This window comes from Phaseolus vulgaris, chromosome 2 (genome assembly GCF_051622355.1).
Source record: "Phaseolus vulgaris cultivar YP4 chromosome 2, ASM5162235v1, whole genome shotgun sequence".
In the NCBI taxonomy this organism is placed as follows: Eukaryota; Viridiplantae; Streptophyta; class Magnoliopsida; order Fabales; family Fabaceae; genus Phaseolus; species Phaseolus vulgaris.
The window spans coordinates 7,793,466-7,865,554 of record NC_143499.1 but is presented as its reverse complement, the minus strand read 5'-3'; the positions used below and the strand labels follow the sequence as shown (position 1 = coordinate 7,865,554).

Sequence of the window (72,089 nt, the reverse complement as noted above, 5' to 3'; positions counted from 1 at the left end):
AGCAAAAAATCCCACGTTTCAGTTTTTTTTATCAGCAATGGATAAAATAAATGAAAGGAACACCCACAAACCTACCATGTTACAAGCAGAGCCAGAACTTAAAAACTACAATACACACAAAGCAAACCAACAAAACTTTGGCTTTGCACTAAACCAGTTTAAAGAACAGGCCCTAAAAGCTTCCTCACAAGATACCACGTACTGTAGGGGATTTCCAGTGTGTGGCATCTGGGGAGTGGTACCCTCAACCCCATTCCTGCGACCTTGTGTGGATGGCTCAAGACTGACATCACAGCGCATGAGGACTGCATGGAGTTGACACAGATTTGGTCCATGCAATCATTCAACATCTTAAAGAACAGTTTAGCTTCTTAGGACTGTCACGTGAAGCAACTTTACTTGATTCAATTCTAACAGAATGGTAAGGCACATAACCATCCTTCACCCTATGCATGAGAGTAAGCTGCATGTCCTAGCTTTCCACTGGACCTCAAATGAGAAGCACACGTAAATATAGCAACAGCCAATTACTTACACATAACTACACAACATCAATATGTGCTTCCCTTCCATTCCAGCATATCAATTCCTTCCAGACTCCTTGGCTGATAAGCATCCAACACAACCAACAAACACCCTCCTTTCCTGCTTATAGTCTTCATTTAGATAGTTAAAACCTGCATCAGCTTGTATACACCTACTAGGATACTCTTGTCGTGCCAGAAGAGCACCTCAACCCATCCAAATTGGCCCACACAACCCGCTAGTAATCCCACAAAGAGTTCATGCAACGCTGAATATGCACCAATTAGTACCTATCGGGTACACTGTGAGTCCCCTTCTCGGCACCAATTAGCACCAACACTGCCATATTGGATCTACACGAATAAACCTACAACGGCGTCCCCTTCACAGCATCTAAAAGCTCCTACTAGCAGTTCCAACAATCACAGACCCACATCCCTTCATAGTATACACCATGGCTCTCAATCAGTCTATACCCCAACCAGTCAGTTACAGAGGACCAGCACAGGGGCCACGGCCAGCAGATACTTAACCACATTCACCTCACCACCAATGCCTTTTGCCGAGAACGAAACAGATTGAAATTGATTGTCATTTCGTTCGGATTAAACTTTAAGAAGGTCTCATTCATTTAATTACAATTTCTTCTTCTAATAAGTGACTGATATGTTGACCAAACATCTACATCCTCAATTATTTCGTGATAACTTATCCAGGTTGAACATGAAAGATATACATGCTTCAACTTGTGGAACGCTATTAAATGATAAATATCTCATATAATATGTTAGATTTTTAGTTGTAACTATTTTATATTTTATCAAGTTATAACTGTTTTATCAGTTATAGCTAAACAATTATAACTATTTTATCAGTTATAACTACTTTATTAGTATTTATTATTTTTATTTTTTTTTATCTTTTTAGGTGTTATATAAATAGAGTACTCAATAATGTGTGAAATTTTTTTATTAATAAAATATTTTTTTTTTCTTTTCTCTTTCTGTCAATAAATGGAGATATATAAAACTAATAATGCATATTTTTTATTTACTGTAAAACTAGTCAAACTTAAAGAAAACCATTGATGGGCTTATTAGTCCAGCTAAAGGAACAAGGTTATTTAGATATCCAACAAAATTTAAACCAGGTCTAACTTACTTTGACTTATCGATTATAAAAATATAATATATTTATTCATACTTAAACACAAGAAAAATAAAATAATATCTCAATATAATTAAATATTGATTAAGTTTATCTGAATAAATGTAAATATTTTAAAAAAATAATTAACTAAATATTTATTTTTCATAGATGTTGTTTATTTTTCATATTAAGTTTGAAAAAGTATTTGGAAAAAGTGTTTTTAAATGAAAATAATACAATTAAATTCTACATCTTAACCTTTTTAAATTATTATATGAACTAAATTTTTTTCATTGTATTAGATATAGAAAATAATATATTTATAACTCATTTTTTGCTCAAACACAACAGGCCTAACCAACGGAGTTATTGCAGACAAAAAAAAAAGAATGAAGCATTGAGCAGTTTAAATAAATTAGTGTTTCTTCCTGCACCGCACAAAGTTCTTCCTGCACTCTATCAAAAGAGTGAAAAGACCAAAATATTCTATTTAATCCGGTCTCATTCCGGAAGCTCTTTCTAGAATACATTTTAGAAAAATTATTTTTAAAGTACATTCCAGAATATATTATACACGTTCCAAAAATCTTATTATGAAAATCTTTTCCAGAAAATGTTTTTCAGAATTTCTGAAAAACATTTTCTAGAATATACTTATAAATTCAAGAAATGGGTGTCTAAAAAGATTCTGGAAAAATTATTCCGAAAATCATTTAAAAAATAGTAAAATTGTATTTTTAGATATTAATGGAACTTTGTGGAGTACAGGAAGAAACACTCAATAAATTAAGCAAATTCTTCCTGCACCATATCAATTTTAACCTTCAACATATCAATTTTTTAAATTTCCAAAACTACCCTCCTGCACCATATCAATTTTAACCTCCACCAAATCAATTTTTTAAATTTCTAAAATTACCCTTATTCCAAATTAAAAAATCCAAAATAATAATTATAATTGAGAAATAAAAAAAAACATGCTGGAAAAAAAATTCTGAACACAAAACTAAAAATACATTCTGGATTAAAAAATTTCAGAATTCAAAAATATGTTCCGAAAATTGAAATCCAAAATATTTCAGATAAAAGTTTCAAAAATAATTTTTCCATTTTTGTGTAAGGTTATTTTCGTCATTTAAGAAGGGTATTTTTGTCATTTTCTAGAGCTGATTGGGTGCATGCTGAAATTGATATAGTGGAGGGAGAAATTGCCAATAAATTATTGTTTACATTGTTACTATGTGCATGATTTGGGTTATTGGGCTAAGTGGTTTATACTTAAGAAATTAAGATATGATCATACTTTCTTAGTACGAGGGCAACGTTAATTAAGTATTACATACATTCATAATTCGTAACAGGATATATAACGAAATGGAAAACGTATAATAAATAAAGTATAAAATTTAGTTGGAGTTTCATAGGGTTTTCTTAGTTTTTTTTTTCTTTATATTTTTTATTTTATTATATCTTTGCATGGAAGGTTAAATCTTTTTTGTTGATTCTTTTTGTAATTCTCTCCATTGAGTTATGATGTTTTGTTCAATAATTTTTATTTTTTTTTAAGTATAAAGTTTAGTAGAAGATATTGTAGGATAATTTATAATTAGTTTTTTTACATAAATTCTTGATTTTATTAATAAAATAAAGTAAATACAAATAACCAACCTATCACATAACAAGTTTTTTGTTATATCTGGCTTATGCGTCTATATGTATCCAAGACTTCTCTTTATGTTTGTATGTGCATGTATAATAAAAATATAGTTTTTGTTTCTTCTTCACATGGTATAGAGAGCACTAGAGGTCTTCACATGGTATAGAGAGCACTAGAGGTCTTCACATGGTATAATAAAAAAAAAATTCTCATACTTTCAATACTTGTATTTCTCTAAAATTAGATGATAATTTTCTTATTTAATAATAACAAGTATTCTCCTTAGTGAAAAGTCTAAAATTTCTACATTCTTTGGAGATTGAAGATACTTCCTTAAAATTTCATTCCATTGAAGATATACAAAACAACGACATAAACCCAACTCTTTTTCAACATGAGTAGCAAAACCAACTATTTTTCGTATGGCTTCTTGCATTTATAACAACTCCAATCTTGGTAAAAATGATAGGTATTAACCCATCTTTTCATAATTGGTCTAGTTTACGTGTGTATTATGCTACTCAAAATAGAACACGTGTCAAGAAACTAAATATTCAATTATATAATCAGAAAAAGAAACGTTCATTTCATACTTATTTTCTTGATATCAAGAAGATTGTTGATACATTATCAACTACTGGAGCATCAATTTTCACTGATGATCATGTGGAAACAATCTTGGATGGTCTTCCTAAAGAGTTTAACAGCTTTTTGTAACCTTTATTTTCTTACATGTGGATCCCCACACAATTATGAAATTGAAGCTCTCCTTTTATCTCAAGAAGCATTTGGACAAACACAATTGTTGAGAAACTCTTCTCCAAACAAATCTTGTTTTGACTCCATGGTCTTCACATCATATCAACCATAAACAAAGGTTTGGTAGCCTATTAATTAATTTGAAATAAATAATTTTTTATTTTTTTTTGCATGGTGATCTTTAAGAAAATTTATACATGAGTCAACCACCAGGTTCTCTACATCAAATTCAAAACAGGTGTCTAAACTTCACAAATTCATTTATGACCTTAAACAAGCTCATGATCATGGTTTCACAAGCTCAGTCAAACACTTGTTAACATGGGTTTTCTTCAATAAAAAGTTATTCATCGTTATTCGTCAAGTTTGATAATGGATCAATTATGCTTATTTTAATTTACGTTGATGATATTATATTATTAAAAAATTATTAAACTAAAATATCACTATTATTTAACAAGCAATTTTCCTTAAAAGATCTTGGTATTTTACATTATTTTCTTGGTATAGAAGTTTTTTAGAATAAGAACAACAGTGTTCATCTATCTCAATCTAAGTACATCAAACAACTTATTCAACGTGCCAATATTTAAGGAGCGAAGTCTCAACCTACACCCATGATTTCTTCATCATCTCTAACGGATGAACATATAGTTTAACTCACACTTTAAAGCTTTAATTATATATTCTTTAACTATAATCATGAACAAATCCACTATTCTAATTGAAATTCATCTAATTGGGTTTATTTTTTGGTTTAACTGTTATTTCTTTTAATTTTGTGTTTTTAGCTAGACAAGATGGTTTGACTAGACAGTCTAGTGGTTACACACACTAGATGATATAAACGTCTGACTAGATCGCCTTAATGAGACGTCCACTACTACGAGTGAGATGAATCGCACAAAAGTTCAAGTTGCTCATTTGAATAAAACCTAAGGAGAAGAATAAAATAATAAAATCTACAATATCTCATAAACAAAATTGGAAGCAAATAATCCATAAAGATACAAAGAAATAGAGTTTGTAATTAAAGAGGAAACAAAATCCGAAAATTCTAGAAAACTTGAAACTAAGAAATTGTGAACAAAATTCAAACCATAATATATTTTTGAGATCCTTGGAGTAGAAAAACCTAGCAAAAGATACAAATTCAATGGAGAAATCATAAAGCTTCAAAGCTTAACAATGACGTTAAGAAAACAGAGCATTAGGGTTTTCTTTATTTTCTTCTTTAAAATTCTTTTGTTTTTCTTCCACATCGAAGACTAAAATCCTTTGGGTTTATTCTCTTGTGATTTTGTAATGAATCCAAAGGTTTATTTTCAATAAAGTTTTATTCTTAAATTTCTCTATAGCAACTTGTGTTAGAAGGTGTGATCTTTTTTAATTATGGATTTTGTTAAAAAAAATGTTTTTAAATATGCTTGTTGAGAATTCAGTTATTTTCTTTAATTAAAATTCTTGTTAGTTCGCTTAGTTTTAATCAATCTCTTGTCTACTTAGTTGAAGGGATAAAAGATAAGCATCTCATGAGTAGATGTTTGGAGACAAGTGAGATATTGAATATGTCAGTAGATGTTTGTTTTGCTAATAAATTTCAGTTGAATTTGATTAATGTTGGTTTAATTAAGTTTGATATATGTGTGAGAATTGAAAGAGTGAAAAATCTTAAGATAATTAGTGAAGATAAACTTGATAGTCAACCTGTTTTTTCTATTATTTTACAATTGTCTATCTTAATTTTCTATATAACAATCTCAAGCTACCAATTTTTCTTTATTGTTATTTTTAACCTTTTGCTTGCAAATAAGTTTTGAACACTAATTGAATGGATTTACTTAGATTTGTTGGAAGAGAACTTGAGATAATATGACTTTATCTATATTATCATCTATTTAATATTTATGTTAAACGGTCTAACATCAATTACATTATATATGTTGAAGTGATTTTAATTTAACTGCTAAATAACAGCTAACGTAAGACGGTTCGATTGCTTTTCACGATATCCTTCACTTTAAAGTTCAATTGTTGGTGATCAACAATATGTTGCAATCACATATCTTGAACTTGTACCCTAAACCCTAAATGGAAAGTTCTCAAATGAATCCATCGCTATCTCACATGAACTGTTTATCAGTCTTCTTCTTTAGCCATCAAACACCTCCACACTGTTATTGGATTTAGTATGCTAACTGGGATTCCAATCTTGATAATCGAAAATTCACGACTGGTTTTTGTGTATATGTTGACTCTAAAACATTGTGTCATGGGGTCACATAAGGAAAGAGTTGTATCTCGAAGGAGATTCCAAGTTGACTATAGAAGTATTGCTCAGATGCTCATTGAAATTGTGTGGATAGGTTGCCTTTTTCGTGAGTTTCGTATTCCATTAAATGTTCCATTTGTTTATTCAATAACTTGGTGCATGTCAATACAACTTTTCTGTTATATCTAGTTTATGTGGCTGTGTATATCTAGGGGTTCTCTTTATATTTATGTATGCATATATAATAGAAATATAATTTTGTTTCTTCTTCACAAATACAAAGGTAGTAATAAAATAAAATGTAGTCCCTCGATGCAGAAAACTAACTATTCCCTAGGTTAAGTTTATCCCTTTTAATTTTATGGCACCAACACCCACGTGCCAGTTTCACTCTTCTAAAAATGTAGTCTATATTAAATATTAAAAAAACAATTTATCATTTATATATGAGTAAAATTAAATTGATAAGAAAATACAAAACATTAAATTAATTAATTAATTAACGTTTTTATATTATTGTGTCCAAAGCTATTTTAAATATAAATGATCCGCCAAATTTATTTTAAGGGATTGAAGTATTTTACAAATATCACCTCTCGTTTGTCGGCATATATGGCAATATTAATATGAAAACTACTATATAGGATATTTCATTTATTAATATCTCATTGTATGTGATCATAAAGAATAATTGAAATTGAATTAATATTAAAGTAGTTATGTTTTACGATAATCGGCTTCAAATATGCATCGTGATTACTTAAAACCCTTTTCGACATTTCTACTTTATTAAGGTTCCACTGTTTGGTTCAATTTATTCGAGGTCATATTCAATTTAAGAAAAAAAAACGAACTTTTTAAATAAAAAGGGAAAACTAGTTTTAAAAAGCTATTGAAATAACTTTAAAAACAAGTTCCGGTGTTATTTTTCTCACGTCCAAAAAAAAAACTAAAACTATATTTGATTTTAGGTATTTTATAATAAAATAAAGTAATTTTATACGTTAATTATAAAAAATTAAAAATCATCAAAATAAATAAATTATTATAAATTGACTGAATTCATTTCAAGTTGACACGAATTTAATATATTTAAACTAAGTAGTAACATCACTTACCTATTTTAATAATTTTTTAAAAAACATATTAAGTGCCGAAAAAGTAGAAATGTAAAATGGCGAAAGTGTTGGAGAGAGTTGAGTGGAGGTTGATTTTGTTGTGGTCAAAGTGAATGATGGGTAAAGGTCCCCACCCTAGTTAAGGACTTCCCCACATGTGTTTACAATCTGAGTTGGGGTAATGCCACATGTTTCCAGGTATCAATATGCATATTCTGTCAAATTTCCCACTTTCCCCTTTCCCACGCCACCTTTATCATCTCTGTCTTTGCACTCTTCTCAAAATCCAATTAACCCAAATTCAAACCAATTACATTATGGAACCATGTCACAATACTTTAAGCTAAATTTCTTTCACTTTTTTTAATAAGTTTTTTCTATTTTGATACATATAATAAAATTGTTGTACGTAAGAAGATGGTAGGAGGAAAGAAGTGGTTTTTTTATTCTCATGATGCATTTACATTACTTCAAAGAAAATATATAAAGTTTGTAGAAATTTCTCATTCCAAATTACAAACTAATTATAAAGATTTTATTATTATTAAATTAATTATATATAATTACGTATAATATCATATAATATTACATATAATAATTACGTATAATTTAGTAATTATTTTTTTAATACAACCATGTCACTAGTTTAAACTAAATTTCTTTCACTTTCTTTAATAGGTTTTTCCTATTTTGTATAATGCCGTCTCCCATTGTTTATCACTTTTCAATAATTCAAGACAAAGTACCTATTAGTTATTTATGATCCATTTAAATGCTAGCTTATTAGCTAACCATATCCAAAACCACACCTTAAACACGTCTTCAAAAGACACCACATTACAAGTGACCCACACATGCTCGTGAACTTATAAGCCAAACAAACACCTTCATATTATTTATATCACCCCAGATATACTAGTATATACTATATACCCAATAATAATCAATTATTACTAATAATTAATAGCGAATCCCATAGTCAACCCTTTCATTACTATTATATATTTCATTACATCGCTTTTTTTATCGATAAAAAGGAAGAAAAAAAATATGAAGGACCAGGTGAGAGATTCAATGCGCATACATTTCTTCTTCATGTCAGAAGTATTATTTTTTTGTGAGCGTGGAAATGTTATGCGGAGATGCATTTTAATTAGGTACATAACCTTAAAATATTAACTCTTTCAATGCTTGTAAAGAACATTTTTTGTTCTACAGAGACGAATCCTGTGTGTGCAGGAATCTTCGCAGGTTCACATAGCCTAATTTGCCAATCGTCAAAGAAAAAAAAAAGTATGACGTAGGGGATAGTGTGTAACTCCATAGGACTGAACTGGGGAATTTTTGTGTCTAGTGTGAGTGAAGCAGTAATGAAAAACTTTACATATGCAGTGCAAAAACAAAACAGCTACAAAATAATAATGAGAAATATAAAAACTTGGATGAAAATCAGAAATGAAAATTTCGTAATTTCCTCTCTGAATGTCATATAAACTAGGATTACGAAAGTAGTAGTAATAACACCCTTAGTTAGAAATAAAAAAAATAAAAAAATTGCATGCCTTAACTAAAAGAAAAGAAAAAAAAAATAAGACGATAAGGTTAAGTTGTTTATTGATTTGTGATATATGTCAGCAACTTAAGGTCTCCTCTCTCTTCCATTATGTGTTTAATTTTGATATTTGTTTATGATTACATTAGTAATATGTAAGAGACGAGGAAACGAAGTTGAGTAAATAATTTGATATTAAAGTGGTATTATTGATCCACGTGTTGCGTTGAGCAGGTAAGCGATCTTTTGAAGAATGCGAAAAGCCGATTTGGGAGAGCTTCCTAAAAGAGCCATCTATGATGTATTCATCATCAAACTCATTAAATTAACTTATTGCACCCAACAATATGACGTATCAATGTTGCTTTTTTGCCCCATTTGTGTTAAATAATGAAATTCATACGCACACAAATTTGTATGCTGAATTTGGAGTTTGACTTCAGTCATTAAATGTTAAATTAAGAAAAATATAAAAATGAAATTGAAGTCACAGATATGGATTGTGTCACTAGCCGTCCATTCTTGTTGTTCGCCAAAACTCGACTTCATCAAGGTTTTGAATTTCATTTTATTTTATAGGAATCAATTAGTAGCATCCCCATCAACCACATAACTATGCTTCCTCACAATAAAATTGTGGTTATAATTAATCGCCCTGTCCATGTCTCTCTGAAATGCTTATCACTATTCTCCAACAAAACTTAATACTTTAGAGAAAGAATAAGTCTTTCTTCAACACTATATTTTGCAAAATAAAACTTTCCTTTAATTAACTACAAAAACACTTATTTACACAATAAAATACCTCCGTCACCAAGGAGGTATAATAGAATCCAATTTTTATTTTTAAATAAACAGTCTCCCCGTCTACAAAAAATTATATATATATATATTAATATTTATACTTATTTTTTTAAAAATAAGTAAAAATATTATAGTACGAAATTGAATTTTTTTTTTATAGTCTGACCATCCGGATACTTATAGTATGAAAATGATTGGAATTGATATTTTGTATTTAAAATAATTGTTATTTTTTTTTTCAAAAATTAATAATTTTTTTCAAAATTTGTTTATGTTCACTATAACTACTTTCAATAAAATAATGAAGTGAAATATCAAATTGAATCAATTTCACATACAGAATTTATTCTAATCATTTTCATACACAAGTAAGTGGATGATTTAAAGTTTAAACGATAAAAAAAAACTAATTTATATTATAGTATATATAAAAAAAATATTTAATTTTTAAAAAAAATAGAATACGCTTTATCCTATTAATAAGAAATTCACTTAAATCACTTAAAGAAGTAAGTTTAAATTTTATTATCAGTATTAATACTCCGTAAGTATTTTTACAATGTGGTTTTAAATTTGAGACCTTTTCTAGTTTATGTGAATTTTTTAAACTAATTTTTGTATTAAAAGATATAACGGGGATATTGAGAAAGGGAATTTTTTTAAGTCGGTAAAAGTAATTGAAAACTACTGATATGATAAATATATTTTCAAGTTTTTTTTAGTAATTGGAAATGGAATATTAAAAAAGATGTAGAATAAAAAGTTGAATGGAAAAGAGAAAAGAGAAAAGAGAAAAGGGAAGTTGAATTGAGAAAGAAAAAGTGTGAAAAATGGATGATGATTATAAAACGAAATGTTTCGTCACCATCACATCAACCTCGTGCTCACTTGTGTTAACGTTTACTAGCATTAGCATATCAGTTTCGTTTTCCCTTTTTTTTTTCATGTACACTCAGTCATACTATATTTTATGTTTGAAAATAAAAATATATATTTTAGATTTACTATAAATCATTTCTATTTTCATACAATATTATTTTTTAATAATTATGGATATCTTTTAAAAAAATATTGAATTCGAGTTAAATTAAAGATATTAAAAATAGTAAATTGAAAGAGATAAGAAAATAAAAATAGAAATGAATAAATATAATCATGAACACGATCAAGTTGAACTCAACCTTTTTTTTTCTCAAAGTAATTGACAAATATTTGATTTTAATATACAAAATCTCTGAATTTGACAAAAATAATTAAAAAAAGTAACTAAAAGTTGAAAAAACTAGTTGATAATAATAATAAAATAGTCCACATATACATTATATCTTGCATTACTCTTTTCAACATTATCTAAAAGTAAGGTATGTTTACAGTTTGTTTTTTATATTACACAATGTTTTCGGATTTCTCTTTCACGTAATACTTAAATAAATTTAATCAAGAAATAATATGTAAGTGAATAAGTATCACATTTCATATATATATATATATATATATATATATATATATATATATATTATTTTAAGTAACTGTTATGAAATATTTGTCTAAATTATTATAGAAAAATCAAATTTAATGTTACTCATATTTTTCGTGAAGAAAATATATATGTTGATAAATTGTTTAATTTAGAATTGATTCATAGAGAACCATTTCATTGGTATAATAAGTTTTCATCTAGTTTGTTCTTAGAATTCTTTATAAATAGGTATAGTCTACCTATATATCGTTTTTGTTAGTATATGAGTTTTGGTCTAGTCTCCCATATTTTTGTAACTTTTTTTATGCAATGACACATGATGGTTATTTGAGGTGTCAGTTTAATTGAAATGTCAAGTTACATAAAAAAAAAACTTTTATATATATATATTTAAAGACATTTGAACTTAAAATTAGAATATATAAACAAAGACTAATATTGTTATTTATGAGAGTAGACTTTTTTGGGTGAACATATAGACTTTTTTTTTTTTCAACATAGTTGGTCACATGTCATTTGTTTTTAAATGAGATAATAGACAAGTTATTTGAATAACGTCATATAAATCGTCGAAAGTGTTTTATCTTTAAACAAGTTTTTTCAGATAAAAAAGAGAGACAAAAGGCGACGCATGTTTGAGGTCCTTATATAAATATTTATGAAGTCAAACATAGAAACAAAATTGTATGAAACTGAAGTGATATCTCTCTTTCTCATATGCAACAAGGAAATTCATTTGAAAAACAATAACTATTAATATACTACAATGTAATTAAATTGAATAATAAAAATATATAACTGAACATTTTCCCTCTCTGTAATTAAATTATATTTACAAAATTTGGATCTGTTGTTGAAAACAATTAAAATAATACATAGAAAAACATAATGAATTTTTTTTTATCTTAAATTGTTTGATTATAAAATAGAAAATTTGCAAAAAAAACGCATACTACAACGACATATTAAGCCAGTTAATTAATAATCGGTGTAAATAAAAATGCAGTGACATTTTTGTAAATAGTTGAGATATATTACTCCGGTTACAAGGATCGACCGGTGTAATATGTTATTCTCAGAGTAAAAAATAAAGTTTTTAAAAAGCTTATTTTGGCGCTTGACATATTACACCGATTGGATTAACCAACCGGTGTAATATGTCCTTAAGAGTTAAAAATAATTAAAAAAAATTAAAATATGAATTGAGATTACTTTGTGAGTGTGGTGGTCTATTTATAGGTATTTATAAACGTGGACAATTGATATTGATTTTTAATAGCTTTCATTATGCATAATTATATTTAATGATAATATCATGTAACAAAATTAGGGTATCATGTAAGTACCATTTAACAAAATTAGACTATCAAGAAATTATATAAATAAAAATACAATGGCATTTTTGTAAATATTTGACATATATTACACTGACTGGTCCTTACAACCGGTGTAATATGTTCTTTGACTGCCACCATTATAAATCATTTTGCCACCATTCTGATTCACTTTTGGCACCGCTCTGATTCACTTTTGTCATCGCTCTGCACCTCTTCCTTAACTACTGTTGGCACCACTCTCCACCATTGCTGCTAGCACTACTCACCACCTCCTCCACCGTCCTTTCTTCGCTGCGTTCTTTCTTCACTTCTCTTTTCCTCAGATATGCATTTTGTGTTGGTTTTTTTTTTCTTGTTTTGCTAACTCCTTTTTTATTTCAGGATGGAACCTATGAACACTTGGAAAAGCCAAGGTAGACGCTTTGCTTCCTAAAGATATCTCGCTAGGCCTTTCTTTTCTCAGATTTGTGATCTTAGATTTAGGGAAATTTTTATATGTTGTTTCAAAAATCATCTTTTACTAGATCATGTTGTTTGCCCTGTAAATGATGTGAAATGAAAATATGGATGTTATGTTTGATGGTAAGTGCATTTGTTATTTTTGTTTTTATGTCTAGACTTGTGGTTATTGCAGTGTTTGTTTGTGCATCACTAATGGTATGTATGAGCAACAATAAATATTGTGTTGTATTTTAATAAATTTATAAAAAAAAAAACTCTAACATATTACACAGGTTGTGTGGCCTTAACCGGTGTAATATTCCACATATTACATCGGTTGTTTATCCCAACCGGTGTAATATATACCTTCGGGAGCACATATTTTTGAATATTTTATTCAGAATTTGGTACATATTACATTGGTTTTTGCAACTGTGTTATATGTGATTGCCATTTTACAACGTTGAGATCTACATCGGTTAGGAAACCATTGTTATATGTCTCCCAAAATCGGTGTTATATGCATTTCTTGCACTAGTGCAAGTTAAAAAAAATAAAGAAAACAAATATTATAAAGATAGTATATAGATAAAATTAATTTAAAAACAAGGAAAAAGAAAGAGAACATAATGAAGAAGTGGAATAAGAAACTTTATTATTGATATATCGAGTAAAGATTGTACAAAACATTGACGAAACAAATAATTATATAGAAAGAGAATAATAGTAATAGAAAAAATAAACAAAACACAAAAATTGAAACTTCTAAATTAAGCAATATCATCATACTATCTAAACAAGTCATCATTAGATCGTTTAAACAAGTCATCATCCGACAGTCCAAGTATATCATGGACTGTCTAAACTAGTTATAGACCATTAAACTATCTAAGCATATCTTAGACCATCTAAAATTGACAAGCAAGTAAATTGTCTAATGATTAAATAAGCGTATTAATCATTCAAATAAACAAAATGTTTTCTTATACGAGTAGACCGTCTATAATTGATAGTAGGACTAGGCGATTCCCTTATAAGAGTAGATTATCTAATAGAATGAATATTATTTCTATCTTCAGTATAATCAATATGTCCTTGAGTGTCAATATTGATAAGAGAGTTAAGAGTAATATGATTACCTCCATTTTGCACTGAGAAGAATCATTAAGTTTAAAAATATCTTCATTGTTAGATGGTCTAGTAGAATGATCTCCAAGATTTTGATTAGTGTTGGTGGTGATAGGAGGGAAATTTTTTTCATGAAAAATAACATCACGAGATATAAAAATATCATGTGTGTAAATTATAAATCATGTATCCTTTAACGTTGTGTTTGAATCCAAGAAAAACACAAGGATGAGCTCTTGGGTCAAATTTCTTATGTTCCCAAACAGAGTATTAGCATAACAAAGACATCCCAACACATGAAACATGGAAAGATTAGGAGAATTATTATAAAGTTTTTCAAAAGGGTTTAATTTCTTAAAATGTAGATATGTGATTAACAAGATAAACAACATGAGTCAAAGAAAAACTCCAAAATCTTTTGGTTAAATTGCTTTAAAAATGGATGACACGAGCAACAAATAAAATATGTTGGTGTTTTCTTACAACAATGCAATTATGTTGGGGAAGAGGGAGAAGCAAAACAAGAAAACTTATTATTGATATGTTGAGTAAATATTGTACAAAACATTGAGACAATATCCAATTATATAGAAAAAGAAGAATAGAAAAAAAAAACATCTAAAGTGAACAAGACCATGAGATTTTCTAAAAAAGTTACAATTAAAATGTCCAAGTAAGCTAATAAAAACCATCTAAGTATGTAATAAACTATTTATGCAGGTCATAGACTACTAATTTGTCTAAACATATCTTAGACATCTAAAATTGACAAATTTGTCTAAACATATCTTAGACATCTAAAATTGACAAACAGATTACAAGTAGATCATCTAATGATCAAACATGCAAATCATATAAGGTTAACTACTGGTGAGGAGAGGTGTTGTGACCGAGAGCAATTTGTGTGTTTTTTGCGAGTTGGAAGAAGAGTCTTACAACCACCTGTTATTCGAGTGTAGATTAGCTTGGCTTGTCTGGAGTCAGTGCTATGCTTGGTTAGGTTTGGCGTCAGTAAACCACTCAAATTCGCATTTTCATTTTCAACAATTTAAGTTGTGTAATGCTTTTGAATTCATTAATGCGGTGTGGATGACAATTTGGATTGTTGTAGTAAGTGAGATTTGGAGTCTCAGAAATAAGATAATATTTAAAGGAGGGGTGGTGGATGTCTCAGAAGTGTTTGCTCTTATTCAATTAAAGGCTTGGTAGTGGGTCGTCTCCAAGGTACCATTTAGCTTGTTTTTCTTATTCGGATTGGTGTCTTGCTCCTCTGATTTGCATGAACACGATTTAGTGTGTTTTTGTGTGTTGGTTATTTATTATTTATTATGTTTTTCCATTACATGTTTAGTTTTTACAATAATTTACACGATAGATAAAAAAATAAATAACTATTTATTATTATTATTTAATTGGTATAGACAAAAATCTTAAATTGCAAGTTATTTTGAAACTGAAGAAATATATTCTATGAAGTCTAGAATCGGTTTGATTAAGTCCCTAAACAACACTCTTTGGAAAAAAAAAATTGGAGGTATAAGTTTTAATATTTGGTTTACTATTTTTTTTTATTATAATGATTTTTCAATTTCATCTTATTATTGAATGTTTTTAATTTAGTTCATTTAAAAAGAGAGTCAATTTAATTCCTTTAATTAAAAATTGATAATATTTGTTGTTATTATTGTAATGTTATTCTCGTCCATATAATGGAAAGAATTATATTAACTTATTGTTAAGAAGAGTATTGTAGATCTCACATCGACTAAGACTAAGAGATAAAAAATTTCATAGTATGTAAGTAGGTGCAAACCTCACCATATAAACTAGTTTTATAAGGTGATTGGGTTAGGTATCAGAGTCATTTAGAGTATATCCTAGTGAGAGTTTGTTGAACTTATTAGGTCATCCATTATTGGATCACTATCAAACCACCTATAAATATAATTTCACGCAGTTAAAGGGTCAACGTGAGGAGGAGAGGAGGTGTGTTAGAAATTTCACATAAACTATAGATATGAACATTTCATAGTATATATATGAGTGCAAACCCATCTTATAAGCTTGAGTTATTGTTAGTATTAGAACCTATTGAGAGTTTGTTAAGTTTATCAGTATAACTGAGTGCAAATCTTATTTTATAAACTGATATTTATAAGATTGAATAAAACTTAAAATTCACTTTTTAATAAAAAAACATTAAAACTAAATTGAAAAGTTTTATCATAATATTAAAAAAAAAACCCTAATAAATAATCAATAACTAACTTGGTACTAGAGAATGCTTATATGGCAACTATGCTGGTCCTTTTGTAGTGAGTGATCATGATTTTGTGATTATCCTAAGTGAGGAAATAAAATAAATGAGGAAAACCTTTATTGAGGCACGATGATGGGTGACAAATTGTTCCACTCACAATCAAATCCTCATAATATCTACAAGGACATGCACAAATAAAGTTATCGCGTTGAATGACACAACACGTGCTCAAATTCCAAATGCTCCCAAGACCACTCATATTCAATCACTACTATATCAACTCCTACCATCACCAAAATTTTCAACATTAATGCATGGAATCACCTATTATTGCTTCATAATCTTACAAATGTAAACTTTAAAAGTACTCAATGCAATAATTTTCTTTCCAATTATGAATTTGATTATTATTTTTTTTTTCTTTTTTTAAATGTACGAAACTTCTACAAAATTTAAATTCACAATCACATTCATAATTTAATATTCAATATTTTTCTTTCACAATCACTCGACATTTCGAAAGAGTAATATTAAGTACGTCTTACAAGTCTTAAAAAAGATACTTAATACTTAATCTATTAGGAAACATCCTCAATTCTTATTTCAGGATTGTACATTGCATCTAATAATACCTCTAACAAGTTCACTACATGATACATACCAAATTCAATTATAACTACTTCAAATACATCATTTGATCAACAATAATTCAAAAGTCTAAAATAAATACTACAATCCTAGAATTTCTATTAACTTTGCATATTCTAAATCTTAATCTCAAATCAGCTTTAATCTTTAATTCAACTGAACAATACAATATAACTCAATATTCAAAATAAGTGAATTTTAAATCAAATTTATTAACTCCTCGGACATCTAAGACCTTGTATTCTATAACAAAAAAAAGATAAAAAGAAAGTCAAACAAAGCTAGAAAAGTTTCAACTACTTTTAGAGATTCTAATTCATAAAGAAAACTTATCATTATATCATAAAGTAACAGAGATTAGTCCAACGAGTTCAAATCTCACATGTAGAAAATTGTACATTTGCGAAGTCATAAAAGAAAATAGGAAAATTAGAAATTTTATAGTAAAGAAAAATTTAGTAAAAAAGATAATAAATTCATATTGTTTTAATCTTAACCATATTCGAAATTATGATTTTTGATAGGAAAAAAGATAAAAAAAAAAATCTCATAATCTTAATGATAGGATAAAAAGAATTAAAAAAAAGCTTAAAAAGATAGTAAGATTTTCTAAATGAAATTTTATTCATATATAGTTGTATAAATTCTTTTTATAAAATATCTTTACTTGCAAGTATAAGTTTTTTATGGGAGAGGCAATAAAATATGACGAATATATATATATACTATTTATATTTTAGATCTATTAGTTTTTTTTTATATTAATTTAGTTTCTTTTATATATTAACTAATCTGATAAATATATATTGAAGTTAATATAGTAAGAAAAGGAGATTTAGAAACTTTTAAAATATAGACTTCTTACATAATTGTATGTTCTTGCATATATTAATTATCACCAAGGCTTTTAACTATAATACACTCATGAGATTGAGTATTTACTTCAAAATGTTAAACTCATGTCAAAGTTTTCTAAACTTAAAAGAATATATTTAACTTTTTCATCAAAACAATTACTCCAAAAACCTAAAAAAAATTACATATCAGCGTTCATATCTAGATGTACCTCAAGTTCTAGTTGAGATATGCCCATTTCCATTTCTGATTCTTCAAATTTTTGTACTTACTCGTAGCCTTCTTCGAACCCATCATCATCCTTATAATTTAAGATAGTACATTTCGGAACCTCCAACATTTTAACACTATGAAAAAAACTTCTCTGTTGATCATTAATTGTTTTCACTCGTTCATCAGAATAATCATAACTTTCATGAAACGAAATGTATCATGGTTAAGCAAAAGCATGTAGTAACCGTTTATTTCATCTTGTTTTATTTTAAATTACAGATTTAATTAAGAACTGGAGAATTAGGAGGCTTTTTTCTTCTAAATAAGAAAAAAAGCAATCACTTCAGGCATCTTGAATCAATTAATGATACATCAGAAGTATCTCTTGACAAAATTATGTAAATCAAACTAATAAAAATATATTTCAACATAAAATATACCCACACAAAACTTCATGCAGGTTATTCATGTATTTATAATATGATAATAAATTGGTTAACTATTATGTGGTTTAGTATATATGTTAAGTGCTAACTTGCGTAATCTAGAGAATATTGTCTTGTAGTGGTATGTTTGGGCGAAAAAGGTCTCTGGCCGAATTTGCATGGACCAATTATAGTTATGGACCCTTATAATTAATCTTTAATTAATACGAGCTTTTTTAGTTTTCCTCAACTTATAGTAAAATTCATACCAATCTTGAAAGTTTACAAAATCACTAGAATTGATCATTTTAAAATTTGAGTCATCAAAATAATTAAATAGTAATAATAATACTAAATATGATACTGACATACAGAAGCAGTATATAGTTTTTCCAGCACTCTCACAACACGGAATAAATTGAAGTACTAAAAAAAGATTGGCTTCAAATAGATTCGAAGAGAATGAAACGAAAATACTAATTTTAAAATTTGAGTGTGAAACATCAAAGGGAATGAATGAGGAAGAAAAATTGGGAACTTTACTGGTAGGAAATTATTGTTATATATTGTTTTAATTTTGTAGCAATGTCATGATTGAGATTTAAAAATTTGTGCAGATAGTTTAAAGGAAAGGGTGGCTAGACATACGTTGAGAATTTGATTTTAGAATAAAGATTTAGAAACCCTGGTCGTGTGTGGCCCCCGTCTAGCTGTATATATAAAGGTCCAACACTCCTGCATTAACAGCCAACTTCCTCTTTTGTATTACTTGTAGCCTTCACCTCATCACTTCCTGCAATGTCTACCCTCCCTACAACTCAAGGGAAAACCATCCCAGATGCCACTGACTACAAGGGCCACCCCGCCGAGAGGTCCAAAACCGGTGGTTGGACTGCATCCGCCATGATATTAGGTCTCACAAACCTATCTTTTTATAACTATATGCACTTGAAAACACAAGGTCTCAATGGATTACCATGTTCACATGTTTTGTATCTATATGTATATATCAGGAGGTGAAGTGATGGAGAGGTTGACAACACTCGGCATCGCCGTCAACTTGGTCACTTATTTGACTGGGACCATGCATTTGGGTAATGCTGCCTCTGCCAACGTTGTAACCAACTTCTTGGGAACCTCCTTTATGCTCTGTCTGCTCGGAGGCTTCCTCGCTGATACTTTCCTCGGAAGGTCCGAACAACATTATCTATAGACTTCTTCTTTTTTTCTTCTTTGTTTAATTAAAAAACCGAGATAAGCCTGATCTCAATTATTTTATTCAGTTCATATTTTCTTAACGTATATGCCTGGTGAGTGCTTATTGGAATTTTCGTTTTCATTTCTGCCCAGATACCGCACCATCGCCGTCTTCGCAGCAGTTCAAGCCACTGTAAGAAACGTGACAGCTTTTCTTATTTCAATAATAAAATTTAGATGCAGTGATAACTGGGATAAAATGAAAAATAGTATAAGAAAAAGAGTGTCTATTTTTTGGTGGGTTGATCGAAGGCATTGATATTAAGTTTGTTTGGTGATGTGTTATGTGTGTATAGGGTGTTGCGATATTGGCGATATCAACCATAGTTCCGAGCCTGCACCCTCCAAAATGCAGGGAAGACACGGTGCCACCTTGCGTGAGAGCGAATGAGAAACAGTTAATGGTGCTGTATCTGGCGCTTTACATAACGGCTCTTGGCACTGGTGGCTTGAAATCGAGTGTGTCAGGGTTCGGTTCGGATCAGTTCGATGATACGGACAAAGACGAGAAGTCGCAGATGATAAAGTTCTTCAACTGGTTCTACTTCTTCGTGAGCACAGGGTCTCTGGCTGCAGTCACGGTTCTTGTGTACGTGCAAGACAACGTTGGACGAGGATGGGGTTATGGTATCTGCGCGGGTGCGATTGTGGTGGCGCTTCTTGTCTTTTTGTGGGGTACGAGGAAGTACCGGTTCAAGAAACTTGTGGGGAGTCCACTCACTCAGATTGCAGAAGTTCTTGTGGCTGCTATGAGGAAGAGGAAGTTGGAATTGCCCTCTGATTCCTCGATGCTCTTCAATGATTATGACACCAAGAAGCAGACCATGCCACATAGCAAGCAGTTCCGGTAAATTTTTCTCACCAATCGCCATCTCTTATTTTTCGTTTATTCTTTCTTATGCTTTTAGATTGGAGGAATGATATATTTACATAAAAAAAAAGAGTATTTTTGTCACTTTATAAGAAAAAATTGAAATTTTAGAGAAAAAAAAAGAGGGTTGAACAGTAAGGGTATGGGTATATATTTTTCTTTAGACGATAGATATTCTTCAATGATTCTCTTTATAATAGTATTAAATAATTTTTGCTGGAGACACCTCTGGAGTAAGCTTTGACTTTAGAGTAATCATCCACCCATGATACATCATCATCAGTCATTCTTCTAATTAACTGTAGATTGATTAATGTTTAACTAAAGTTTACGTTGCTCAATCTAAAGTTTTTCTCTTTTTGGTTTTAATAAATTCCGAAGAAACTATTTGTAATTAATATTCTATTGTTCTGTGCAAGTTCTCAGTTGTCGTAGCTTGTTAACTATAGTTTGCTAAAAGAAGTATTTTTTTAATGGAGAAAGTTATTTTCATACCTTAGAAAGGAGTGTGTGAGTGTGTGTGTGTATATTTAAATTGAAGATGGGAAGAGAAAAATCAGAGGGAAAGCAATATGAGATGTGTGGTGAGTGTGAAGTGATGAGTTTGAAATTTTGGATATTAAAAGAAGAGGTCTTTTATTTTTATTTATTGGTGTATGTGAAAAGAAAAACATTTTTTTATTCCCACTGGTAGTAAAGGAGAATTTAGAATTCTAGTTACAGTTTTATTATTTCCTAATTTTTCTGGAAGAGATTCCAAGCATTGGTCCATTGTTTTTTAGTGGTTCTGGATGCACGTATTGGGTCTTTTTTCCCGATATGAGGATAGTTTTTTCATTTATTTTACTTAAGCTAGGTAATTAACATAAAAATAAAAAAAAAAGTTGCGTACAGATTCATTTAAGTGGTGTTGAAGGGTAGCTTACATTTAGGAAGGTAGTTGGATTTGGTTGAAGCGTGAATGGTTGGGCCAAAGAATGGACTAGGTAAGGATGTAGAAGCAGATATGTAGGGATAGTTTGGCCATGAAAGGGAAAACCAATAAGTTATCATGGCTAATTTGGGGTGTGGTCCGAAATGAAGTCTACTCCACGAGCTTGCAGGACAAGAAATAAATGTATGGTTTAGAATATTTTGGCATATTTTGCGTTGGAATTTGGATTCATGCATCGTGGCTTTTATTCTAATTTGCTTCAACGTGTGGAGACAAGGACGAGAAACGCCTTTCTTAATCTGTTTCTAATAATTGTCTATAAAAATTAGATTACATTACAGGGAGAGGAATCAGAATCAGAATCCAATCACCCCACTCAAGAGTCATAGCAACGACAAGATTATCTCCTAGTGGAGATTCACGCGTCATTTGTCCTTCACCAAATACATTCTACTATTTATTTTCTCACCATTTTCTCTTACACTCTGCCACCTCAAACACAGACAACCCTGTCTCTACTCTAAACAATGTCCCTGTTCACGTTCATGTGATCATTTCTATTACACATTATCATACCTTAATACTAAAATCGCTTCTTATTCAAGACATGCAAACGGTGTTATAATTATTTAATACAAACAAAGTATATCATAGGCTAACTATTTTAATGCTCATGCACAGGCACGACCAATTGGATTTAGTTAAATAAAACAAGTTACATCATCTCCGTGAATGTTGCTAAACTTGATTCTAGTGCGTTATTATCGCTTCTCTCTCTCTCTGACTTCTCAGTTTGCCCGAATATGAATTAATAAGCATTTTTAATTTGTTGATTGAGCAGTTTCTTGGACAAAGCTGCAATCGTGGATTCATCGGTATCGGGTGGTGGAATGAAGAGAAAGTGGTATCTTTGCACCTTAACAGACGTGGAAGAAGTAAAGTTGGTGATAAGAATGCTTCCCATATGGGCAACCACCATCATGTTTTGGACTATCCACGCTCAAATGACAACATTCTCGGTGTCACAAGCGACCACCATGGACCTTCACATAGGAAAAACATTTGAAATTCCCGCAGCATCGATGACCGTTTTCTTGATCGGAACAATTCTCCTGACTGTCCCGTTTTACGACCGTTTCATTGTTCCGGTGGCAAGGAAAGTGCTTAAGAACCCACATGGGTTCACCCCTTTGCAACGCATAGGAGTTGGGTTAGTGCTCTCGGTGTTTTCCATGGTGGCAGGGGCACTGATAGAAATAAAGAGACTGAGATATGCACAATCACATGGTTTGGTAGATAAGCCAGAAGCAAAGATCCCAATGACCGTGTTCTGGTTGATTCCACAAAATTTCTTTGTGGGGGCAGGGGAGGCCTTCATGTACATGGGCCAGTTGGACTTTTTCCTTAGAGAGTGCCCCAAAGGGATGAAAACAATGAGCACAGGATTGTTCTTGAGCACACTGTCTTTGGGTTTTTTCTTCAGCACCTTGTTAGTGTCTGTAGTGAACAAAATGACAGCACATGGTAGGCCATGGCTCGCAGATAATCTTAACAAAGGAAGGCTCTACGACTTTTACTGGCTTTTGGCTATACTGAGTGCCATAAATGTGATGTTATACTTGGTTTGTGCCAAATGGTACGTTTACAAGGAAAAGAGGCTTGCTGAGGAGGGCATAGAATTGGAAGAAACAGATGATGCTGCTTTCCATGGCCATTAAACCTTTTTCTCTTTTTCTTCTACAAACCCCCCCCCTGCTTGTATCAATATCCTAATCAAGTTTTTTTCACTCTAAAAAAAGGAGAAAAAAAAAAGAGAGCTAGCATCTGTTATCATATATAAATAAGCTTGTAAGTTGTAACCATTTTCTGTGTTTACACTGTGTAAAAGAAAAGGCAAATAAATTGAAATTGTTTACTCCATGGTAATAAGCTGCTTCATCCATCTGATCCATGTCTTAAGTATACGCACATGTTCCTTGCAAACATCACAGTTAAGTCCCTTCAATATGTAATGTAGGAAAGTGATGGTGGGTGCTCGCGAGCTTCTAGTTCGTTACTAATCATTAATCAGCTATCACTTCAGGCTTCGGCCATGGCCCACCATATTCCAGCCCAACAAAACTCAATACTTATCTTTGGAAGATCATAAATTCACACTCCTCAACTAATCAAGTTTCATAAAAAAGTCAAGTAGTTTTGATTTTCTTTTCAGAAACAAATTGGTACAATTTAAACAACAATGTCAAAATAACAATACTAAAATTACGCTTAAATATATTTTCAAACTTTATTCATTTTTCATTTTTTAGAATACTCATCCTTAATTATATTCTATTAAAAGTTTTCTTCCACATCTCCTGTGACCAATGACAAATACAACTTTTTCCAAAAGGACGTGGAGAATGGATACAAATTGTTTTTTTTAAATAATAGTTTTATATAAAATGCTTAATGTCGTGAGTTAAAAATAAATATATATAATAAAGAGTAAATTTGTAATTAAATAATATAAAAAATATTAAAATAATAATATTGAGTTGTAATGTGAGTATATAAAAAAATTGGAGTTGATAATGATACATTAACAACTTTGTTTGAGTATACAACTTTTTTTTTTCTAAAATTTCGACTTTTGTATGATATGATAAAAATATTATTTTTTTTATATCATAAATTAGAGGTGGTTAATGTATCATTTCTCTTCAGAAAGAAATTTTTTTCTCTAATTTAAAACAATTGTAAGTAAATGATATTTTATTTGATAAAAGTATACAAGTGATTGTAAAACATTAACGGATTAATTGTTTAAAAAATATTTCATAAATACATTATTGAGAGGGGAAAACAAGCTTATTTTCGGTTTTATTTACCATGTTTTATTATTTTTTTGATAAGTTAAACTTTGATAATTTATGTATATATTTTATACCTTCTTTTGATAATAGACCATGCAGAAGCATTTTTCTAATAACATGTTAAAATGATTCATAATTAAAAAAATAAGCATAAAATTTGTTTTATCACTATCAATTACAACAATAGATGAATAGAGAAGTTGGTTAAATATTTTTTTTATAAATATTCACACCCTCATCCAACTCTTCATACGATTACTAATTTAGTCAAATATTTAAATAATGAAATAAATACGCTTTTATGCATGTATATGTTTGTGTGCTCATCTATAAAACTATTTTTTATTTATGTATAATTATATATAATGAAGATTATTTATTTTCACTTGTTATTATGATAATAACAAATTTTAAACATATATTCATTTATGTATGATTATGGTTTAATGTTAACTATCTGTGTATGAGGTTTAGCAACATACATGCACATATTTTAGTACATTAGGTAGTTATATTTGAAGTGTACACATGACTTGCATTACTCAAACATCTCACATTTTGTGATCATTTTTACTTTTTGCATGTCCATTTGAAATTCTTGTATATGAAATAAAGTAGGAGAAAGGTAAAAAAGGCTCATGATGTTTATTTCTACCAAAATGCATAAATCAATAGCCATTGGGGGTGATGTAGCAAGAATAGGATAAAGGGATATATCCTTACATCAGCTAATTAAATACAAGCAAAACAAAGCCATATAAAAATAAATAGGCAAAATTATGACAAGGTAACGCTGTGATCTTTGAAGCTGGATTTCCCCACCTGGTATATACGCACATCCAAGACCAAGTAACTATTCTTCGGCGCAACAGTAGTAGCCTTCACCATGTATGTGCTTTAAATTCACAAAGCAGCGTGGAAGTTAACTCTGTACCCTTCCTCACTGTTCATATATCACCAACAAAGGATCACCATTTCCCAAATTCTTCTACAATCACACGCCTTCCAACAACATTAAAGCTAAACTCCCCACGTAATTGGTTAACCTTCATCATCATCATTATCTGGAACATAAAATAATATGATCATTAAAAAATAACTTTCGTAATTCGTAAAGGAGAAATTGAAAGTGTTATGAATATTCTGAGTGTATATGAAACATTCGAATATGTAAAACTTTACCTGAACCAAGTTAAAATGCAGCTAAGGGATCGGCAGGCTCTTCTTTGATTTCACTAAATATATCAGGGCAACCATCCCAGCTTCCAAGCTCTCTCGCTTCCCAATATCCACCAATGTAGCGAAAGGTTCCACTTTCACCATCTCTTCGGAACCACCTAGGCTTCCAACCATTTTCTTGTATTTTCCTTGACTGTGGATATATATAAACCATGATGATCATCAATACAAAGGAGAAGAAATAAGTACAATGATAATCATCATCACCATACTGACAAAATATATCACTAGCACACAAATTACAACACAAACAGCTGAAGCACAAATAGTGATATCTATGATTTTGTTTCTCTTCATTTTTATTTTATATTTCTCTCTTCCTTTAAGTCTTTCTCTTCTTTAATTTTCTCTTACAATCTCTCTATTTATTTCCTCCCTACCTTATAGGACATAAAATATGGTTTGGGTTCAGAAAAAAACTGTTAATTCTGAATTAAATCAGTTAAAAATAGTAAAGAGGCAAAGTTTAATTTAAAGCTTATGCTCTCATTTGGTGTGAAGGGAAAAAAGAGTGAAAAAAAACAAGTACTTTCCTTGTTTTGATCTCTATGGGCAAAGAAAGATGAAAAATAAGTGAAATCCACAAGTTCAGTTTTTCTTTTTCCAAAATGAAAAGAAAGAAAGAAAAAGTGATTTTAAATATTAATGACTAAAAAACTCATTTTTTAACACTATTTCCTTTTCATTAAACATATTAATATAATACTATTTTTATTGAACAACTTATAAAATCATCTCATACTTCATTCATTTTTTTTCTTTTACTTTCTTCTTTAAACCAAAATAGGATCAGATAAAACAATCTTAGAAATATATATATATATATATATAACATTTTATAATTATTACAAAAAGACAAAATGAAAACAGAATTTTATTCTTAAAACTGAGCATATCCAAAACAACCAAGCTACACGTAATAGACAACAAACAATATATCATTATGGGGGTACAACATCCAGAAGCACAGGAAATGAAACAGTGATAACAATTTAATTAGATTTGTGGAGAACCAGAGATAAGCATTCAGAACTCTAAATCCTGGAGTAGCCGAAAACAGGAAATAAGAGGAGCAAGAATGGGTGCTCAAAGCAGAAAAGAGAAGAGTTTCAGACATACCATTCTCTGACGCTTTTCCAGCCTTTGTTTCTCCAAATTAGCCTTGTCGTATTCCCCATTCTCTAGATGTCGTTGATCAGGTCTAAGCCTGGAATCCGTAGGCGGTAGGTTCTCCTTTAATCCGTCATCAAATACCCGGGATCAGAAAAGGCTATAAAAAACAATTAGAGACGCATATATAAGAATTGGAATGCATATCAAATAACGATACAATACATCATTATATACCTTCAGTCCCGGAGTTAGCTCATTCAGAGTGATGGCAAATGGTGTCAAATTATACCGGGTGAGATTAGGAGATGACATGCTCCTTTTCCACAACAAGGATGCGTTTGGTGAACTGAAATCTTTAGGTTTCACATTTACATTACCACTCATATAATACATGCTGTCATCCCACTTGCCAAATAATGTGGCGACTTTTTCCCCCGTTACATCTTCAACAAATCCATGCACCTAATTGAACGCGCGGCATACACACTGAATGAGATGCTTAGGAAAATGACTGAATAGACAATTTGGTACTTTGAAATTTGGACATAGGCAAAAATTGATAAAGCTCGTAAGTCAACAGAGATTTAAGGAGCAGAGAAAAAGAAAGAAACAGGATACTCATATATAGGAGATATGAAGAAAATGCTAAACAACACGAATATAACCAGTAGGAAAAGAGACGAAATATTTTATTTGTCAAAGTTTTATTCGTCACTATCCTTGATTATCCTTCATTATTAGCTATAGCTTATTTAAAAAGATCAAGATCCTTCGTGTAATTCGTACAGAATATTCTTAGTACCAAATAACCGTTCTCACGGAAAATTTCTATACCTCTGAAAATTCCAAGGGCTCTGACATTGTTTTTAAACCAATAGTTATTAAATTTCCATCACCTCATTATTTTGCTAATTTTTAATAATGAAAATATTAGTTTTTCTAATTTAGTATTTAATTAATTAAAATGTTTTATAATAAATTTATAATCATTTACTTAAATTAGAAATCTAGTTATTATTCTTTTAAAGGTATGGATAGAAATATTCATAAAATAATAATATATCTTTTAAATTCAAATTATTCTAACAAACAACGAGTAACTTACTTGGCGAGGATTTCGGTCGAGTATTGTCTGCTCTTTGAACTTGAGCCTGCATGAATACTTACGATTGCCACGTATATCCATGCTCCCATGATGATCACAGTATATTTTCCCAAGGATAAGATTATAAATCGTGGTGGTGACCTAATACAAGAAACAACAACAATCATAACATTAATTTAGAGAAAATTTTACGATGGAATTTAAAGGCACGACAGTAGTACAACCGGGCAGATTGGCGGAATAAAATAGATAGTGATTTTACAATGCACACCTTGCTCCACTGAAATATTTCACCATCATTGAACTCTAGGGTCAGAACACCCACTGGGTCAAGCTGAATTGACCTTCCCCAAAACTTTGAATGGATGTTGCTGTCAGCCCAAAACTTCCATCCTCTACCTTCGCAGTGGCAGGCAATGAGAGTTGGATGGTGACTGACCTGTTTCAGACATAATGACAGAAACATGAACTATATTAGCTGGTTGATGAATTGCTCATATTAATACTAACACAAAAATACATACGAAGATCGAATCCCATGGAGATGTAACGTGTGCCTAAACATTATATTATATATGAATAAACTGCTGAAACTTGTAAATATGCATTATATTGTGATGCATGGTTCTGGAACTTCGAACTCTACAAAGCAAAACAAAACAAAAAAACCTTAAACAAAGCTTTGAACAACAAAGCAACTGCAGATAAAGAAAGAGAAAGACCACTTATGCATATAAGACCCTCGTCATCATTAAGACAACCACAATTGAGCCTACACCTATATAAGAAAGTTTATGTACTCCAATTAATTAACAACAACCAAACTTCGTAAAAAAACTGATCTCGTAGCAAAAATAAGAAAAAGTATTACGTTATAAGTGCATTTCTAATAATATAATATAAGGACAAACTATCAACTTATTCAAAATGAAAATTTTTGAACACTCTATCATGGCATTTAAGATTTCACTCAATTTTACATTTCATCTTCCACCGTCTAAGTAAACAACAGGGGTTAATAACAAGCCGGATATGACATTGTGTTCCATGTAATTTAAGCAATCACCATTAGATGGAGTGTAATTTACCTAATAAGTAGTAGATAAACGGCTTAACATTTGTTCTAAATTTTTAACTTATAAAAGTCTAATGCAAATAAATTTAATTTGTAGGAAACTTTATTGATATTAGCCCAAGAGATACCAAAATTAAATTCGACCTCATGCCATCTTAGCATTTTCATATTCCAATCCTTTACCTCTGCTTCAGTAAATCATAAGGAACTAACCTTCTCTGAAAAGAAGCGAATTCCTTTCTCGGGGTAATCAGCTTCGAAGGTTTCACCTAATAAAGGATTAAAGGGTTTACAATTACGACCTTCAGATGACGCATAACCGGAAACTGCAAAGGCAGCAACATACAGTGCCCGAAGGAGACCGTTTCCCTGAAAAAAAGTATTCAAAGGGGAAAACAATCAAATACAATAATATGATTGATTTCAACTCTGAATCAAAGTATCATTATTATTATTTTCTACCACAAAACACTCATGTGTGACATACAAGTGCATAGAAATTATTTTAGCACTCATATTCCACTGTCAAATTTATGATTTGAACTTGAATCTCGTATTTATCATTGAGTGCACGCTCTGCATATGCATTAGCAACGCAAGTATCTCTCTTTTCACATCGAGGTTAACAAAAGACATAGCTTCTGCAGGATCCAGGTCCAAGGGTAACAGACATGTTACCAAACCTACTGTGGATTCTGCTACAGAAAGATGTAAACTAGGAATGTTTTGCTTACACTCTCCTAAATAAAAAGTGAAAACTTAAAAAAGAAAAATGATATTTTGAAATCCAACTTTTTCTAAACAACCAAATAACAATCACTTTTAATAATAAATATTAAATTAAGATAAATTATTATTATATAACAATATATTTGCTACATAAGTAGTGGTAGAATGGCTGTAAGTATTTTATTTAGTACCTCTGTTCTAATGATAGGCAAGTAGCAATATATAGTAAATTTTAGTCTTTCATATTGGAGTATGCTTGGTTGGGCACGAATCAAGTGAGTAGGTAGATAATATGAAAATAAAATCACTTTGTACTTGCCTGTGCAACCAAAGCATTAGAAAGTGGAAAATAATCTCAATTGTTTTCATTCTTCGTTGAAATTTCTACCCGTACTCTATTTTCTAAATGAGGGCTGATATCTTGAAACCCATACTTGGTTATGCGGCAACTAGAAAATACTTATTTGTGAATAAACAAACTCACAGAAATTGTATGATTAATTTCCTATTGTCAAATTATGATTTCCCCCTCTCTGTGTGAGCTAAAGTGAATGATTATAACTAAAAACATAAAAACAAAGAAGCTAAAGGAGTGCAGGAAGGTTACTTAATCGCTCTATATCTCAGACATGGAAACAACCCAAAAACATTCACGGATAGAGTTGGAAAGAGAAGTCCCGATAAAATTATCACGTCCCACTAAACAATGAAACAATTAAGGGTGGTAAAGGAGTGTTGCTGATAATGTGGGCATTCTATTCAATACTAGTTTTAAATTTATATTGCCTGCAGTTCAACACTGGTGAGTGGCGTAAACAAGAGCAAGATGTATCTTACTGATTTTCCGTACTCGTGTGCTTGATCCAGAAGATAAGAGTACTCCAAGTCCTCACAACATTTTTGTAGGGATGATATAGGCTCATTAAAGTATACCGGGAGACAAACTCTCGTTAGATCTTTTCCCACGTTGTCCTTGATCATTGACCAAAGACTAACACCCTTCTCTTTCTCAATAGGATCTGGAAGCTTTTTTCGTCTTGCTATCTGAGAGTGCTTATAATTACAGACCATTTTGTCAGGATGAATGTTCTCTGTATCAGTGCATTGCGTGCTGGCTTCCCTACACCTGTCCACTTGATTTATAGCTCTTTCTAACTCACATTTGCAATCAGGCTCTGTAAAACAATCTCTAGTATCATAATATGAGATTTCATCTTCATCTGACACTTCCTCCATCTCTTGTTTCTCAATATCATCAGATGATTCAGTTGTACTACATTCTGAAACCAAAAGGTTTATGTGAAAATAATAGTACATCTTGAAAGGACAAGTTCATAAATAATGAAGGTTGCAGATAGATTCATTGTAGACAAATTTACCGAAAGACATGGACAGAATATCAATTCATACTTGTACACAACGATGGTGCATATGATCATTCCATTATCAAGCGAAGTGTGATAAATGAACTCAGCATGTTTAGGAAGAATAGTTTTTATTCTGGTTGAATGAATAAGCAAATCATGGATTCATGTGCCTCATGTTCTCACATAAACTGTCTCACAAATAAATAAATTGACTCTACCGGTAGAGGCTAGGACCATATAAATTATTAATTTTTGTAATTGCCATCAGGTTGACTTTGGAAACAAAACTGTCATGTGAACTGAATCTAAACGATGAAATAAAATAATGAATGATAAATTCTCTAGAGATTGTCATGAAGATGCTGGTAAAAATTCTATTGATTGAATTAAAACTCTAGAACTTCGGAAAAAAATAAAAATACACAGGTCCATGTTCCAAGGGGATTTAGCCAAATAATTTTCATCATTCAAGAAACGGTTGCAATAACAAAATGATGTCAGCAATATTCCTCCTGTTCATATAAGACAGAACCATTGGTCCCTGTGATAACTTTCAATACAACAAAGATTCCGCATACAAGCACATGCTTATTACATCAAAGAAGAAAGACAAAAGTAACAGCAAAGGTATAAACAGAAAACATTGCTAACATATATAGCAGTACCACTATATTTTCCTCGTCCAAGACTTGAAAACTCGTTCTTTGTTAATTGGTATTCACCATCGTGTATTGCAGTGGCCTCAGGTTCAGTATTAGCTGCCTGCTTATTATGATCAATAGCAAATTTGTTAAGTCACGTACCGTAAAGACCTTTCACATTCAGAAATTACACATATAGAGAAAACGTCAAACTAAAATGATAATTGAATTGACATGTGAGTCCGTGAATTACATTACATTTTATAGTAAGGGAAGAGGGAGAAAACAATCGATGCTATCACCAGTTTTAAAAGACATTAGAATAAAACACAAAAAAGCCAAGAATGCATGACCGCATGAAACAAACATGTCATGTGGTCTTCCAATTTATTTATTTTTTGACTTGGTTGATTGTATGACAACAATACCACTTCAGCTGAATTTGTACCAACTCAAGTAATCAGATAATTTCATCATAATTATCCAAGAGCAACATACACCCTAAACATGTTTCCATGTGTTTGACAGAACTAAGAAGCACAGCAATTATTATGGAATAAAATACATACACAAGAAATTTAAAACAATATAGCTAAAGTATTGAAAGTTTATGTACAAATATTTAATTAGAATAAGAAAAAGTAGTACGCGTGACAAGACAACAGTCTCCTTACAAGAAAGATAGCTTTTAAAATATAATTGATGGTAAACGAAGACTGAAAAGAAACTTTTGAACATTAAACAAATATATTTCCGCAATTATTTTATCAAACTATGTACTCGACCATCCAAGCCGACCCAATCATAAATTATAAAACAAAAGACCATAAAACTTCAGAGATCAAATGACCTGGAATCGTTAAATTATTGCTCAACTCATAATCTTTAACCATATTTAAAATGGTAGGGATGTTGTGGGGAATAGTAAAGTAATAAACACCCCAGTCCTTTAAGTATTCAAATGACCCATATAGAGGATGATAGTGACAAGCACTCCAGAATACAAGACAAGGTAAGAAATTACCTCCAACTGCCTTATTGTATCAAGCAAATTTGATCGCTCTTGACAAAGAACTTCAAGTTGTCCTTTCATTTCGGAGAACTCCGAGAGCATGATTTGCTCGCACTGCTTTACAAGGTCCTCACTGGTACCCTCTTCAAGCAAGCGTGACTTAAGCCTGTCGGTTGACACGGATATATCATTGGGTGTAAGCAAGAGATGATCATTGAGGGGTTGATGAGGATACAGGCCACGTGTTGAAACCAAGGCCTGTATCCACGCTACCCGATCATTCCTCGAATCAGTTCTCAGATGGAGAGTTTTCGTTGCTGTAAATATATAGAAACGCCGATCATCTGACTTGCTCTCTTTAAATGATGAAATCTGCTAGACATTCACGCAATGTAACTTCAATTTCAATGCACCAACAAACTATCTAAGTTTTCTTCTCATTGAAGAAGAATAAATAAAAGGGACAGAATTTAACGATAAGAAATAAAATTAAAAAAATAAATAATAATAATATAAAAAAAAGACATAGCAAATACTAAAATTATACGAAAAGGAAAAAAAAATAGTGATATTAGTGTTCATTGAAAAAGAAATATACTATTAGAGAGTAAAACGAACAGGACAGCAACAAAACTTATGGGAGAGCCCACTTGACAGCAAATTGTTACAAAAAAAAAGGGGATAAACTTCCCAAGAAGACACACGGACACAATAAGCATGAGTAAAAAGTAAAGAGGCCCCCTACCACCTCAACCAAAAAACAGCAAAAGTTTTGTTGGTAACGAAAGACTCTTAGTAATAATCAGAACACGCTGAACACACAGGCCCGCCAGGTTTTGGACCAAACCAGTGTATTATGTATATATTATCATATAAAATCATAGTTTGAATAAGCTGTTAGACTATAAGGGATTTTCAATTGTCTAAATAAAAATGAATTTGAGAAATAAAGTAGCAAACCATTATTTACTGTCTCTTACTTCCTTTGTTTGTTTTTGCCCCTTTTATCTAGTAGGAGAGGGGTGACTGATTATATTGAACAGCATTGAAGCACAATAGAAGTTTCACCACTATAATCACTAAAAGAAAAGAACAAAACCAAAGCGCTGGAGAGTTGAAAAGATAATACCCCCACCAAATTGTTGTCAAGTCCCACATAGTTTTCTACTTTTGTTAAAAATTAAAGTTTCAAATATTCCGATAAAACCAATATAACTGAATGGACTTTCTCCCATCCCATAAGGTTGCTTAAAGTAACGTCATTCCAATTTACAAAGCTAAACGCACGCCAGTCCAAGACCCCTAATTAACTGCAGTAGGATCAACGCACTGTTAACATTTTTTATTTTTTTATTCTATCTGTTCCATTATAAGGTGACTCCTCCTTCAAGTCTTGCATATGCATTACCGTTAAGGCAAGCAAAGAAAAGATAAAAGTATGCCACCATCGCGATTTCTCTCTCCCCAAATCTTTACAAGCTACAGGAACATGTTCTAGGAAAGTGGGAAGAGGAAACCAAAAACAATGCAAGACAAGGGAAAGACGTACAGGGAAAAAATAGTAAAAAAAGAAAAGACGGGGAAAAGAGCAAAAAGACCCAGTGTATTAAGTGTTTCATGTTTTTAAACTGAAATGGTAAACGAGGTAAGGTAGGATTGGGTGAAAAACAGGTGCCAAGAGGAAGCTACATTAATCAGAGCAGAGCTGAATCGAAGAAATGCATCCGCCAACTACCAATGGCATCGCACCTAATGTGACCGCAAGTTAATGCCTTACCTAGGGCTCCTACGACGTAGTCTACCGTACCCTCCTTGGCCACCTGTTGATGTGACCCACTCTACATTAACAACCAGTTATTAAAACCACAATTACAAACACCAACTTTCCCATTGAAACCAAATCCATCATCATCAAAGTCTGCGATTGATTAGAATCAATCCATGTTTCCACTCTACAAATACTTTATTTTTTTAGATAATTAATATTGAAATTAGATAAAGCCTCTTAGTAGATAGAAAATCAAAGTCACAGCCAACAATGGCTGAAATCCACTGGTTTTGACATTAATGTTCAAAAAAGAAAAATAAAATAATATATATATATATATATATATATATATTATTTTTCTTTACACTGTCAAAGAAGAATCACATTAGTGAATAATTTTAATGGCCGAAATCTTCGTGTTCATTAATCACGTCATCAACGAGACTTAAGCACGGAAAGATAACTTTAACATTTGGCATATGTGAAATCGAAAATCGGAATGTTATTATTTTAGTTTCTTAAGCTAACTTGCAAGTGCCAGTAAATAGTGAAACTGAGGAGTCAGATCACACTGGCAACGCCTGCAATGATCCTTCATTAATTTTCAGAATGGGAGAAGGTAGAAGGAAAGAAAATCAACATTAAAAGTAGGTATAGAAGATTAGAATTACCTTGAGATGGACTACGCCGGTGGTGGAGGAAGAAGCTTTGCGGTGTTTCCGTCGTGTGCCGGGGACAGCTCTGTCCACTCGTGCGAGACGGTTAGTGGAAATCTCCCCGATGAGGCAAACATCATCAGAAGGAGTGAGGAGGTTGAGATTCTCCGGACAGCGGATCTTGGCGTAAGAGAGAACGCCATTCCGGAGGAGGAACCATCGGGATCTCCAGCCTTTGCCGTAATTGGTCCACTTGTAGAGAACACCAGCCACTGTGGTGTCCCATCTCTGAGCAGCATTGCCTAGAGATCCCAGCACCGGAAGGGTTCTGATTTGAAAAAGCCTCGCGGCCTTGCGCTCCGGAGAATGGTTGCCGATTCCAGGACTCTCCAGAGAGATACAACACAGTGGGTGCATCTCTTTCACTCGCATTTTCTCTCCCTCAAAATACTTCTTCCTAACTTTGGCTCCTTCTAATTTAATTTGATTTAATGCAAGGGTTCTACTAACACCTGAATTATGTTGTTCATCGATTCAGTGGTGTTCTCAAAGCTAGTGGGGCTGGAAGAAGATTAAAAGGACATGGAAGGAGGTTAAGTGATACATACATTACTGTGAAAGAAGTGTGCAGAAGAAAAGAGCTTATAATTTTCGGTGAAGAAAAAAAAAATGAGATTAGTATATTCAAATGAATAAATTAATGGGTTGAGAAAGCTGATTGCAGGCAGGTATATATATATGTATGTATATATATTAGTTGAATTTGGCAAAGGCATGGAGAAGGGGGCAGAGTTGTAATAAAGTAAAAATAGAAGGGTTTTTGGATAGAAAAGAGAGAGTGCTCAGAACTAGTTGGGTTTAGATTGGAAAAAGAGAGTAGTCCCAGTCTCCAACCACACCTCAAAGATATTTGATTCTCTACATTGTGATAGATAATTGAAATACTTTGGATATCACATTCTCTTGTGTTCTCAGTATTGTATTCTCTATTTGAAGTAAATTAGTTGGACTCCAATAAAATGGTTTAGTTACAAAAATGTATTCATGTGACTTTATAAAACATATATATTTGTTACTATCAAACTTAAATTAATTTTTCTTCATTTTCAAACATAGTCAAATATCAAAACATTAAACATTAAACATTAAGATAAATATCAAATATCACTATTCATCCACTTCCAAAAACATTAAATATAAACATAAACATTAATTCAAAAACATTAAACAGAAACATTATTGACATTCCTCCATTTCAATAACATTGGATGTCATCTTAGAAGAATTTTCATCCTTTTTTTCTTGCAGGTTAACAGACCAGTCTGCCCCGCCCCGCATTTTTTACCAGCGGATCGCGGGGGCACATCCCGCCCCGCTTTGTCATCCCTACTTAGAGTATGTATTTTCCTGTAATATATAAAGTCTTAATTCTTAATAAGTCATGTTATTTATAAAATAATCTAACTAGATTATTAAAACCTTTTGTATACATTTAATTTATAATTTTTAGTTTATTTTTCATATATGCACAATAAAATCATAACTATTGTTTTATGTTATATAAGTTCATATCATACAAATTTCTTTATTTTAAAAAAATATAAAGTTATTTATCTTAAATAATAGTAAAAATAAATAAAAAATATTATTTTTAAAATATAAGAGAAGATAAATTACTACTAAAAAATTATTAAATATAAAGAGACAAAAATAATTAAATCTCATATTTACTAAATTAAATATTATTTTAGAAATTAAAAATATTATTGATATCTAAATTAATTTTTATTGTTATTATTAATTTAGAAATTGCTTATTAATGATAAAAACTAATTTAGATACTAAAATTTTTTTATATTTTAAAATAGTAATTAATTTAATAAATATAATAATTAATTATTTTTTATCTTTAAATTTGATTTTCATTTAATAAATTTTTTAATGAATTAAAAAAAGTTTGATGAAGAATAAAATCAAAATGGGAATAAATGGGAATGGCAATGATAAATATATATAAGAAATATTACAAATTATAGGTATTTAGTTAAAAGAAATAGAAAAAATTAAAAATAATTAATTTTATTATTACTATGTTATTATTATTATTATTATTATTATTATTACACATGCGCTATTATGTGCATGTATATTTACATTTTTATTTAATTAAATTATATATAAATTTTCTATTTTCTATTTCTATAATTTTATAGTTTTATTATTTTTTGTATTATTAATTAAAAATAATATAATTTAAATATATATGTAATTTTTAAAAATAGTGTTAAAAAAGTTATATAGATGTTATTTTAAAAAATAAGATATTTAGTTATTTAAAATAAGAGAAAATTATTCAATTATTTATGTATTAAATAAATAAATAATTTATTTTTATTTAATAAAAAAAATTGTTCAATTAAAAATAAAACCAAAGAAACTTATCAAATTGTGTATCTCTTTATATAATGACATATATATATATATATTATTATTATTATTATTATCATCTACTATTAACATTTTAATTCTTTTATTATCAATACAAAAATATCATTTTTTTCTACATTTTTTTTCTTCCTGGTAAATAAGTTTCTCTCTGTTCACTTTCTTTTCCCCTCTCTCCTTATCTTTGTACAGTAACAAAAATACCTAAAATTAAAACCAATTCAATTTTAAAACTAATAAAAAAACATTGTAAATGTAATAAAATTAAATTTTAATATTATAAAAAAAATATTTAATCAAAAAAATAACTATATAATTTTGTATTATACTAAAAATAATCATTTATGCATATAACTATTAATTGTGAATATACTTTTAAAAAAATAGAGATCCTTTTTATTGTGGTCATTGAAGATAAACTATAAGAGATATAATAACATGAAAATGCTTCTTATAGTTGTTGCAATGGTTTTTTAATTGAATTGGTTTAATTTTATTAAAAATTATTGCAAATGAAAAAAAATTGAAAAATTTATCTATATGGGTAAGTTGTGTCAATATGATACAACTTTATTGTAAAGAAGTCATGCATGCATGACATAAGTTTAGATTTATGAATATGAAGATGAAAGTGAAGTCATATTAGTTTGACACAACTTTAATAAGAAGGAAGTCGTGTTTGCCTCATAAGACTTGTATTACTGTTAATCTAGATTTTTTTATTTTAAATAAAGTTTTACCACAATGACACAACTTCAGTTTAGATCGGATTACATTAAAATCGTGTCATGCATTGATGAGTTCAATATAACTTATCCATATGTTGTTAATGGTGTTTATATAAGACAATAGTTCAAGTTGATAGGACATTCTTGACCAGAAAATACCATGGAACTTTGTTGACTATAATTAGTAAATATATCAACTAGAAATTTTTTTCAATAGTTTTTGTCATTGTTGAAGGTGAAACAAAGTATGCTCTTGTATTGTTCTTCCAATTGTTACGAGCATACGTCAAGCTTCAACCAAATGTATACATGATAATCGATGGAGGAGCAACAATATTGTTAGCATCATAATTTTCAAAAGTTGGTTAGCAAGGAAATGGTCTGGTCTTATAGTCTATTCTATATTGATCGTTGTCATTTCACAACCAAATTAAAACAGATTCACACATAGACCGTCTAATACCATATAGATGATAATATGGATAGGGTCAATTGACCCAAGTCGTATCCCAAATAATAAAATAGTGAATTCACCTAATGAATGTTCAAAACTTATCTACCAATAGTAAAAGTAGGTAATAATAGTAAACTAAAAGGGAGAAAATATCAATATATATTACATTAATAACACAAATCGAAAAGAGAGTATCCATTGTATTCATAACGAAATTAATGAGTTAATTCTGAATATGCTAACAAAATGTTCTTATTGTCGTATATACAAGGTTGATAATAAAATTTACTTCCAATTTTCATTTATTTATTTATTTTTACAATATCAATTTATAGCTTCAATTTTTTTTCTCATTATCCCACAAGACAACTAAACATATATTAATATATATAACTACATAAAACTAATAAAACTAATAAGTTAATTTCCATGATAATCAAAATTCTTATAATAATTTCTATATTTTTAATATTTTATTTTTCTTGTAATTTATATAAAATTACGTAGTGATCTTATTTTTTTCAATAATTGTGTAGATGAAAAATTTTACATTTCACAAATAATATTTTTATATAAACAATTAATATTAACATAAATAAGAAAATAATTTCATACAAAAGTCGTATAAAGATACATAACTTTAGTTTAATATAAAAAATATCGTCATATCATACTGATTAAAATAATAAAAAATAAACATCGATTAATAGTAGTGTATGGACACTCACACCATGTCAAGATGACACAACTTTACTTTTACAAATTCAAATTCGTGTTATATGTACACGACCTTCACAATATAATCTTCACACTATAACAATTTACCCATGTGGATAAATCTTTCAAAATCTATCCATTTTAATAATTATTTTATAAAATTACACTAATTCAATTATAAAAAAACACTCACAACTCAACTATGCCCTCATAAAAAAAAATATAACTCCTTTGATAATCTAAGTAAAAATAAATGTCCAACTTTGCTAAATACAACTAAAATACTACAAGACAATCATTAAATAGAAACCAATTTTAGAGATAAAATAATTAGTTACTATAGTGATTAAATTAGAGATCATTTTAGAAACTAAAAATATTATTAGTTTCTAAATTAGTTTTTATTATTGATATCTCATTAACTACCAATTATTTAGATTCTAAATTTAGTAGCAAAAACCTTGATAGCTACTTAAATATCAATTTAAAAAGTACTGTTTATTAATAATAGATACTAATTTAGAAACCAATAATATTTTTAGTCACTAAAATTATCTCTAATTTAATCACTATAGCAACTAATTATTTTTTGTCTCTAAAATTGGTTTATATTTAATGATTTTCTTATAAAAAATAAATAAATGAATAAGAAGACAATAAAATAAATAAGAGACTACCTCATAAAAAAATTACCTCTAAATAAAAATTACCTCTAAATCATATTCAAGGTGATTAATCTTGTTCTACTTAATAAGTTGTCCACCTTTATTTGAATTCTGATTAATTTATATATAGATTTTAACATGCTAGGGTAAGAAAAAAAAATTCTATATCTTTTATAAAAAGTTAAAATAAAATAGAAAATTAAAACAATTTTTTTAATAATTCTGTTTTCTGTCGTTTAATTACACGTAATTTTCTAAAATAAATTTAATTTCAATAAGATAAAAGAGAACATTTTAGTACATTAGTAAGAGAAGAATGAATGTATTTTAAAGTTACTATCAAATAAATATTGTAAAGTTATTATTCTAACAAGGAATTGAAAACATGAAAGTTGTGAATATAATTTATTTCCAATAATTTAAATAATAATGTGCTTGATGTAAAACACTTCCTTCATTTTATATTAAAACATTAAAATAATGATAGAATTGAATTTTGTATTTTATAATCTAATTAAATAGAATAGAATTAATTTTTATGACTCTAAGATTTGGTAGTGCCCAACCTTCATTTTGATGTTTTTCTATAATATGTTTTCCAAATATTAAATGCATTTTCTTAGTAAGTTTATTACATAAATAAATAATAGGATTGAATGAGATTTTGTTATTTTCCTATTCACCCTTTAGTGGGGATGAAAGTTGGGTCATGCTTTTGACTTTTTGTAATTATCATCCTCCTCATGTTATAGTTGTCAAACTATATTTGGCCAAATAGAAAGCACATGTTCTTCAATTCAATCTAGCCATTGATCAAGACCCAAAATAGTGCTCAGAAACAATTCAACCTGATTTTACTAAAAGTGGGTTTATGATCTCAAAACCTATATATGTCTGCAAGTTGTAATATATATATGCTTATTTTGTTTCATTTTCTCCTATTTCTATTGACTCTCACCCCTAAATCTTCAATATCAAATGACCTTTTTGGCACAGGGATTCTCCAGCTATTTCTTTCCCATAGTATCTGTTTCTTTTGAAATTTCTAAGGTTTATATCAATATAATGAATTGAAATGAAAAAAAAAATTGAAGTTTTATATTTTATTATTGTTATTTAGTTTAATCCCTAAAATCTCAAAATCACCTGTATGAACAGTTTTAGATGTTCAACAAAACTTGATTTCTATGTTAAGAAAGTTGATAAACTCTGACTAGAGGTGTGCCATTTTTAATGCATATGCGTAATAATGATTTTTCAACTAATTATTTATGCAAGCACAATTAATTTTTCATTGGTAATGTAGTTCTAATATCTCCAAAAGGTATTTTATTTTTTCCATTTAAGGAAGAAAATTTGTAACTCCAGTTTCTATAAAATTATTTTGCAGTATTAAAATTAAAATTTTATTTTATTAAATACTTATGTCAATAATTTTTCCAAACATTATTATGTTTAACTTGTCAATCCACCTGTAGTTCTAACAATTTAATATATAAGTGATTCTTGTTTTACTCCATATTTCTATCTAAATGTTATTTAGTAACTTTAAACATAATTTACTATTATCATTATTATGTAGCCGGCAAATCCAAAAATAAACCGTGACTAATTTTTTTTTTGAAAGTATCACTACACGAAAATCATTAAATAGTAATCAAGTTTAGAGATAAAAAAAATAATCATTATATTAACTAAATTATATACTAATTTAAAGATTAAAAAATTATTATATCTAATATGGTTTCTATTATTAATAAAATATTTCTAAATTGGTATTTAAATTAGCTATCAAAATTTTGACTACTAATATTTTAGATTTTAAACTAATATAGGTTAAGGGAGACTAATTTAGAACATAACTAGTTAATACCTAAAACTTTGGTAGCTAATAGATAAAAACTACTTTATAAATTTTTATTAATAACAGAAACTATTTTAGATACTAATAAAGTTTTAGTTTATAAAATAGTGTGTAATTTAGTTAATAGTGTATATTAATGAGTAGAGTTGAAGTTGTATAAAATTTCTAAGCATATGAATCCAATGCTTAAGTCAAAATATTCAGTATAAATTGTTTTATTGGTTTGTTGTAGAATTATAAGCATGTTATCCCATATAGTTAATTATCTCACTTAAAATGTCTATTTACATATTTTTTTTGCATATCTCTCGTCCTGGTACAGAGAAAGTGTTTTTTCTCTGAAGTGCCTCCTCCTTCAGGTAGTAGATCGGTACACTTCAATAGGTATATGTATGTATAAAGAGTAATAATAATAATAATAATTAGTCCTTTATTGCAATATGCAGCATGTAAGTGCAGAGCTGGGTCCTGGCTAAATAAAATAAGGTGTAGGTACATGAGCTATAGCTAGTTAGCAGCATCAGAAAGTAGATAGCAAAAAGTAGCAGAGTTTATGATGCACATCTCATCTGCTACTTATTATTTTGTGTATTGATTTGCAGTGAATCTATGTTGAAAGTGTACTATAGTAGCATATGGTCAAAGTTATTGTTTACGTAAAACTCGCCACAAGTAGGAATTCAAAAACTGACTCAATAAGCCCTAGCTGCTATAGCTAGGCCATATATAGTTTACAGTGATGCGTAGTCCCTTAAGCATAGATAGGGTCGTAAAAGTTCTTCTTTTAGGCCTGGATCTAGCTCAACTTCAGTTACCTTGCTACGTACATGAATATGAGTATGCTAGTGGAAATGGGAAAGAAGGTATCGTTTTCAAACATGGAAACTTCTTCTAATTACTAACTAATGGAAGCTAAGCCAAAAAACTTACTCAAACATTCAGATTAGATGATTTTTTAAAGGAAAAAAAGAGAGTATGTGAGCTGTGACCTTGAAATTATGTTTCTTTGTGCGACTGTTTCTCCAGAAAGAAACACCAGTGACTCCAGGTTTGTGTCAGTGCCAATTTGTGAGGGACTGTGTCTAACACAATTGTCTGAAGAAAGGCATGGAAAGTCATTAGAGGGCTGAGATTACATATATAACCTTGATTTTTCATTATGCATGGTAATGGCTTTCATACATGGTTATTGTTTTGATGGTGCAGGTGTTGTGTGTGTGGTTGTTTGGCTTGTGATGTTGTGTCTCAGAAAATTGCAGATGGAGGAAGAAAGGTGTTAACTGGGATTAAAAAATCACAGTTCATGTATTTCTATGAACCTCAACAAATGAGCTCATGAACTTTTACTCTTAGCATGTTGTTCCCAATAATATTCCATAATTGAAATCTGTGAATCATTGGAGTTTCTTGAGTCATTTCGTGACCTTTTTCATGTGACCCATACATACCTTTATGATCGATAATGATATAAAATAATCAATTATATGTTTACAGGACTTTTTTTTAATCAGCAAGAATAATCAATCATATAATATAATATAATAAATTAATAATAAATATAAAATAATATTAAAATAAAGTAATATAATAATAAATATTAGATAAATAAATAAATATATTTATATAATAAATAATAATATTAATAAGAAAATAAATTTATATAATAAAAATAATATTTTATAATATTACGAATAAAATAATAAATAATAATAGTTTAAAATAGTAATAATAATAATAATAAATAATAAAATAATAATATTATTAATAAAATTAAAATATAAGATAAGAGTAATAAAATCATTTTCAAAAAAATAATTAAAAAAGTAATTTTAATTTAATTTAATATATATATATATATATATATATCAATTAAATCATTCACCACTTAATCAAAGAATATCTCCACTCTTTTTTTCTCTTTCTTTATTTATTTTTCCCCACCCTCATTCCTAATCCTTAATCCCTAATCCAAATCACACTCTGAATGTTTCTTACTTCTGTTTCGAAATGGTGAAGGTTCATAACTAATTTTGAACATTTTTTATTATTAAAATTTATTGGAAAGTATGTTACATCTAAATCATAATATAATATGAGTAATTAAATAAAGGTAAAACTTCTCTTTTATAAATTTATTTTTCATTTGTTTAATTTATGATTATGCAAATGTTTGATATAATTCTTTTATTATTAAAGGACAGATTTATCTATTTTTTCATTGATGTTAGCTTAATAGTCCAACAATGAATAGATACCTCACCTTACCTGTTAACATTTTTATCGAGAAATCACACAAAATAACCACATTAATAAGCATTCTACAGATAAAGACATAAAATTAGAAAAAAACTAAAAAAAAAGTAACATTACTTATAAATATTATCTTTCAGTTTTTGTTTATTTATTTTATTCTATATTAAAATTCTCTTAGTTTTATCATATAGTTTATTGTCTCTTGGTTGTTCCTTCATTTTCACATCTCATTTTACAGACAAACACTGGATAGGGGAAACTAAATAAATAAAATTGGCTCACTGCACAAAATAAGTGTCATATATTTGTGAGACCAAAACTATCTTCTTATCTCGTGCCATGTGTCAGTATTTAGAGTCTTAATGTCTAGGCCATCCCATGTGTGTGTAATGCCACTGCCACTTAGTTAGTCCCAATCACAAGTCTCTTCTTTCCACCCACTATGCCATAATCATGTTCTTAAACCAACACTCACATTCACAAAATTACCATTAGCTGCCACTCATAATAATAAGACTTTCATGAAATTTTCATATTAATTAATATACTATAAAAGGTCAATTCAAATAATATTTATAATTACTTATATATTATAATTATATATTATAAAATATCTTCAGGGAAGGGAAGGAGAAGATTTTATTCAATCTATGATAAGGTACTGATTTAGTAATGGTGTTTAGAACCCAGATTTAATAATGGTGCACTATTTTATTTTTCTTTCGTTTAGTTTTAGTGTTGGAAAATGAAGTAAAAGATTAATAGTAGGTTTTAGACCAGAAGAAAAAAATAAATTTTTATTTTTTACTTTTTTACGAGTTAGACTATCTTTTAAGTGGTGGATCGATTTATCTTAATTGTTTATTATCGATAAAAAAATATCGATAAAAATCATTAAAACTGAAAAGGCATTTTTAGGGGATTAGGAACTGAGGATCCCACATGCTAATCTCATTAGGTAAAAGCAACACCTTGACATAAGGATTGATCAATGATTATGAAATCGTCCATTTAACTAACTATCGTTTTCTCTTTCATTACATCTTTATCGGATCACATGTTTTACGATTATACATTTATTCTATTTCTCTTGTTTTCCCATAGTAGAATAAAAAAAAAAGTGTTATTGATAGATGATAGTGTAGAGTAATAGTGATTTGTTTTTACTAAAATTTTAGTAAGTTATTTGATGTTTTTAGTGATTTTCTCTTCTCTGTTATTCCTCTAGGTTAGGTTCTCATTATTGAATTTTAATATTTGCTTGATGATATTTTCTTGGGAAATTATACCTTGAGAATTAACCCTTTATAATGACATTTTGTTGGGTTGATTTTGAATCTCATGGGATCTTTAATGGGTGTGTTTTGTTATTGTGATCTCTACATATGGATGCATGAACCAAGGGGACCTCTGTCTCTATGCAAAGGTGTTGCACTTTTGGTTGTTATGCATTAGGACTAGTCATTCCAGCTATAAATTGTTCTGATGACAGCAAATCATCACCTATATGCATGATGGTGATAGTCATACAAAAGAAAACTCAAAAAGATAATCCTTAAATTATATCAATCCACATTTGAGCTAGCTTGGAGTTGTAAGATTTTTGTTTAAGAATTATAACTTATAGCTCTTCAATTTTTTAAAAGTGTCCATAAAAGGTGGTCCAATCATTTTCTACAAAAAAAAAAATCTTAATAATATTTATAACTATATATATATAGAGAATTATTCTCTTTAACTTTTTTTTATCAATTTATCCTTATATTAATATTTATTTTATTATTTTATTTTTATGTTTTAGTTATTTTATTATTTTTTAAGTATTTAATAAATAACTAATTATTCTTATAATTAGTTGAAAATTGTTTTTCTTTTTTATTTTTAAAATTAATATTCTATCAATTTGTAAAAACCAGTTACGAATTTTAATTTTTGAATGTGCAACAGTTTATTAAACATTTTATACTATGTGGAACAATTTTTTTTTTTTGTATCTTCATCTCTCTTAAATATTATACTTTTTTTTCTTATCATTTGATTTCTTATTCTTTATTTGTAAAAAAATATGAATAAATGGCAGCAACGGTTTCTTCATCGATGACTCAATCTCTAACTATGACCTCTGTCAACAACATTTGGTGGATGACCATCTTTAAATGCCTCACGTGGGCGATCTGGATGGAGATGTGAATGAAGAGCAAACCAACTTATTCTTCTTTACTTCAATTACATCCTTTTTCATGGATCACCTATTCTTTTTATCACAAATGTGGCATCGAAGCTTCTCCAAATTCGCCTATAGAATTTTGAGTCTATGATTTCTGACGCAATCTTTCTCGTTTTAGGCATACGGAGAAAGGACATTGAGTCTTCGTAACTTGGATTTGTAATAGTAACATGTTGTTTGTCCCGCCTTTTGCAACCAGACCTTTAAAATAATTGTTTGGGGCCGATGTTTACACTCTCTTCTCGAGTGGTTCGCTTTTTATTCTTCTTTATCAAATTGATTATTCTTTCATTTCCTTTTATTTATTCACTTCATTAAATTAAAAATTATTAATAAATATAAAATATTTAATTTTTTTATTGTTATAGTAATATTATGACTTTAAAAATGTTAACAATAAAAATAAAAGATGCAAGACGCATAAGCGTATGTATTTATCTGGAAGTAATAAGAATAGGAATATTTTTAGGACCCTGATATGATATAATTTGTTTTGAATGTTCTTAAAATGGAAAAATTATAAAAAATTTATAAATCTTTTATAAACTTTTTTGAATTTGATTAAGCAAAGAAATATGACTTTAAGCTACACTAATGAAGAATCTCCAATAAATATGCCAAGAATTCTTGTTATACGCCCATTTCAAGTACCCACTCTCATGTTTGAAAGTATGACATTGAAATGACAAGATTTTATTTCTAAGTATAAATTCAGGTAAAGAAATCATACTATTAAATACAAATTTAGTTCTGTCTTTTCTTTTTCGCCTAAAATTATATTTTTAAATTAGGGTTAGATGTATGATTTTAATTTATTTAATAAATTTTTAAAATTGGGTTTCTAAACACGTTTTATTTTTTAAATTGTGCTTGTTAGCACATTTTTTTTACTAAATCAATGTTTTATTTTTATTTTTAATCAATTTTTTTTTTCATTCATTTAAAGATGTCATTTATTGTTTTTAAAAAATAAAAAAGTAACACATAATTTTTATTTTTTAATTAATGTTTGTATTTAATTTATATTTTTTTGCATAGTATAGTTTACTAATTAAAATGATTATGTTAATTTAATGTAATTTTAGAAATAAAAATAATAATAAGTATAACAATAATTTAAATTTAAAAAGTTAAAATTAATTTTTATGCAGTTTCTTTATATATTGTTACAAAGAAGATCAAGTAGAAAACAGTCTTTATAAATTATTGAAACAAAGATCGCAATAAAAGAAATTTAGTGACTATTTAAGGCTGTTGAACTATTCAAAATTGAAAATTTAAGAAATTATTAATGAAATCAAATTCAAATAGTTTTTTTATTGATTTAATATTTATTTTTATTTTTTCTCATTTTATACTTTTTATCACTGAATTATATAAAATTCTACAAATGCATGTAGTTTGAATATAATTTTCAATTAAAATAACAAAATTTCTATAAAAACTCTACTATATTGAAAATTCTATTCAGTATATTGTTAGTAACATCTCTATATTTATCACATATAAAACTATAAAATGCATCAAACATGAAATCAAATAAGGATTTATATGTTTATATATATTAATCATACATTAATTCAAAATATATCTCAAATTTTAATATATATATATAAACTAAAATACTCAAGAAAATTAAATATTTTGTCTCCTAATTGCAAAACTCTTTCGTCTGTAGCATCATATGCTCCCGTGTAATTCATGATCATCACAAATAAGAAAAACAAAACACACAGAAACAACATGGTAAACTAGCTATTTTTTAAATTTCAAATATAAATATAACTTAACTTAACAAGCATAAATGCATCAATCTTCATATATTTTCACAAAGAAAGCAAGTGTCTATAAAATTCATAATTCATCCTTTTCATGTCAGACTTTCCTTGACCCACAACACATACACACTTGACTCTACTTTCAGAAGACTAACCAGTATATTAAAATTAGCATTAAGAGACATGCACTTGTCATACTATCCACTGGGAATCCACATAGTCATATGCATAAAAATATATCAACCTCAACCTCATATGACAAAGTTAATTCATATGATCTGAAATACCCGTTTGTTTTTTCACTGTTTTCTCACACCCGAGACAAAATTATATAAATTTCCTTTGACTCTCACCACCTGATACTTTTTATCTATACAATTTTAAGATACCAATAGAGTCAGGATCGTTCTTTCCCAAGTACATCACAAATCAAGACACTATTCTAAAAATCTCAACATCATATTTCTTTTCTTGAAAATAACATGTCTCGATCATATTTTCACAATTAGTATAAAAAGGTAAATACCTTAATCTTTGACTATTACCATTTACTCTCTCTGTATTCACTTAAAACTAAGTAGAATGTTATAGTACAATCGCAAATACCCCTATCCAGATCGAAAATCGAAAATCAAATTTCAAAGACTGAAGGCCCGAACACATCAAAAGTAGGGAATTATCCTAGTTGTGCGGGAGCAATTTAGTTAAGAGTTACTTGTACTTGGTGGTAAAACTGGATGGAATGAGAGATAGATCTTGTAAAGTAATAATGATAACACTATAACTCCCTGTTTGCTTCCATGGATGTACTGTTCAAGAGGAAGGATGTGAGTGGATATCCATGGTTTGGATCAAGGGATGTGCAGGGAAGTGAAGGAGAGGATATACCTGTGAACAGTAAATATCCTCTCCCCTCAAAATGAAGAGATGTAGAGGGAAAGCCATGTCAACATCTCTTATTTCCAAATTTACCCTCATTTGAATGTATCACAATGCTTCATTTGAATGTATTAGTATTTTAAAAAAATTATTTTACAATGTTTAAAATATATATATATATATAATATTTAAAATGAACAAACAAATCATAATAAATTTTAAAGAAGTTTTAAGTTTGTTTATTATTTTATAAAATATTATAAATCAGTGTAAAAAAAATATAGTTAAATAAAATCTTCCATTTATATATTAGTTATTAGAGTAGATCAGTTGATACCTATTTTTCAAGTTCTAATCAAATATTTTATTAAATGTGGTTGAATTTAGTTTTTTTTTAAAGAAAAGAATATACTATATCTAATTAAAATTGAAAATATTACCTGGGATGGATCATGGTCATCACCAAAAGATTATACTAAACATTTTTTATTTTATTTTATACTAAATATTTAATTTATTTAATTAAAAAAATCCCTAAAAACAATCCATCACTTAAAATAATTTTATTCTAACTTAAATTATTCATTAGAAACTGAAAATATAATTAATATATTTTCACGTATTTTTACATAATTTATTAATAAAAACTACACTTTATTATAAATATTAGTTATTAAATAAATTTAACTAACACAAATATTTAATAAAACAAAATAATAATAATTAATTATTGAACTATATCGGATTATACTACTAATACGTTTTTATCCTTATTTTTTATTATAATTTTTTATAGAATCCCTTTTCTATGGTTAATTAAGTTATATTTTTGTTACTGTTGTATTTTTTAGATTGCTTTATTGTGAGGTTTTTTAATATTAAAAAATAATAATTTTTTATTTATATAAGAAGTGATTTATTTTTTAATTTTATAGTATATGTTTAATATTTAAAGAAATTATTTGAAATTCTGTTTTTTTTATGTTTATATTAATATATTTCTATATATAGTTAGTATGTTTATGAGTTATAATTTATTTTAATAATTTTTTATGATTTTTTTTATTGTTAATTACGTTATATTTTTGTTCTTGTGGTATTTTTTATTTTTCATTTCTAGAGGGTTTTTAATATTAAAAAATAATATCATTTTATTTATATAAGATTTGATTTATTTTTTAATTTTATTACTTTAAGATCTTTTTTTATTTAATTTGTTGAATACATATTTTTTTCTAATTATAGTTTTTATATTATATATATTTACATTTAACATATATTTTTTTTAATTATAATTTTTAAATCTAAAAATGTGTGAAAGTTTTTCATTTTTAAACAAAAACAACTCATTTTATTATTAATTTTTTTAATAGACAAGGGTTAATATGTAAAGTAACATTTCACACCTTTAAAAAAAATTAAAATTTCCTCATAACCATCACATCACTCACAAACTCCTATAAACTTTCCTCACACATCCACCCTAACATATCCCAATCCAAACACCTTCACTTTCTTCACACTTTCCTCACACATCCTCACACATCCACTCCCTCAAATCCTCACACATCTCCTCCCTAATCCAAACAGAGCCTACAAGAAAATCATCAAATAAAAACCAATTTTTAGAAACCAAAATATTTAGTTGTAATAGTAACCAAATCAGAGACCATTTTAGAAACTAAAAAAAAAAATTGGTTTCTAAACTAGTTTATATTATTGTTAAATAATTTTTAAATTGGTATCTAATTAGCTATCAAGTTTTTAACTACCAATTATTTATATTATAAATTTGGTAGCAAAAACCTTGGTTGCTAATTAGATACCAATTTAGAAACTATTTAACAATAATATAAATTAATTTAGAAACCAAAAATTTATTTAATCTCTAAAATATCTCTAATTTAATCACTATAATAACTAATTATTTTTATCAATTTGATTTGTATTTTATAATTTTCTTTCGATATAATGATTTCATGCTATATGGTGTCTCAATAAACTGAATGTTGATTCACAACGTTCAAAAGCCCAGGGTAAGTAAGTACTTGCCCTACTGGTTTGAAGGATTTGGCCAATACGTGGGGGCACGTTCAGCTCCAAGATGGCCCCCAAACCCATTCTATACCCACCCACTACTCTTTCTCTCACTCTCTCTCTCTATATCTAACAATATCTATACAAACACAATTGGTAGATTGAAAATAATGAAAGATACTAAGACAGTGGAAGTAAGAAAAATTAGGCTGGTTAAAAAGATAGGAAAAACCAATAATTCAATTCAATCCAATCCAATCCATATATATACAACGAAGCACTTATCTTGAAATCTAGAGGAGAATAGATGGATAACTTAGTAGTTGAGAAACAAGTCATTGAAGCACTTACAGTAACAGTACACAGTTACTTGGCAACACAGCCCATGGCTCCTCCTCTCTTCTCCCAATTCACCAACATTTCTTTACTTCCCCCTATCATTTCTAAACTTTATCACATCATCAAAATTCAAATGTTCCAAACCACCACAACATGTACCTGCACTCCATACTGCCTATATTCTTTCGAGGTGCTAACTAAATTATTAACATTGCTCCAATTGCACCTCACTGCATTCACCACATCCAATATATTCCTTCATAATTGTGACCCTCTCAAAAGCACAATTATGTTCATAACCAATTCATTTCAAATCAACCGGTCCACCTTTCATTTATTTATCTTCATCAATACACATATTATATATATAGTTGAATTATATATCCAATGTTGTGCGGCATACAAATTAAGGTAAGCATATTGATATGGTTGCATTGCATCAGTGCATGGGAGAATTTTATAACTGCATTTCTGTCCATATATATGTTACCAAGATGTATCACACAAGGAGGGGGCGGCACGGTACATTTTGCATGTGGCTTTTATGATGGCCGTTCTGTGCACACTGCAGAGACATATAGCTTTGCCTTCAGAGTGGTTACATTGTGGCAGAATTTTGCAGAGGTCGTTGGGGCCATCCTCTCCCTTTTCAAAGCTTCATTAATTCAATTTGTCACCTTCTATGTCATAGTAAATGACATACCTTATACAACAACTAAGAGCAAACTTAAAAAGGAATAGTATATGAACACAATAAGTTACTCATGTTTTCCAATTCAAGTGTAAAGTAGAGTTTCTCATGCAGCAACCAGAAAAAACTGTACCCGCCAGCCATTTTAAGAGCTTAATAAAGTACCTCTCTCTCACGGCCACAATACCATTTCTTTCTCAATTCCCAAATTATGATAAAACTGTTCATTGGTCATGGAGAGCAAATAGTCCATCATGGAAGTGATGGCTTTTTTAGTGGTTTCAGAATCAGTTCAAATCAACTTGGTACATTCCCGCAGATTAAAAAAAAATCTGTCTAAAGTTAAATGTGGTTTTAGAAGTAAATTGAAGAGAAAAAAGGAGTCGATATCTGTATGTATTCATATGGATATAAAATAAAAGAGTGGGGTTAGGAGACAGATTTGTAATGATGCCTACTGTCTTCATCTCTTGAAACTCTGGTATCATATTGATTTCCTGGTGCTGTCAGTAAATAATCTATTTTTCTTTCTCCCCTGCATCACCCTGCTGAGTTTCTCAGTTTGTAGCAGTGATAAATTTGCATACATGGCAAAATTAGAAAGACGTGTAAAAGTTCAGCAGTATCTGCCTTGAGTATCCCATTTTGTTGAGTGGTCCTGTATTAGCTTTTTCAGATGAAGTATCCTAGAACATCAGGAGATTGAGATCCCAAAAAAAGGGTCCATGGCCAAATGTCAGCAAACTCCCAAAACAATTCGTACGAAACTCCGAAAAGCCTCACATGGTTGCAGAACTTTGTTTGTATGGCTGCAGTCACAATTCACAAGTCCATGTCGGATCATCAACTCTGTCCATTCATCATTGTCCGCCCTCCATCATTGAACATCGTGTTCAGAGCTCCCAGGTAATGAGCTAATGCATCCTTGTTCCTTTGAGTTTGATTGTGAAACCAGGCCATGACTTGTCCAACACATGTACAATTTCAGAGGCCTCATTCTGTGATACTCCAAAGTTTACTCCATCACCCAAATTCATCAAGCCAAACCCCGTCACCCATATTTTCTTACATTATTACATTATGCTGCTTCCATCACTTTCTTCAATAATTCTCCTTTACCCAACAAGTAGGAAGTAACAACTGGGGTTTTTCACTTTGTGGTTGGTTGCTAGCTACATGCCTTGGCCCAATCACAATTCTCCAAGACTGCAACTCTGACAAAGATGTACACGCTACAGCAACGCATTGTAATTTGTAATACTATATTTGATGAAAAGCTTTTTGCCCTTGTAACTTTCTATCTAGCTTGGTAAAGAGTTCGGAAGATGGTTATAACTTAACACTTGCAAAAAATCTATGTAGTTCTATACACAATGTTGACTTAGAAACATCACACAGGTTTCCAATCTCGGAAAAACAACCACGAAAGCAAGCGCATAAAAATAGGTATTAACCTAAAAACAAAGCTAATATACGCTAATACCTCGATATGTTTGCATTTGTAGACGAATTTAGCATTAACAACGGCAACAATTCCCCGTGTGTCAAACACTTCTCTTACAACAAAAAACAAGTAGTTTTGCACACCACCTGGAACCTGCAGTGCCCATTATTAATAATACAAAACCTTGAAAGGCGCTACTAAACAGCGAGATAGATAAGGTTAATAAATTACAATCTCAATTTTTAATACAATTATATTATAATTCTTAATATTATTATTTTAATATTTTTTCATATAATTTAATTATAAATATATTTTTTATTATATATACAACGTTTTATCATTTTCCTACACAAATAAGGAAGAAAATCAATAAAGATATCAGAAATAATTATTTGACAACTAAAACAATTACTTAATAATTATATTATAATGATATAAATAACTATATTGTAATAATATAATAATATAATAAAATCTTGACGAGGTTCGTAGTGTGTTACCCAATGGTAAGATGACGAAGTCCCATAGTATACTACAAAATATTAAGAGGACGAAATCTCATAATGTATTATCAAGTATGTAGATAATTAGGTTTCATAATATGTTATGCAGTGTTGAGATGACTAAGTTTTGTAATGTATTATTCGAGTGTGTGACTTGACATCTCGACAACATATGCGACAAACACCACCTAATAAGGATTAGAGGTTTAATAATACAATTAACAATTATTGCACACTAAACAACTTACAAATCATAATTAATGGACCTACTTGGCCTAACCTATTTATCCATATCATCACAATAAATACGTGAACACCAAAAATAAATAAAAAGTAATGAATTTTTAACTTTACTATATATATTCACTATTAAAATCGAAAACTAATTTGAAAGTTAAAATATAATCACATATACCATCTATCATACCATCTACCAGAAACACAAAAAACAATAAGGTATAGATCAAAGATCTAAAGATTGACGATCCAAGTACTAAAGACTCCACATACAAGAAAATATCTAGTTTTAAGGTAATCGAGTTTTGTAATGTACCATTCGAGTGTGTGACTCGACATCTCAACAACATACGCGACAAACACTACTTAATAAGGATTAGAGGCCTAATAATACAATTAACAATGATTGCACACTAAACAACCCACAAATCATAATTAATGGACCTACTTATCCATATAATTGAAAAGACTAATACTATCACTATAAATATACATGAACACCAAAAATAAAAATAAATAATGAATTTTTAATTTTATTATATATATTCACTATTAAAACCAAAAACTAATTTAAAAATTAAAATATAATCACATATAATATCTACCAGAAATACAAAGAGTAATAAGCTATAGATCAAAAGATTCAATGGCTACAATCCAAATTCTAAAAACTCAACATATAAAAAAGGATTTGATTTTGTAGAAACAATAACCGAGTTAAATGAAGATGTTAAGTAATTATATATTTAATTGGTATTCTCTATATAGTTGTCGGTATGATTAAAACTTTTTTTACGTAATTGTTTTTCACGGTTAATTTGTAAGAAAAGGAAAACTCAATTTATTTTGACATAATTGTTTGGTGTTGTATTCATGTCCATTCATGTATAAACACATTTAATGTCTAGAAATTACAATAGCAGTATGTACCATTGAACTCTTTAATATATTTTGTTAAGTTTTAATGGCTATACTGAGTTTTTTTTTTCAATATAAAAAAATGCCTCCTCAAAAAATATAAAATGAGAAAATGATCTGCACAATGATAATATAAAGAACTTTTACGCGTTACTCAATTATAAATTTTCATATGTAGTAACTTTATTGACTTGTACAATAAAAATATTAGAAATAATATATAACAATTTTTATACACAGAAATTAAATTCTAAAAAAAAGTATTTACCATTTTAATTTCCACAAACATTGTCCAAATTTTGAAGATATAAATAGAAATATTAAATATATAGTAAATACATAGTTTTATACTCTCTTTTAATCATAAACCAACATGTTTCATCATTTTTTTAAAGCTTTTCCACAAATATCTTAAAATTATATTATATAATGATTTTTAATTAATTGATAGTGTAAAAATTGTTACACTCACAACACATACTTATTAAACTTACATCAAAATCACCTGGCATGTGTCCCACAAAATACAAAGTTCCAATCAAACCCAACTTCTGGCAGTAACTAGCTTTCTCTAACCAACATGCCAGGCATGCAGTTGTTCATGACAGTGGTAGGCCACTCAAATTGTTGTGGATTCCACTACCAGTTTCAGCTGTAGCAAGAACAAGGACCTTACTTCTCAATCCAAGGCAATAAATTCATAACCTAAATGTGGATGCAATTATTCAAAAAAATCATGAGAACACAGACACCATATGAGCCATATAGTCAAACTAGGTTCGGCCAATCAATATTTAAGCCTATGAAAGTTTCCTCCAAATTTAAGTGCTTAAAATTATCTCTTTGGCAGTAAATACCACCAGTCACCACCTGTAAAGTCAATAGTCTCATAAATATTATTTGTTGCACTGGTCTTGGTGTTTTCCACATACATCACTCAACAATAAAGCACCGTTAACACTGATATGTGACTTGGTAATTTTCTCCAAAATTCAAAGCATGGAGCAATCAATAATAAGACACTAACAAGATAGAATAGAACATTCTAAAGAAACAAACTAATCGAACTAAGTTTAATCATTCACTGATAGTGTCAAAATTTCAGGTTAGATAAAACTCGATGGATCAGAGGGTGGCACTAGGCACATGCTAAGTGGTACTCATCATATTATAACATGTTTCAAAAGATTAAATCGTTCTAACATTTTAAAAACCACTTTACGAGTTGAAACACTTGCACTCAACCCACCTGAACTGACAGAGTATCATCCGAGACATGATAGACATAAATCAACTCCAGCACCTGGCAGTAGTTCTCAGAGATATGATAACGGATTCAATTCTTCAGAAAGAAATAATAGACCAAAGGGTTTTCTGCATCAGTGGCTCTGCAAAAAATCTGACAGCAGCAACAAATTTGCACATGGTAATAGCATGAACAACTGCTCATTTGCTTTTGTCAGCACATATCCTGTTGTTCGATGGAAAATGAGACAAAAGCTGAAAAGAAATTTTATACAGCTCTTCTGTACCTGGATGCTACAATACGTGTTGACAATTATGTGTCGGTAACTCTGTTGAGAACATGAACCGCAGATAATCAAACGCCAAAGAAGAAACTATAGAACACAAAATTTAAGCTATGATAACAGAAGGGTTTTCTGAAGAGTTCAGAGCAACTATTTGCAAGGTGTTTAGTGACCGAGGTTTGCAATAGTTTCTGCCTGCGTATAAGGATTCCAATGCTCAAAAAACAATCAAGAGTTTTCCGTCAAAAACAAATAAGAAACAGAAACAGAACCAGTCCCGTTGGAATGTGCTCCACAATAACCTAAATTATTAGGAGGACAAGACCCCACATCCATCACATTCTAAATCAATGTTGCTAAAAGAAATTACGTTGCGTCAGATTTTGCCGCGTCTCACTGTTACAGTTACTTTCTTTACTTCTTTTCTATTCATGTTGTTGAGTCATCCAGTTTTTTAAAACTAACGAAACAAAAATTAAGAAATCTTTTTAAGGATGTTTAGAATATGAAAATTATATTTAAAATGTGAAGCCATCCACGTTGATAAAAATTACACTACAGTATAAAATCATAGCAAAATGGTAGTTATCATAATTTTAAAAAATATGCACATGTTATAGTAATTATAAGTTCTCCTGTCTAAAAGTGTGTTTGATATTCAGTGTAATAAATATTATAATAATAATATATATTTATTTTGATTTTTTTTATTGTTGTATATATTTGCAATAGACATTTTTTACTATTAGATTTTGCTGATTAAAGCATGAATTGTAATTAATAACCTAAATTTTATCTAATTTTTGTACGATTTAACTATCATTATGGATATATATTTTAATTAATACAATTAAACTTATCAGTCGATAGATTTTGACGTTACATTTAATATGATGTTGAATAATTAGTTTTATGTCCACACTTTTTTATTATTAGACCTTGATTAAAGCATGAATTGTAATTAATAATGTTGACATTACACTACAAGAAAATCATAAAATACAAACCAATTTTGATAGAGACAAAAAATAGTTAGTTCTTACAGTGACTAAATTAGACACCATTTTAGAGACTAAAAAAATTTTGGTTTCTAAATTAGTTTCTATTATTGTTAAATAATTTTTAAATTAGTATCTAATTAGCAACCAAAATTTTTGCTACCAAATTTAGAATCTAAATAATTGGTAGCAAAAACCTTGGTTACTAATTAGATACCAATTTAAAAATCATTTAACAATAATATAAACTAATTTAGAAACCAACATTTTTTTAGTCTCTGGTCTTTAATTTAGTCACTATAGCAACTAATTATTTTTTGTCTCTAAAAATTGATTTTTATTTCATGATTTTCTGGTAATATTATCTAATTTTTTTACAATTTAACTATTATTATGGATATATACTTTAATTAATACAATTAAACGTAATTAATACAATTAAATGTATTTGGTGATGTTATGTTGAAGAATTAGTTTTATGTCCACACATTCTTTTTTAACTTAAAACATATTTAGTTTCATTGAAAAATAATTTTAATGACAAACAGTGGTCTTATGTCGTTTTTCACCAAACCGAAAAAGTGAAAGAGAAAGCAAAGGTTGTAAGTACAGACAAAACTGCGAGGGAGGGTGATGGAAAAGACTTGAAACAAATTCATGTTTGCCAAAGCAAATTACTAAAACAGAAAAAAAGGGAAAAAGGACACCATCGACAATGCCTCCAGCTTATCAGAGTAAGAACCTTCCTAAACATTCATACCAAACCCAATTTACATCTGCATTATATAAAGAATTATGTTATAATGAATGGTTTATTAATCTTTTATTTATTATATTAAATATTTTTTTTCACATATACTCAAATGCTTATTTTATTACAATATTATCCATGCTTGTTGTTTTTCTATACAATTTTCTTCACTATAATCAATGATACCACCACATTAAAAAATATATATGCTATTTCTTTTCAAACTACTTTCATACAATTTGGTTAAGAAACCAAAAAATAAACGATCAAATCCAGAATCCGTGGTAATAAGTGTTTAAGAATTCATTTGTATAAGACTTTAAATAAATAATTTATAATTGTGTAAAAAAGGTTATTTTAATTCGTATGGATTTTGAGTGATTTATCTTAATTTTCTTAATAAAAATTGGTTTCTATTTTGAAAAAAAAAACTTTAAAAAGATTAGTGTTTTTAAACTTAATTAGCAAGTGTACTAATGGTCTATATTTTGAAATTGTCATTTAATTATAAACAACTATATATGATAGATTTTATAATTCTTAATAGAAAAAAAGGACAAATTATTAATGGACCTACATATATAATTGTGAGCCCTACTATGAAATTTTTGTATCTTTCTTTATCATTACTTGACATGGTCATGCTAGTTATACTAACATAAGAAGTTTCTTCAAATATAACAATACATATAATGACAGTGGAAACATTTATTATATTAACATTTAATTACAATAAATCTAGTGAATTCTACTGTATGAAACCTTTAATAATCAGGGTTAGTTGAAGTGAAATTGTTTCAACCTTGATCAATGATTTTTTGCTTGGAATTTCATCAGTTTTTGCGGTCATGATTGAATATAAGTGATTGTTGGGCCATTTTGTGATGAGACTGATTAGGCCCAATACCTTTTTTTCTTGTTCTTAAACCGAACCCAATCTACAATAAAAATAAAAATAAAAATGGCTATAACTGAAGACAGATTATTAAGATCAGAAATAGATAAATAAACTTTAAATCATTATTGAACCAAACTATCTGTTCTAATTCACCACCTTTATTTTTAATATCAAATTAAATTTTAACATATTTTAAAATATCAATAATTTGTAAATATGATAAGTTATTTACTTTAATAAAAATATAATTTATATATTGTTATAATTTTAATATTTTTAAAATTTATCCTATACATTACATATTGTTAAAATTCTGATGCCACTAATAATAAAATATGTTGGATGGTTCTGAATTTGTAATTAGTATGCACATGTTTGTCCATTAATTGTGTATTTAAAATTGATCTCTTTGAGAAGAAGAAAAATAATGATGGTCCTTGGTATGAATTCTAATCCATGGATCCGAAAATCACTCCTTAATCATGGAATACTTTGAATAATCTGCTCCTCCAAACATGGATTATACATATTATTTTATTCTTTTTTACCAATTATATGTTTCTAATGATTGCTAATAATTTTGATCCTCAGCATATATTGATATCATTTTATTAAATTTAAAACATTAGAAGGAACTTATGGTTCTTCTATGTTGACCTATAAAAAACACTCTAGTTTGGGTACAAATATCTAAATTTTATATTTTTAGATATTTTTTAGATTTATTGCCGATACTAAGTAGCAGCGAAAAATTTAGTAAAAAATTTGTAAAATTTTTTATCCATTTTTCATGTCATAAAAGATATGTCTTAATTTCTCAAAATTTTCAAAAATATCTGTTTTTAATCCTTAACTAGGAATTAAAATCATGTTATTCCGATTAAATATGGATATGATTAGTTAAAAAAAAGTCATACTTTTAGAGCAAAGTATAATTTTACTTTTGAAAAAAAAAAATTGCTGACTTTAGCTTATCCTCAAGTGTGACTTAGTATTGCTTTGTTCTTCCTTTTTCTTTTTGGGCCTAAGGCCCGTCTATTCATAAAACTTAAAACTAGTTGTTAATAATTTTACTTCAAATTATCTCAAACTCGACAACAAGAGTAGTTTATTTTCTAAACTGGTTATGTAAATAGTTTTTACATTTTTATTCTATAAAAAATAATAACTTATGATAATTTCATTAAATTTTATACAATTCTATTAAATAATAACTACCTTAATCAGTATAAGACTTATTTATATTATCAGAATATACAAATTTAATTATAAATACAATATTCTTACATTTATAATTAAAAATTAATAAAAAAACTATTTTCTGCTGTCATTTTTGCATAACCTGTTTTTTCAAAAAGAAGATAAATTGAAACAACTAACAATGTAGTTTTTGCTCTTTTAAGATTATTTTTAACATGAATGAAATGTATTTTGATATAATTAAAGTTTATAAAAGGGGAAAAAAGTTAGAGAGGAAATGAGTGGGGTGAATTTTTTTATTATCGAGAGAGTGATGAGTGAATATTTGGAATGAGTGGTCCTGGGTTAGTGTGTCTTAAATTTGTTAACCTGCTTTATGGGTTGACGAGGTTGCAATGTTGCAATGCTTTTGAAGAAGTCGATTTCAGGAGTTGGTCAGAAAGATGGGTCCTGGTATTCAACTTCCGCAGTTAAGAGTTGTTGATTTTGTAAAATCTGCTTTTTGAAGAAGACAATATGATTAGCAAGCGTGATTATGATTCTCTATTTCAATATTTCTTTTCACAAAAGTGTTGCTAGATTTGGTTCGCTCTTTTTCTTAACACAATTCCACTCTTCTAACCGTCCCACTTCCAACTGTCACTTACTAATTAAATTAAAGTCACCACCACCACATGAATCTGCTTGTTACTTTACTGAGAAATAAAATGGATTGGAGTATGAGAAAAAGAGGTTTTTAATGGATAAAAATAAGCGTAATACTGTTTTTTACGATAGGTCAAGAGGTCAAGAGTAGAGGTATGTATACAAGTATTTAAGTTTTGTTATGATTCAATACGTTGTCTCAGTAGCAGAAGTTGCCTTGTCTTTTCTCTGTCATTAGTTAAGTCATTTGAATTTGCTCACAGAAGCTTTGAATATTAATACGGCATGCAATCATTTTGTCAGAAAAAGAAAAGACAAATCATAACCATTATTCAAATCAAATAAACACAGTAAAAATAAACTTTAATATCTACAAACACCAGTAGTGCATTTGAATGTGATTATTTTTAACAATATTATTTCTCCTCAATTTCTCAATAAACATTTTTTAAAAGGTTGGAAATCTACACAAACTTCATATGAGATTGAGATTGAGTTAAGATTTAAAGTTCACTTTTGTAACATGACATTAAAACTATTTAAAATCTATCATAACGAATATGTTTGTTATTGGACTTATCATGTTACTTATTCGCTTACTATCATCTTATTCGCTTACTATCATTGTTCCAGACACAAATTGTCAATCTCAAGGCGAAGAGGTGCAGTTGAGGTTTACTTCGTAATAAAATTAAAATTTGTTCTTCTACATAATATTATAAGGATAAATTTGAAATTGAGGGGATGAGGCATTTCCCGGTGGAATGGATTGTGCAGGCGTGACAACAAAGCCTGCCAACGCATTTTTCATTACCACTTCCCAACAACCCAACTCACCAATTTTCACACTAGCATAAATCGTTTTTCTAATCATAAAAACTCATAAATCACTGCTAATTCATTCCAGTTGCAGTTTCTTAACCTGTGCCTTGAGTCTTTGAGTCTGGGTGTGAAATGATCTTTGGTATTTTGTTATACATAGGGTTGTTTTAAGAAAAAAAATCACGTGTTGACGGTATTGAGTTTGTAAGAAACTTTTTGACTGGGGTTTAAAACCTCGTGTGTTGTTCCATTGTGTGGAATTAAATATGGTGGTGTTGATTATAAAGTGATAAAATTATATATAAGCTTTGATTATCTCCATATGATTGTCTGCTTGTAATGAAACTAGCAAGAGGCCATTCTCACAATCTGTTAGTAACAGAACAGTGACTTTGTACCTAGAAATCAACAAACAATGCCAAGGTTAGGCATTGTTAAATACTAAGATTTGCAAGAAAGTGGAAGAAAACCTGTCGTTTTATTAGTTTAAATTTCAGTGCTTTTTTAGATGCTTTCTCCCTCACAACTCTGTGCCAGTTTCCATTCTTCTATTCCCCACACCACACCAACTATTCCACTCCAAACTCCCATGACATCTTCTTTTTAAATTTCTACCATCACGCTCTCACCTTCTGCATTTTTTTATTACTAGTACTTCTATTCTACCCAGTTCAAAATTCAACATCACAAATTTTTCATTGCATTTACGAATCTACCCCGGCTGTCAAAATCCATAATTTATCTCCATTCTCATTCCCACTAAGACTTTTTTTTATGCCATAGTGTAGAATAATGGAATGGAGCATTCAATATTCAAAATGACCATCCAACACTTCATCTCAGTAATGGTCGCTTCGATTTCAAGAAGCAGCAATACCTTCACCAAGCATTCTTAGTTAGAAAGGCCAAAACCTGTTTTTGTGATTTGATAAGCTAGCTACTCACCCATCTCAATAAAAGCTGGGTTATTGTAAAAGCCAAGAAACTCAAATGAGTTCAACATATGACTCTTGAGGAAATTGTTTTCTCGTTTTACAAAGTTTATATTACGAATAAAATTTTAAGTTTAACTCAATTCTATAAAATCGGTTTATAAGATTAAAATTTGTAATCAGTTATATATAATAAAATGTTAACGTGGTATCTTCACGGTTCGTAATATATTTTTAATATAATTTTTTTGTGGTTAATTATGTTAAATATTAAAGAAGTTAACAAATGTGGAATATTACACTAAAAGAATTATTAAATAAAAAATAATTTTAAAAAATAATCGATATTTTAGTAGTGTTATAATTCTTGGTATAAGATTGTTTTAGTTTCTCGGAATAATGAATAAATTTAGTTAATGTAATTAAAGGTATTAGTTTTTGTAAATAATTTGAACTGATTTTACTTGTTAAGTAGTACTACTTTTCTCTTTAAACGTATTTTCCTAAAAGAAATTAATGCAGTACATTATTGGAAGAAGTCTTATATAAAAAGATTATGATAAACTTGTCAAAGCTTTTCTTGTGAAGGTCCAACTGCGGTATTATTTACTTAGATTAGCAGGCTAATCTATTGAACATTAGGTTAAGGATATATTAAGACAGTCTTTAGTTTTTTTCTTTAAAAGGAACCTTTCAAATTAAAGTTTAAAAATAAAGTAACAAAACTTATAATATTTTAATTTTTTTAACACAAGAGAGATGAGTGGAGAAACAGATAAAACAATGAGAAAGCGTGAGGAAAGAGAGTTATATTTATGAGAGGGGAGAGTACAGTGCAGAGAAGGAAGAGGGCGAACAAAAAGAAAGAAAAGAGAGTGCACATGCAAGATTTTTTTTATAAAAAAAATGCTATTTTTTTCAATGGTTATTAATTTCACCTAACTTTTCTCGAAGAAAACAATTATTCAACTTTTTGTTTTTATCAAAAAATGAAGCTGTGTTTTCTTCAGAAAATGTATTTAGTTAAATTTTTTTCAAAACAGACAAAAAAAAATGATAAATATTTTTAGTTTTTGAATCATTTGATTATTACCTTAAAATTGTAACCTAACATTTGGGTGTTTGTTGTAGATTTAAAAGTGAGTGAGAAAAGAAAAGAAGGAGGGGTATAAGAAATGATAATAATAATAGTCTTCAATTCAGCCCTGATGTTGACCCATGATTCAGTGTGGGAGTGGGAGAGGAGTATTTCCTTTGAAATTACCCAAAGCTCCTAATCAAACCACTTCTTTCATAGATGCCCTGCTTTTCTACCACATCCCAAATCATAAATATTGAGTATTCAGCAGTATTACAAGTTAAGCTATCCAAATGCTGCAACTTTCGTAACATCATTTTATCATTTCTTATTTCTTTATTTATTAGTAGTACCAGAAAAATGCTAACCTGTACTGTACTTTGAAGGCCTGAATACTGGTCAGAAATTAAAAAAAGTGAATTTTATAATTAGGGATACTTTCACGTTATTTCCAATGCAATTTGAATATAATTTTTTAGGCAAATGTAAAGATAGGAGTAGTAGTGTGCATGAGATAATTAGTGAATAATATAAAAGTGGTTAGATTAGATTTAGATGTTTGAAAATGGAAGAGGTTTAAGAGTGTGCATTTAATTTAGAAGTTTGAAATGGTGAATACTATGGCAGTAGCGAAAAGGACCCTCCTTGAATATTACGACGACAGTATGCGTGCGTGGACAGGATTGAACTTGGTACGTAACAGCAAATAAAACCTCTGAATTATGATAAGGTTTTTTGTTTTGGAAATAAATGGAATTTGTAGTTTTAGCAAAGAAGGAGACAGAGGCCACGTGGGTAATTGGAAGAAACAGAGAAGGGCAAAAGAGTGATTGCACAGAGCAGAGAGGGGAGGAGTAAAATCCATTTATTATGGCGCCATGTCTGATCCGCAGCTCCTCTCAGTCATTCATTCATTCCTTCTCTGCTGTACGGGCAGAACATAAGCACTATGAGACCCCATTTCTTACAACTCCAAACAAAAATCAGAGCTACCAAAACCTCTCCTCTTTAAGATAAAACAGAGAGAGACAAGACAACATATTACTACATTACCGTCTTGTTGGGCTTCGGGTAATGGCGAGTGGGTGGATGAAGTCATTGCAGTGCAAGTCAAGAGCTTACGAAGACGTCTACCACACAAACTCTAAATACCTCATTCCCAGTTCCAGTTGCAGAAAAAGCGTTCAAAACATCAAAGACGTCGTCGTCGACACCACCAAGCCCAGGCCCAAGTCCAAGCCCAAACCCAGACCCGAAAAGCCTCTCCAGAAACACCCTAGCTCCAGATACCCTCCCTCCGCTGCCAAGCCCGATTTCCAAACCACTATCAACCGCTCGCGGAGCGTCACCGCCACCGCCACGCGCCACGCCGACCCTCGCTTTCCTTCTCTCACCGAACTCACCGAGGGGCATCCTTCGCGGAATGTGGTCGAGATAATCTTTCACACCAGCTGGGGGCCCAAGCCCTTCTCGGGCCGTGTCGAGATGATATTTAAGGTCCACAACGGCCCACGAACGGTCTCCCGCTTCGAGGAGTATCGGGAGACGGTGAAGGGCCGGGCGGGGACCGGGACTGGGCCGGCCCATGACTACGAGGAGAATGCGAGATGCGTTGCGGATGGGAATGAGGTCATGAGGTTTCACTGCTTGGGTCCCACCTCCAGCGGCGGCCCCTACGGCGGGGCTTGTGCCTTGTCCTTCCCCGGCGGTAAGGGCTCCGCCATCTGCACATTCGCCGGCAGCGGCGACGCCCATGAAAGCTCGGGCGGAGGCAGGGGCAGAAGGGCTATGCTTGTGTGCCGGGTCGTAGCGGGTCGGGTCTCTAAGCAAAATGGGTTTATGGAATCCTTGTTGGATGGACGAGTTGGGTTCGACTCGGTCAGTGGGGACAACGGCGAGTTATTAGTGTTTGACTCGCGCGCTGTGTTGCCCTGTTTTCTCATCATTTATAAATTGTAAAAACACGTATTTACAGTTTGTTTTTCTTTTTTTATAAACACTTCCTTTTTTTTCTGATTTATTTTCATTTTGGGTGTATGTATGTTGCTGATTGTTGAGGTATTGAACTCAACCTACTCTTTCTTGCATTTATCGACGACGCAATGTTTCTTTACAATTTTCCGATTTGGCTCCATTTTTAGTTGCAATGAAAGATAAAGTCAAAGTTATTATTTAATTTGAAGTGTTTGTAATTAAGTTTGGCCGACGCCTGGTATCTTTGATGTTATAGCATAGTAGTAAAGAGTGTGAAGTTGGAGAAACAATAAATATAAGTTTTATTGATCCTGGAGAATGTTACTTTTGTTGGCTAAACATTTTGGCCTACGCGATGCTTTAAATGTACATCAGAGACTACTCACTACTTAGGTTTGTTGAGAAAATGAATTAATGATACGGTTGTAAAAGCTTTTAACCACCACCCAAATACAAATGCGTAATCAAAGAACAAAGAATCACTGTCGCATCTGTTAGCTCAGTGGCTTTCAAGTAGTATGGTAGAATAACTATGAATTATTGGCTAACAAGTCGTTTTACTTAATTTAATTTCTCCCTCTTTTCACCGAATTCCTAGCTCTGCTTTGCTTTCTCATTGTGAGATTCGTTTTGAAAGTGGGGTTTTTTGGCTGTTCAAAATTCAACACTAGGACAATTCACAAACATGAATCATGAGGTGAGCTATCCCTTTAATTGAAAATTCTTTCATGCGTTTCTACCCACGTTGTAGTTTATATGGATTAGTAAGTATGTACACATTCAATTTAGTAAATTCCAACAAGTTATAACACATTTTAGGGATGAGTAATAATTTTGGTAGGTTTTTTTGAATTGAAAAAGTGTTAAAAGAGTAATTGAAAAATGTTGCGACTAAGATTTGGAGGAAAAAGGAAGTAAAAGTGTAAGAATAATAGGTATTTGTTGTGAGGAGGAGAAAGGGTCCCAGTGAGGTGAATGGGGAAGTATAGCGCAAGTTACGCAATGAGTTAACATGAAGTTGTTTGATAATGAAATCAAATGACTTATTAACTAACTTCAACAAGAGTTCAACAAGAGTGACTCATTTTCTTTTACGCAAATTAATCTCTCCCACTTCCTATTCTCCTACGTTTCTTTCCTTTTTTCCAATTACCACTTCTTTTATTAATTATCTTTCTTTTTATTCTCATTTTTCAGTTATAACAAAACTTTACCCTTTATCATTTCTTTCCATAATCCTAATACTCTATGGGCCCTATCTTCTTGTATATCACCCTAACTCCTGTTTAAATCTAATTATGAATCAATATTAAATCAGTTTTTGTCAAATTGAATTGAGGATTTTGTGGATCAATTTATTTGTAATAGAATTCACATGTGTATTGTGATTTTGGTTGGATAAAAAGAAAGAATTTTAAGTCCAAGATATGTTTCTCATAATCTTTTTATAATATTTTCTAAAATTCATTTGAGCCTCCTTCACCCTAAATCCTAAACCATTCAAAATCTTCCTTTCCACCATTCCAATATGCATATACATATGTATCTTACTTTTTATGATACTTCTAATTTTTTCTCTAAAATAATCTTTTAATTAATGAATTAATTTGGGTCCTTGCATTATTGTACTTTTATAATTGAATTCAAAATTCTAAGCTTACTTTTCTTTTCTGAATTAGTACTATTATAAATAAAGAAATAAGATAAAATAAAAGAAAGAAAGGAAAACAAAGGATATGAGAAAGAATATTTCTTCTATTTTCTTTTTCTTGATTCAATCAAAGCGGAGAGTCTGAATATGTATACACAAGCCGTACACTCATTTTAGGTAGCTAAAGCGACAATATAAAATAAAGAGTCAATAAAAGCTAGAATAAGAAAAGACAAAATAAAGGTTAGACATATGTACAAAGAGAAACAACTAAGAATTAGAAAAGAAAAAATTAATATTAGTTTCCTCTTAAAAGCCTTGTATCCATATCCTTTGTTAGCCCCGCAAGCTGGAGAGTAAATATTGATGAGACCGAGCTTGGAACAAATACTCTTGAAAGATTAAGGACTTAAGGCTTTGGTATAAATGTTAGTCATTTTGCTCTGTGGTAGAAATGGGTAGCATATGTATAAGACACTTCAATTTTTTCCTAACAATGTGACAATCTATTTTTGTGTTTTGTATGCTCATGAAACATTGGATTTGCTGCAATGTATCTTGTTGAGTCATTGTCACAGCATAAAAGAGATGGTTGCTCGAAAGGAACTTTGAAATCTTGAAGAAGATAAGTTAACCATTGAATTTCACATGTAACAGTGGTCATTGCCCTGTATCCAGTTTCACAGGTGCCCCAATCACTATCATAAAAGGCCTTTAAATGAGCAGAAGTTTAGGAAGAGAAAAATAAAATACTCGGAGCTCCTTTAATATATCTGAAAATTCTAATTGCTGCATCATAGTGAGCAATTTCAGACTTAACAAGAAATTGAGAAAGTTTTTGCACTATAAGAAAATGGTATATAAGATGGTAAGAAAAATGGTAATGCCTTATTCTCTTGTGTGTATTTACATGTACAAGTGTATGGAGACTTTATCTCCAATTACAAGCTAATTATGCGGTGATTGACTAATATGAGATTCTATCATTATCTATTACAAAATAGAACAAAGATGAACAAAAGAGAACAGAGATGAACGAACAAAAGAGTAAACTGAAGACAAAGGATATGAGAATGAATATCTCTTCTTTCTTATTATTCAAATCAAAACAAATGGTCTGAATATATACAAGTAGTACACTCATTCTAGGTTTAACTAAAGAGGAAAAGAATCAATAATTAAATACTAGAATCATAACACACAAGACAAAATAAAGGTTATTCACCTCTATAAAGAGAAACAACTGATAATTAGAAAAGACACCAAATTATTCTCCTCTATAAAGACAAACAACTGATAATTAAAAAAGACACCCAATTAATATTAGGATCCTTTTATAACTCTGGTATCCGTATCCTTTAATACCCCCGCGACAAGTTGGGGAGCAAATATTGATGAGACCTAGCTTGGAACAAATATTCTTAAAAGATTGAGGACTTAAAGCTTTGGTATAAATATTAGCCAGTTGCTTTGTGGTGGAAATGGGAAGCAAATGGATGAGACCCTTCTTTAATTTTTCCCGGACCACGTGACAATCTATTTCTATATGTTTTGTACGCTCGTGAAACACTGGATTTGCTACAATGTATCTTGCTGAGTCATTGTCACAGTATAAAAGAGATGGTTGCTCAAAAGAAACTTTGAAATCTTGAAGAAGATAAGTTAGCCATTGAATTTCACATGTAAAAGTGGCCATTGTCCTGTATTCAGCTTCACAAGAACTCTTTGATATTGTTCCTTGCTTCTTTGATTTCCAAGATATGAGAGAATTCCCAAGATAGACATTAAAACCAATCACTGATTGTCTTGAATCACTACAGGTGCCCCAATCACTATCACAAAAGGCTTTCAGATGAACAGAGGTAGTGGAAGAGAAAAATAGACCAAGACTTGGAGCCCCTTTGATATATCTGAGAATTCTAATCGCTGCATTATAGTGAGCAATTGTAGGCTTATCAAGAAATTGAGAAAGTTGTTGCACAGAAAATGTTATGTCAGGTCGGGTATTAGTGAGATACATAAGTCTTCCAATCAATCTTCTGTAGGCTTGAATATCTGTGAAATGAACACTTCTAGTATAAGAGAATTTCTCATGATTATCAATAGGAGTGGGTGTAGGTTTGCAGACTAAAAGACCTGCATCTGTTAATAATTCCAATGCATATTTCCTTTGATTTTACCATTATTCCTGTCTTACTTCTTGCTACTTCTAGACCAAGAAAATATCTTAAATTCCCAAGATCTTTAATCTTGAATGTCTGATTCAAGGCTTGTTTGATTCGAGCAATCTCTTCTTTATCATTTCCTGTCAATATTATATCATCCACATATACCAATAATGCTGTAAAAGATCCTTCAGAAGAATTAATGAACAAGGAATGATCATTCATAGATTGAGTATATCCCATAGAAAGCAAAAATGATGACAGTTTGGCAAACCATTCTCTGCTAGCTTGCTTAAGACCATATAAAGTCTTTTTTAGTTTACAAACTTTTCCTGGTGGAATAGAAGTCAATCCAGGAGGAACAACCATGTATACATCTTCTTTCAAATCTCCTTGTAAAATGACATTGTTTATGTCTAATTGTTTCAATTCCCAATTATAAACAGAAGCTAAAGAAAGAAGCAACCTTATGGTGGTCATCTTTGCTACTTGAGAGAAAGTATCAAGGTAGTCAATGCCTTCTGTTTGTGTATATCCCTTTGCCACTAACCTTGCTTTATACCTTTCAATTGTCCCATCAGCCTTATATTTTATTTTGAATACCCATTTGCAACCTATGGCAGCTTTGTTCTTAGGCAGAAGAGCAGTCTCCCAAGTTTGATTTGACTCTAAAGCAGATATCTCACATTGTATAGCTTTTCTCCAACAGTCAAGTTTCACAGCTTCAGAATAAGTGTTTGGCTCAACATGTGAAGAAAGAGACATAACAAAAGATTTGTAAGAAGGTGATAAATTGCTATAAGACAAAATAGAATTCAAAGGATATTTAACTCTTGAAGCTGTACTGGAAACGTTAAGATTACAATGATAATTCTTTAAATACTCAGGTGATCTTTTTATTCTTGTGCTCATTCAGACAGATGGATCTGATTCAGAACTTTGTTCTATATCATGATTTTCATTGATGTTTTGGTCTATATGGGAACAATCTACGTCTGAAACCTCAATTTGTGACTCACAATTATTATCACTGCTATTTTCAACATTATCACAAGGTGTATTATCACAAGGTGCAAGAATGACTTGTGATGGCTGACTTAAGACAAATTGATCTTCAGCAAACAAAATTTGATCATCAATATCGGGACTGTTAGTTTCATTACTAGTATCTTGAACCCTTTGGTATGGAAAAACATGTTCATAACAGACAACATCCCTAGACACAAAAATTTCTCTTCATTGAATATTCAACAAAATATATCCTTTTGTCCACCTTGAACAACCAATAAAAACACATTTTGATGCTCTTGGATCAAGTTTTCTTCTATTTGTTGACAAAGTGCTAGCATAACATAAAGAACCAAACACCTTTAATCCATTAAAATCTGCATCAGTTTTGAAAAGCCTTTCATGAGGGGAAGAATAGTTTAAAACAGGTGTGGGAAGCATGTTTATAATATGCGCAACATGTATCACAAAATATGACCAATAAATTTTGGGTAAATGAGATTGTATCATAAGAGCTCTTGCTACATCTAATAAATGACCATGTTTCCTTTCAACTATACTATTTTGTTGTGGAGTATTGACACATGATGTTTGATGTATTATTCCTTTACTGACAACAAAAAATAGTCATGACAAACTCAGTTTCATTATCACTTCTTATTATTTTTATTGTTGTCTCAAACTGTGTTTGAACAAAAATAACAAAATGTTCCAAAACCTTAACAACTTCAGATTTTTGTTTCAAAAGAAAAATCCATGTGTACCTCGAATAGTCATCAACTATGGTCAAGAAATATTTATGGCCATGAATTGATGGTATTGAGTATGGTCCCCAAATATATACATGAATCAAATCAAAACATTTTTTCGATTTAGATGTACTAATAGGAAAAGAAAGTCTTTTTTGCTTTGCAAAATGACAAACATCACAAACAAGAGATTTGTTATATTTAACAAAAGGAAATTTATTCTTGATAACATCAATACATTTATTTAAAATATGACCTAATC

At 29.7% G+C, this 72,089-nt stretch overlaps 3 protein-coding genes and 1 long non-coding RNA gene across 5 annotated transcripts; 2 read left to right on the top strand and 2 right to left on the bottom strand.

Annotated features, from left to right (window-relative positions):
* The first annotated feature begins 19,215 nt into the window (after positions 1-19,215).
* LOC137810535 (protein NRT1/ PTR FAMILY 6.3) lies at positions 19,216-23,611 on the top strand. Its single transcript, XM_068611869.2, has 5 exons — positions 19,216-19,536; positions 19,637-19,814; positions 19,974-20,013; positions 20,177-20,727; positions 22,527-23,611. Exons 1-5 carry the CDS (start codon positions 19,422-19,424, stop codon positions 23,401-23,403), a joined length of 1,761 nt encoding a protein of 586 aa, XP_068467970.1. The 5' UTR covers positions 19,216-19,421; the 3' UTR covers positions 23,404-23,611.
* A 1,555-nt stretch (positions 23,612-25,166) lies between these two features.
* LOC137810534 (oxysterol-binding protein-related protein 2A) lies at positions 25,167-36,179 on the bottom strand. 2 transcript variants are annotated; one of them, XR_011080919.1, is made up of 11 exons: positions 35,261-36,179; positions 32,834-33,193; positions 31,834-31,930; positions 30,639-31,081; positions 29,286-29,441; positions 28,269-28,436; positions 27,998-28,138; positions 27,127-27,354; positions 26,899-27,049; positions 25,723-25,912; positions 25,167-25,604 (listed from the first exon to the last, which is right to left on the bottom strand). XR_011080919.1 is itself a non-coding variant. In XM_068611867.1 (11 exons), the coding sequence occupies exons 1-10, from the start codon at positions 35,675-35,677 to the stop codon at positions 25,733-25,735; spliced, it is 2,304 nt and encodes a 767-aa protein (XP_068467968.1). In that variant the 5' UTR covers positions 35,678-36,147; the 3' UTR covers positions 25,167-25,604; positions 25,723-25,732. The 2 variants fall into 2 exon arrangements, 1 of the variants encoding a protein (XP_068467968.1); XM_068611867.1 differs by having other exon boundaries at positions 26,899-27,012; positions 35,261-36,147.
* Positions 36,180-52,531: 16,352 nt separating this feature from the next.
* Positions 52,532-57,206, bottom strand: LOC137810533 (uncharacterized). Its single transcript, XR_016518415.1, has 5 exons — positions 56,960-57,206; positions 56,677-56,826; positions 55,922-56,079; positions 53,806-53,919; positions 52,532-53,536 (listed from the first exon to the last, which is right to left on the bottom strand). It is a non-coding gene; the product is annotated as an uncharacterized LOC137810533 (long non-coding RNA).
* A 7,810-nt stretch (positions 57,207-65,016) lies between these two features.
* On the top strand, positions 65,017-66,456 carry LOC137810531 (sulfated surface-like glycoprotein). The gene has a single exon (XM_068611865.2). The coding sequence runs from the start codon at positions 65,355-65,357 to the stop codon at positions 66,237-66,239; it is 885 nt and encodes a 294-aa protein (XP_068467966.1). The 5' UTR covers positions 65,017-65,354; the 3' UTR covers positions 66,240-66,456.
* Positions 66,457-72,089: the final 5,633 nt, after the last annotated feature.

Bases quoted from the DNA above. Each gene is read 5' to 3' on its own strand.
- LOC137810535 (XM_068611869.2), top strand. From the start codon at position 19,422: ATGTCTACCCTCCCTACAACTCAAGGGAAAACCATCCCAGATGCCACT. The intron at 19,537-19,636 runs GTCTCACAAACC...TGTATATATCAG, and splicing joins TGCATCCGCCATGATATTAG to GAGGTGAAGTGATGGAGAGG. The intron at 20,014-20,176 runs GTAAGAAACGTG...ATGTGTGTATAG, and splicing joins TCGCAGCAGTTCAAGCCACT to GGTGTTGCGATATTGGCGAT.
- LOC137810534 (XM_068611867.1), bottom strand. From the start codon at position 35,677: ATGCGAGTGAAAGAGATGCACCCACTGTGTTGTATCTCTCTGGAGAGT. The intron at 31,082-31,833 runs GTACTGCTATAT...TTTTGGTTTCAG, and splicing joins TGGACGAGGAAAATATAGTG to AATGTAGTACAACTGAATCA. The intron at 27,013-27,126 runs GTATATAATGAT...GACGGATTAAAG, and splicing joins AGCTAACTCCGGGACTGAAG to GAGAACCTACCGCCTACGGA.
- LOC137810531 (XM_068611865.2), top strand. From the start codon at position 65,355: ATGGCGAGTGGGTGGATGAAGTCATTGCAGTGCAAGTCAAGAGCTTAC.